Raw genomic sequence first — 72,089 nt, forward strand, 5'->3', positions numbered from 1 at the left:
CTATGGGAATACATTTAATCTTATTTAGAAGTAGATCTTGAAACTAAGTTTATGATAAAAGAGGACAATGTAAACTATAGAAGATTGTAAAGTGCTTCTTTTCTTTGCTGTTCCTCAAGACTAACTCATACAGAGGAAGGAAAGAATTTTGAATAATTGTATTCATGATGCAGTAATAGAGAATGCCTGTCACTATATGTTGGGTACTGACAGTACGTGACTCTTGTCATATGACTAATTCTCAGCAATTTCACCACTCTTAGGCTCAGGTACTATGTTTTAGATTTTCCAACAACAGCTTAGTGCCTGGTATTTTCTCGTCAGCTAACAAAAGATCTGCCTAAGTGATCTGTGATCTCAAAAGTCCCATCTTTTACAGTTAGAATGTTTATTACTGAAAAATTTGGGAAGGGTGAGTGTAAAACTCCTATGAAATATGAATCTTCTTTATGTTTTCTGTGAATAAATCATTCAATTTTGACTTACAGTAAAGACACTGAAAGAATTGGCACACTTTCTAAGTGTGAACCTATACTGGGATGCTGTTACCAGTGTATCATGCCCTAGCTTCTTGATTATATCCTCCTTGGGAAAGGTGATTTATTTTGTGACATGGGTTTTCCCTGTATTCAGTCTGATCTATTTAATCCATTAGTCAGTGAAGCACATGATTAAGAAAGGAGAATTAACAAACTGTCTTTTCTTATAAGACAAAGATGAAAGGAAGAAAGAGAAATATTAAAATTGCATTCCAGTTCTGTCCATTCTCCAAGTAATCCTATAAATTCCAGTTCCCTCATTACAACTGCCTCACTTACTAGCATGGCTCTATCCAGAACTCTTAAATACAATGAATTAATCATCTATCTCTACATTTGCAAGAGAATATATATCCTCTAATTAACAGAGGATGCACTTACATAGTGACAGACAAAATATCAGAAATAGATAGTAAAGTTTTTCCGTTTTTGAAGGAAAAGCTTGTTCTTTGGTCCAACTAAATACCAAGCCATGTGCAGCTGTGATTCTGTGAACTAGCAGAGCAGATTTATATAGCCATTCACACAGAAAACACACTTTTTTATTTTTTTCTTTTTGTTTTGGAGTTTGTATTTATTGCATATTGTCATTGCTTTGTCAGAATTGTGGGCATCTGTGTTTGTGCTTTCAGTTTTTGTTAAATGAATGTTGAAGCAGTTTGCTCAGTTTTAATGGGTAGTGATACTGAAGTACCTAGGGGTGTAGTTAACATGACTACAAGGTTATTCACACTGCAATATGATTGTCCTTGTGGCATAATGCTTTAAAGATCTAGACAAGGAAAAGTCTTGGTTTGCACAATGGAAAGTCTTTCTTTTGTTTTCTCTCAACTGGTAATCTTGAGGTATAATCTTGAGGTAATCTGCAGGGATTTTTATTAAAAAAAAATCTATCAAACCTGTTCAGGACAGAGTTCAGCTGAAGAATATGGGTAGAATTGAATGTCTCAGGAAAAAATTCAATCTCTAGTGAAAGTTAGAATTTAAAATGAGAAGATTGCTTCTAATGAATGTCTTCTGTTTACCCTGTTTTATCTCGTCTTTCAGAACCTAATCTCTTATTGACATTAGGAAGTTGAAGCAATGGAGAATAGTTATTCTTATTTTACTTAGAAAAGAACATATTATATGTTCAGTTTACGTTCCTCTTATAGTGTTAGCTAACTAATTATCAATTCTAGAAGTGATAATGGTTGACATTAAAAGCATGACAATGGGAATTTTCTAAGTCTACTGAAGAACAGTAATCGTATACCACTAGAAGTTAGATTTTTGTGCATACAATTTCTTAATGTTGATCTCTTTTCTGCTATTTTAAATCTTTTTCAACAAGAGCACAATTGATCTCTTGAGGGATATTACCATCTGCTTTTTCAGCTAATGTAATGAAGTGATGGTAATCATGTACAATGAAAACAAACAATTTCCTCCCATACAGTGTTTCTAGTATTAAAATTTAGGTACTGAACTTTTAAAGTGTTGATACAGAGTTTTTATTTTCAGATGCAATAACTTCTGTAGCTCTTGCTGATCTGTAGCAACTATCCCCATCAGGGTGTTTTTGATGCATTTGTGTTCTCCTATTAATTGAGAAGTAAACATAACAGTCTTCTCCCACTCTACTTCACTCCCCTTTCCTCTCCTTTTTCTCCTTCTTTCTCTTCCCTTTCCTCCTACTTTCTTTCTCCCCTTTCCCTCATCTTCCCCCACCCCTTTTTTTCCCTATTCTCCCACCCTTTTTCAGATGTGAAAATGAACATATGGAAAATCCTATGGTAATCCTGAATTCCATATGAACGTACTGCAGGCAGTCCTGTGAGGATCCCTGAAATCTTTCTGTTTGCTACCTGAGCGCATAATGTAGTCTTAGTACTTAATTATCAAATTATATCCACGGTGTGAGATTCCTATGGCTTTCCTGTTTTAGTTGAAAAAAGACAAGTTAAAAATGCTGGCTCACACAGATTTTATTTGCCTTTTTATTTACCTAAGTAACGAATCATAGAATAGTAGAATGGTTTGAGCAGTAAAGCACCTTAAAAGACTGTTTAGTTCCAGCCGCTCCCACTGTGGGCAAGGACACCACCCACTAGATTGGGCTGCCCAGAATCCCATCCAACCTGGCCTTGAAACACCTTCGGGGATGGGGCATCCACAGCTTCTCTGGGCACCCTGTCCTGATGCCTCACTACCTTCTGAATAAATAATTTCTTTCTAATATCTAATCTAAATCTACCCTCTTAATTTAAAGCCATTGCCCCTTGCCCTATCACCGCACTCCCTGATGAAGAGTACTACTCCAACTTTCTTGCAGGTACTGGAAGGCTGCTGTAAGGTCTCCCCGGAGCCTTCTCTTCTCTAGATTGAACAACCGCAATTCTCTCAGACAATCTTTGTAGAAGAGATTCTACAGCCCTTTGATCATCCTAGTGGCCTTTCTTTAAACTTGCTGCAACAGGTCCATGTCTTCTCATGTTGAGTGCCCCAGAGCTGAACACAGTACTTCAGGTCATGCATCATCAGCAGAGTAGAGGGGGAGAATCACCTCTCTTGCCCTGCTAGTCATCCTTCTTTTTATGTAGCCGAGGATACAATTAGTTTTCTGGGCTGCAAGAGCACATTTCTGAGTTTCCTATCAATTGAAACACCAAGTCCTTCTCTACAGTGCTGCTCTTAATCTACTTGGTTCCTAGCCTGTATTCCTGTATTCACATTTGAAATTGTCCCTACACAGGTGCAAGATGATAATAATGGTAAACATTGTTCTCCAATTTTGTCCCAGATCAAAGTTACAATTAACTGGAGTATAAATTATGAAAGGATTCTGGCCTTCCTGCATTTGCAAACTATTTCTCCTGTTCATTGAGAAGTAATAGTAGCCATATGTCTTTATATGCAAGAAGTTGGGGATATAATCTGATGTAAGTAGCAGTAGCTGGAATGCTGATGTGTGTAAGGAGGAATGGATGGAGCTCTGAGAGCTGTAGGGGAGGAAAGTTAAGCTGGTACCTAGGAAGCAAAAGAAAGGCTTTATGTTGCCACGTTTCAACATATGAGCATTTTTAAAATTCTCAAGTGTCAAGACCATTCTATAAATCTCACGTTATGCTTTACGGTTATTTATTTCTGAATTTCACCCCTTAAGCTGTATTCATATAGTAATTTTAGGTGTTTTTTCAGCTATGAAGGCAGAGACTGTAGAAATTAATGGGGTTTGATGTTCTTGTATAGTCACTTGACTCATAGTAGATTGGTTATCAGAAGAAGAAATATAAAAGCATATGGTGGAATAATTATATTACAAAGCAGAGACATCATCGGGTTGTTTGCATTTCCAATGCCTGTCTTGATGATTTTATGCAAGTGTTCTGTGTGCATAGAAACTTTAACTATTTTATAACACAGCAATGGATTAATTCCTTTCTTTTCTGGTTCTGGAGGAGTGAGCTCATTTTGTTTCACAGTGGATAGCATTTAGATGTTGTAAGAAGAATGCAAAGAAGCCTTGGTGACGATCAAGAGAATTCAGGAAACAGATGACAAAAGAGTGTCCCGGTCAGGTTCTGTTACACTTAAATTATTCACATTCTTTCCACTCTTTACATATTGCAGAAGGAGTAGCTCATTGATTATTTTGTCACAGCAGACAAGTAACAAAATTACAAGATGGCTACTGTAGTGTCTAAAACCATACAGTACTTGGCCAGCTGAAAACAGGGATTTTGTCATATGTCCAAATAATGGTAAGCATACTGACTCTAAATTTTATACATAGGAAATGGTAGTGTTGCTAAGAAACTTGATACTTAATTACTTTTACAACCTCAGTACAAAATTCATGTCAGGTTTCCAAGATGTGTACAATTTTCCAAATGTGTACAAATTGTTAGTGGGGAAATATTGGTGGTAAGTGGACTGTTGGGCTGGGTTATCTTGGAGGTATTTTCCAACCTTGGTTATTCTGTGATTCTATGAATTTTTTCACTGGGAAGAGTATGTCTAACTGGAAAGCCAGCAATTTTGAGGCTGCATCCAATAACTGGAAACCAAATTTATTCCTAATAGTGGTGTTTCCTACTAAAGGTGGACTCTTGTGGGGAAAAAAAGGAGAAAATATATTTAGATGCATTTTTTTATTTGGTTTTCCTAGATCAGGTGCACCAAGAAGTACATTTTATCCATTGAATCAAAGAAGTAATAAACAATGCATTGAATTATTACAATAGATGCATAATTCTGCTGGGTTCTTGTTTACAGTTTGTTACCTCCCAATAATTTATAATTTTGAGAACCAACAATTAATTCTTACCAGTTTCTTTTACATTGGTTTTTTTTTTTAGATGGATATGAGGATTAACTTCCTCTGCTGAACAGCTGCTGCTAACCTGAAGCTTGTCTCCATATTCTGCAGTGTGCTGCTTTGAGATCGGTACAAGAAAGTGAGAGAGGTTTGGCAGACACAGTTTGCGGACATCTTTGGCAGAAATGATCGTGAATAAAAGACAGTGTTCAGCTTTCACTATTTTAATAGGTGAGAAGGGAGCTGCATTGTTTTATCTTTGCAATAATGAGTGAAGTTCTACTCCACTATCCCACAGCAAAACTCTTTTTGAATGTAGATCAATATGAGTCTTATTCCATGACTTTTAGTCATTTTTCAAAATAAATTATGTTACTGAAGATAAAGCGTTTATCTCTCTGGAGAAGAGGAGGCTCAGAGGTGACCTTATTGCTCTCTGTAACTACCTGAAGGGAGGTTGTAGTGAGCTGGGGATTGGCCTCTTCTCACTTGTAAGTAGCAAAAGGACGAGGGGGAATGGCCTCAAGTTTCACTGATTCAGGCTGGACGTTAGGAAATACTACTTTTCTGAAAGAGTGGTCAGGTGCTGGAATGGGCTGCCCAGGGAGGTGGTGGAGTCATCGTCCCTGGAGGTGTTCAAGGAATGTTTAGACATTGTGTTGAGAGACATGTTTTGGTGGGGTTATATTGGTGGTAGGTGGATGGTTGGACTGGATGATCTCGTAGGTCTTTTCCAACCTTGCTAATTCTATGATTCTGTGATTAGATCTTAAGGCAAAAGAAAAAAAAAATAGCAACCCAACCATATGTATCCTTTTGATAGTATCATTTTAGACCTTTTTTAAAATTCTTGTTCTGTAATTTTAATATTCTGTATAGGAAAAAATAATCTGAGATCTGTGAACATGTTCCAGTTTGTGTGCCTCTAGCCTCAAAATACTAAATGTATTGTGGGCTATTTTAATTTGATTTTGTGGAATTACCTACTTGCTCCTTCCAATTCCAACATACTGGAATGATTATTTGGGGTGAAATACAAACACATAAAACACTGTTTCTCTTCTGCTATTGTTAAATTTAATGTGAAACATGCAAAAGTTTAGGTACTTCTGTATCCCTGAAGCAAATACAACCTCCCAGCATTTTTAGAGACAGATTAAAACACGGATAATGACCTTCAAGGCCATGAAACATTCAAATGCAATAGGAAGAACTCCCAGCATCTTTGTTCAGAGGTCAAGAAAGTTGAGCAACACAAGGCAAAATGAAAGGGAATGGGAATAAATGTTAGACTTCAGGGAAAAGTAGGGCTAATTGGTTTAACAACTAATGAAGTAATTTTAGTAATCTTTTTTTGTGTGATTACTAGGGATACTAGCAACCAAAGACAAGACCTACTTAAATGGAGACTTATACCTATTCTCAGTTTATTAAATCCACTCAGGATATCTTTGCTATGACATTTTCACTACAGGTACTTTAAAAGTAATTGTGTTTTGGGAAGCTAAGAAGCTACTGTACATTGTAGATTAAACTAACATTATATATAAAATAATTCTGTCAAGAAATAATACACAGGAGGATTTGTAAAAGTTCCATAAATACTGGAGTGTCCAATTTATAAGAATGTGATCTGAGTTCATCCTTGGTGAAACTGAAATGTCTTACAGCAGGGAACAATTTGTTACAGAATGCATTTTTACCTTAATCTTGCCATAGGATGACACAGTGTCATGGCTGTAGGGTACAGCCTATGCACGGAGAGTTCATAGGAATGAAACTGGTTATTACATTGAACTTAACCTTGTGAGGGTTTAGTTATCATGGATGCAGGTATTTCAGTAATTAGTATTCTTATCATGTAACTTGGAAATCATACAGGTTGACATTTTGAAAAAAACAACAATTATCACAAAAAAAATGTACAGCACATTCAGAAATATTGCTGTGTATTTGAACATAAACTTATATATGTATTTGAAAAGCGTTTATGCTGTTAGCTTCGCTTACTTTAAAGACTCATCTGTGAGTGAATTTAAAGTCTGTATGTGGCAATTGTAGTGTCTGCTCTCTTTATCTTATATTATTAAATCCATACTGAGACTGAAGTAAATCTTAGGTATCATTCAATGACCAGTGGAAAATGAATAGTCTTTGTAGACAAAGATTATGTTATCTAAGGATAATAATTCATATTTAGTACAATTTGATAGTCTGTCAGACCTAGTGATGGCTCAGGGCTGAGATGCCAGGACAAGCAAAATGGTGATAGGTGAAAGACTAGCAGGATTTGCTCCCATTCTTAGGCTTCTTTCTCCGTTCAAGTGAAATTGTTCAGTACTTTGTTTTAGTGGTTATGTTCTGCTTCTGCTCTGTGTTAGTTGATGGGATTGTACAGAGATGATGTGGGATTAATAATGGTCATTTACATGTAGAAAGGTGAGTCAATCCAATGATCTCTTTCACAAACTGATGGAAAAAATTGATCATTTCCTTTTTTTATACTGCAGAAATATGAACCCTCAGAAATGAGTTATGATGAGCAAATTTCATGGTTAATGAATCTTTATGTGCAAGCTTCTAAAAGTTTGTTTTCCGCTGTTGTTTTTCTTGAAGTTGTGGGAAAATATGGACTTGCCTTCCTCCATGCAGCATACTTGATTTTACTGCCTTGTGTTGTAACTTTCCTTGCTACAGGAAGGTTAGTGCCACTTTACTACTGCTCCCCTTGCTTTTCTCTTCAGACACTCTTGCCACTGCCAGTGATCATCACTGCCTACTCTGTCTGGCATAGGCAGGTAGTTTGCTCCTGCCAAGGGGGGTGCAACGTAGGAGCCTGTAGCAGTGGCCACTCCTGCCAAATCCCTGCTGTGCCACTGTCTGGGATCTGAGTGGTGGTAGCAGCTCCATCCTTCCTGCCTGGCTCTGTGGGAAGTGCCCTTGCCCAGCTGGCCAGCACTGTGCTAGCCTAGAAAGTCATTCAGTGCCAGCAACAGGAGACTTTGTGCCCTGGGGCTATGGCTGCGTTAAGATGTCAGACTGTAATAGTCTGTATTTGTTGTTGTAGTTTCCTGTTGTAACAAAGGTAAAGCCATCATTTTGGTTAGCTTTGGGAGCCATTCTGAGTCAGATAGGACGGCTTTATTAAAAAGCTTTTCTTGACTGATGTACAAATCTCCAGCTAAGAGCAAAACTTGCTAGCTCTTTAGTATTCATGTGCTGACGATAATCAGCATCCTGGGACAGCTTAAAGCAATAGTTTTCTGATTAGCTAGGTGTAAATGCACTTTATCAAAAAGTATCTATAACAAACTTTCTAAATCATTTATTCGCAAGTTAATAATTGCTCATTTCTGAAGCATTCAGAATTGCTTTTTCTTTTTATAGCAACTAAAATAAGATGTTACAGTTTTTTTCATTTCTCTTCAGTGACATTTTGTGACATAGTTCTGGTGCTCAGTGTTACATATTGTTGCTCATTAATGAAAAAATTATAGCAAAATTTAGACCAGTAGAAAAATGTTAACTGTTCTTAATGGAGAAAGTTACAACCTCTAGTCTTGTCAAGGTAAGTTGCATAATTAATACATACTCTTCAGAAACTTGCTAATTTCAAAATAGACTTTCAGGCATGTGATTTTAGTTTTATGGTGTCTAATGACAGCTGTAAGCAGTTTGAGTGGGGGCAGTGTTTTCATTCTGAACAATAGCATCTATGCATGGAAATTGAAGTGAAGAAAACAAGACTCAGTTATTCACATCATGTATTAAGTGATACAAAACAAATCTGTCCTTCGCTTTTTATTCCTTTGAATGTGTAGTTACATTTTATTTTTGCTGAACTTTATACTAGGTTGACAGGAAAAGAGCCTGTTCCAGAAAAAAATAAGTAGCAATATAGCTTTCACCCTACTGCTATAGCAGGGAAGGGGGAAAGTATATTTCCTAATTTGTCACAGTGCTCTTGATGCAAATATTTTCAGTGTGATGGCTAGAGAATGTGGCAGAAATGGCCATTTTGTAGTATAATATATACTAGTGGCAGAAACAGTCTAAATTTATTATATATTAGTATTTTTGTCAGGTTCTGGGCTTGAAGATGGAAATATTTCTATGTTCATTAATGCTAACAATATGATGGGGCATTTTGCATTACCATAAGAAGAATAAAAATATTCAGTAATTGGAACAAAAAGGGTTATCTCAAATGCATGCTAAAAATAGTGGAAAACCTTGTTTTCCAGTTCCAGCATGCATTTAAAGTAACCCTCTGGATCAAGCTTAAGACCTCATATGGCTATAGCATGTTTTAGTATCCTGATTCCTTGCAGCTGCCAATAAACCTTTAACAGAATTTCATTGACTGAAAAAAAAACCCTGCTTTTAATGGAATGCTATAATTTCATCTGCTATGAAAGGAAAATACGTTTTCCTTACACATTCTTCTTTTTTGGAATTTTTGTGTAAGCTTCAATTCCAATACATTTTAGCTACCCAATAAGTCAGCACGCTCAGATTTCAAGCAAGCTGCCTCGAGTTTTCGTTTAGAATTCTGGTGCTTCTACACTCTCAGTCTCTGAAGTCTCAGCTGTCATCCCTAGGTAAAAGACATAAAGCAGCAACAGAATTTATAATGTACAGTCTTAATCTGAAATTTCTTATTTGATTATCAGCGTAAAAAAGAACGCTTTGCGTCTGCTATCATTTCTAGAGATGAGGATTTAGAGGTGTTAAAATTTGAAATCTGATATTAGAGCTTATTTTTATGTAGAAACTCAAGCACGTATTTAAATATTCATGCTTTTTTTGGAAAGTTACAACCGGGTGTTTGGGCACAAAGGGTCATGCCAGTTGGTGCTCCCAGGTACCTGGATGTTCTGACTCAGAAACTAAGATGATGCATTAAAGACAGGCATGATCAAGTGCGGTTTTTCATTTCTTATATAGTTTTAAATGGGTCCCACTTCACCTTGAGGAGAGAGTGAGTCAGCGCACTCACCCTAAAGCTTAGTCCTGTGATTTAAAATGGTTTGTAGTTTTTCCTTGTGAGAGAAACTTGACCAGGATGTAATCTAGGGCTCAGAGGGAAGGAATCAGAGGGAACAAAAATAACTATATTAAAACAAAAGAAACAAAAGCTTTTTTTCAGTTACTTATGCTTTAAGTGCTTTGGATTAACAACGACATAAGATTTTATAAAACTTGAAGGAAAATCTTATAGATCTATATCTTTGATTCAGCCCTCATCTACTACGTTTCTATTCTTGTTCCATGAGAAGCTGTGCATGTAGGACTGAGACAAAAATGGCTGGTACTAAAAAAAAAAATGTTATGTTTCATTCTGAAATGGATCTAATTTTCTTATCTCTTGTAATGTTTTGAGTTGAGTTTTGGAGGAGGGGCAAGAATGTGTATGTGCCAGGAACAAATTTAGTGAAAATTGCTACAGATATCTGAAAACAAATTTACAGTTAATAATAATGCATAGATTTCTGCTTTACTTGGAAACATACTTTTTTGAAATCAAAATTACTAGCAGTTATACCAACATCTGTGTGGAATCATTTCTCAGTGGTAAATAATAAATAAAAAAAAAAGGTCTTGCAAGGAGAGAGACTACAAAACGGGTCTTTGCAATCAAAGATGAAAGCTTTCATTTTTGTAGTTCCTGCAATTTTAAGCAAGTAAAAAGACAGATAAATATACTATGTGTGAGTGTAGATGTAGTCCTGATGTCCCACTTGGTAAAGCATTGCATTTTTTCTTCAACATTAGAGAGACAATGAGTAGAAAAAATGTGGTGGGGTTACAGTAACTGTTTTGATTTTCAGAATCTGAATATCAAAACTGAATATCAAAAGAGACCTATTTTCTAGATTTGTCTTTTTGCTCAAGAATACATAGTGTATTTTAATGATTAATCTTGAATTGAGAAGGCAGAGAATAGCTGTCTTTTAATGACATATTTAAACATATAAAGTAGATGCATGTACAATACAGTGTGTAACTCAACAGTAACTGGGATGAAATGAAGGATTATTTTTTTTTTGAAAGTTTGTGATTACCATTTTTAAGCTGAGACTGAAAGAGAGAAAAAGATGTATTCTGTATTTTGATCACTTCAGAGCAATATGCTGTAAATTGAGGCATGCAGAAGCACTCTCATTATTTAAAGGAGGAAAAGATCTTGGAAGAGGTCTTAAAAGGAAGAGCCTCAGCATAGCATAGTCATAAACCACCAGATCTGGCTTCAGTAAAGAAGATGCCTTCTGGCTGGTAATTTTCTAGGCAATATTATCAGGCAGTTTTAAGGCAGCCATGTTTTATTGTTAGGTTGCATTTATGGACAATGTATATGTTGCTGATCTGAATTAGTATTAGCTTTTGAAATACACCCCAAATATTAATCTAAATATCTAATATTGTTTCTGGCTTTGTTAAAATTTTAATTTCACAATGATTTGAAGTAATGTGAAGAAGCTAGGTACTAATTTTTGTGGAGACTTTAGTTTAACTTTTTTTAGATACAGAAATGTTTTTTCTTCTTTTCTAAATTGACTGGCATCAAGGATATTATCTAATAGAATTCATATTAACTGTCACCTAGGAGATATATAAAAGGAGCTCCCATATACTGTTACTGTTTAGATATTTTGGGAGATAAGAAAGAACCTTTTTTGAGCTGTCAGCCATTAAAGGGAGTAAAAGCAGCTGTTTTCTATTAAAACCAAACACAGTACTTTAAGCAGTTACAAGGTTTGGGATTATCTCTAGGGCAAGACTATTGGTATGCAAAATTCCATTCTAACCCTCAGTTAATTCATTTACACAAATACATATTTGCAAGATTCATTTGCTCTCTGAAGGAAATTTGCAATGGTAATGTCATAAAGTTTTTTTTCACCTTCTTAAATAAATCAGTTAATATGCAATGTATATTCCTCACCTGTCTTTTGAGGCCCTTCTCAATGTAAGGGACAGGTTATGTTTCAAAGCAACTTAGTCTTACCCTAATTTTACCTCAGTACCAATATATTTGCTGGGTACTCTTTGCTGGGCAAGGAGCTAGCTGGAGGGCCGGGCCCAGAGAGTGGTGGTGAATGGAGTTAAATCCTCCTGGCGACCGGTCACGAGTGGTGTTCCCCAGGGGTCGGTGCTGGGGCCTGTCCTCTGCAATGTCTTTATTGATGACCTGGATGAGGGCATTGAGAGCACCCTCAGTAAGTTTGCAGACAACACCAAGCTGGCAGGAAGTGTCGATCTGCCTGGGGGTAGAGAGGCCCTACAGAGAGATCTGGACAGGCTGGATCTCTGGGCTGAAGCCAACGGGATGAGGTTCAACAAGACCAAGTGCCAGGTCCTGCACTTTGGCTGCAACAACCCTAGGCAACGCTACAGGCTTGGGGCAGAGTGGCTGGAAGACTGTGTAGAGGAAACAGACCTGGGGGTGTTGGTCGACGCTCGGCTGAGCATGAGCCAGCCGTGTGCCCAGGTGGCCAAGAAGGCCAATGGCATCCTGGCTGGTATCAGGAACAGTGTTGCCAGTAGGAGTAGGGAAGTCATTCTCCCTCTGTACTCAGCCCTGGTGAGGCCCCACCTCGAGTACTGTGTCCAGTTTTGGGCCCCTCTCTGCAAGAAAGACATTGAGACCCTGGAGCATGTTCAGAGGAGGGCGACGAAGCTGGTGAGGGGTCTGGAGCACAGACCTTATGAGGAGCGGCTGAGGGAGCTGGGATTGTTCAGTCTGGAGAAGAGGAGGCTCGGGGGAGACCTTATCGCTCTCTATAACCACCCAAAGGGAGGTTGTAGTGAGCTGGGGGTCAGCCTCTTCTCTCTTGTAACTAGTGACAGGACGAGGGGGAATGGCTTCAAGTTGCGCCAGGGGAGATTTAGGCTGGACATTAGGAAATACTACTTTTCTGAAAGAGTGGTCAGGTGCTGGAACGGGCTGCCCAGGGAGGTGGTTGAGTCACTGACCCTGGAGGTGTTCAAGAAACATTTAGATATAGCGTTGAGAGACATGGTTTAGTGGGGTTATTGGTGGTAGGTGGATGGTTGGACTGGGTGATCTTGTAGGTCTTTTCCAACCTACCTGATTCTATGATTCTATTTGAATAGAAGTTAAATATATATGATGGTACGATCTGAGAAGTGCATTTGTGTGACATTTTTCAGTGACATTTTCTTCACATAACACAACCCAAAACACATTGTGAAGTTTTGCATATGCTTCATATTTTAACTGTGTCAGCTTGTCACATTTCTCTGGAACTTTAGTTCAAGTGCTAAACAAATCTTGTAGAATGAGTTAATGATCTGTCTTGTGTCATGCAGGCAGTGATACCACTTCCTTACTTTTTTGTTTATATTATAAGCTATTATTTATGATATATGCTACATGTATTACAATATATACTTTAGCACCATGACATGAACAAGCTAGAAATAAAATAGTAATATTAAAATCATTGTCCTTATATTTCTCCTGTGTTAGAAATATTTGGTTAAATATAAAGTAGAGTGGCAAAATGTACTTTGGATACATTAATATTCCTGTAATTTAAATTTAGGCGTCAGTAGCTGTAAATCTCGAAGTTTTCCTCACCTAATCATGGCCTAACTTCCTTTTTGTCTCATGATGTCTTTCTGCAACAATATTCATTACATTGCATTGGTGGTGCTGGTGAAAATTGATTTTACAATTATGATGCCTGAATGACAGACATTAAGAGCATGGATTTTGTCCATTAGAATTGCTTGGATTACTGAAAATGTATTGCTTTCTATTGATGAAGTCAAAGATATTGAAATTCAGTATTGGTATTTGCAGGGCATAAGCTTTACTGATGAAATTTAGACCTTTAAAAGTATGTTTCAAAGGAATCTAGACAGGCTGGATCACTGGGCTGAGGCCAGTGGGATGAAGTTCAAGACTAAGTGTTGGGTCCTGCCCTTTGGCCACAACAACCCTAGGCAGCGCTATAGGCTTGGGGCAGAACGGCTGGAAGACTGTGTGGAAGAAATGAACCTGGGGGGTGTTGGTTGACTCTTGGCTGAACATGAGGCAGCAGTATGCCCAGGTGGCCAAGAAGGCCAATGGCATCCTGGCTTGTATCAGCAGGGAGCTGGAAGGTGATGGTCCCTCTGTATTCAGCTCCGGTGTGGCCACACCTGGAGTACTGTGTTCAGTTACGGGCCCTTCATTACAAGAAAGACACTGAAGCCCTGGAACGTGTCCAGAGAAGGGCAATGAAGCTGTGAAGGTTCTGGAGCACAAGTCTTTCTGAGGAGCAGCTGAGGAACTGGGATTATTCATTCTGGAGAAGAGGCTCAGGGGAGACCTTATTGCTCTCTATAACTACCTGAAAGGTGGTTGTGATGAGCTGGGGGTTGGCTTTTTCTCCCATGTAACTAGAGATAGTATGAGAGGTCATGGCCTCAGGTTGCTCCTGGAGAGGTTCAGGTTGGATATTAGCAAAAATTCATTCTCTGAAAGAGTGGTCAGATGCTGGAATAGGCTTTCCAGGGGAGTGCTGGAGTCACCGTCCCTGGAAATGTTCAAGAAATGTTTAGATGTTGTACTAAGGGACATGGTTTGGTGAGGAAATATTGGTGGTAAGTGGATGGTTGGACTGGATGATCTTGGAGGTCTTTTCCAACCTTGGTGATTCTATGATTCTATGTTCATTTCAGAATTGAATTATTGTTACAGTTGTGAATGAGAAATAACTGTGGAATGGCAATGATTTTCTTGCAGTTAGATTTACCATAGCTGTACTTAGAGATGTATGCCTACAAGGTACAAATGGAAGTCACAGCACAAATTTGAGATTAAGAAGTTTGTATCTAAAATGGCTGTTGTGAGTTGATGTTGGCTTGCTGCCAAGCCCCAACACAGCCGCTCTCTCACTTTGCCTTCTCAACAGGACAGTGGGAGAAAATATAATGGAAAAGCTTACAGGTTAAGATAAAGACAGGGAGATCACTTTCCAGTTACTGTCAGGGGCAAATTAGACTTGTCTTGGGGACAACTGATTTATTGACAATTAAAATAGTTTTGCCAAATGCAAATCAGAACAACTCCAACTGCCCATATTTATGAACTCTCATTAAAATATATGTATCACATACTTTTCCTTCATTTGCTTCAAAATCAAAGTAATATAGTCACGACACCAAGAACTATGAGCAATATACGTACACAGTAAACCTCATCCATTTACCACTTTACAACAAAAAAAGATTTCCTGCAGTTATTCTACTCCCTGGCAAGGTCCAGTTTGTCTTCCCCCTTTTCTCTCACTATTACTGTAGTTATCTTGAATTTCTCAAACTCCATGTTGGATGCCACAGTTGTGATTTGACTCCATCCAGTGACTAAATACCCACCCTGCCTCTCACTCACTCTCTTCTCCCATGGCTCGGGGAGAAAAGAGAAGCCAGGTGAGATCTGTGGCTTGAGATAGAGTTTAATAAGGAAAAAATTTGTAAGTGCTAACAAAACAAAATAAGGATTTATATGCCTGCCCATTACAGGTAGTGAATATAAAATACTTTCAGGGAAGCAGGGCCTTGGTATGTGTAACAGTTGTTTGGGAAAGCCATAACCATGAGTATTCTCCTTTCATTCTCCTTTTCCTGGGCTTTCAGAGTTAATGGAGCATGAAGCTGTATGATCTTTAAGGTCCCTTCCAACCCAACCAATTCTATGATGTAGAATATCCCTGTGGTCACTCTGGGACAGCCTTCCTGGCTGTATCTCCTTCCAAATTCTTGCCTATGCCCAACCTACTGGTTTTTGGTGGAGGGGAGTGTCTGAAGAGAAAGTCTCAAGGCTGTGCCAGCTGTTTAGCAATTGCCAAAACATAGGTGCATTTCTGACTCTGCTATAGCCGCAAGTGCGAAGTACAGAGCCATGTGGTCTGCCTTGAAGAAAGTCAATTCCACCCCAGGCAGAGCTGATTCAGTATCTTTCTTATATCATTAGATATGTAAAGTTGTAAATCCAGGGTGTACATTGTTTTCTAATTTAAGCTAATGACTTAATAAGAAATGTAACGTGAAAGAATTTGAAAAGAGTAACAAATGATGCCACATAAGCATGCTGACAAGAACAGCCATTCTTTCTGCACTCCTTTGTGTACTTTATGAAGCCAATAACTAAGTCAAATTTTATTTTCCCTTTGGTATTCTTGCTGTCTTGTTAGTGTGTTAATGATTTCTTATGTCTGAACATAATAACATGCTCTTTGGGAGTTGTGAATTTAAGGCATAGGTGTGCTGTAATATTTTAATAGTTTCATTTCAACAAATACCAACCAATTGTGCATCAAGAGCAAAATGTTGATAGTTATAAATTAGTCTCCAGCTGGTGCTCAGAAAGTCTTATTTGCTTCTTAGCCCAAGTGAAAGAGACAGCTGATGCAAGTGATGTTTAGGTTTCATGCAGCGTTGGTACCTTACTCCCATTATTCCACTTCAGGGTTGTGATGACAGAGTGAGACAAAATTCCTGCAGGGAACCAAAGTGTTTTCTGATGCTTCAAAGAGTATTAGTGCTTGTTCTTGTTAGGAACTGCTCAACATGTATGAAAAAAAATATTTTTGGGGTATGCATTAGAGAAAACAAAATGTGACTGATTATCTGTGAAAGATTTGTAATGTGGTATTTATAGTACATACAAGCCTGGAATAAAATTTAACTGGACTGTTTTTTTGTTTGTTTGTTTATCTCCTTGCAGCCTTTGCCATCCCTTCATTGGAGAGCAGCAAACCACATCTCTTTTCAGTGAACCTGGGATTTTTCCTTCACAAATAAATTTGTGAGTTTTGTATTCTTTTGAAGTCTTTGGATTTTCAAGGTTAAAGAAAAAAAAGAGAGAGAGATAAAGGCAGAGTAACCTACCTGATAGAAGTCTGCTTTTTGACCTGAGTAATTTAAGGAATCAAGTAGGAGGCCAAACCGAAAGGTTTGTAATCACAAGCAGATAAGAAAGGTTAAGTCAAGATTAAAACTGATGGAAGTTACTAGACATTTCCAATCCTTTTTTTACTAGAATTTAACTTGCTTTATAGCTTACAGTAAGCAGTCATGTAAAAAAAAAAAAAAAATCCATTATTTGAATAGAAAATCAGATTGTGATACTGTTTGGAAAGATAGTTAAATATGGATGCATGTATGCATTTTTATATGCAGTTAGAAGCCATAGAGTTATCAAATAATCACAGGTATTTATTATATAAACCACTTGGCAGAGTAAAGGAATAGTCATTAGACTTTATAGCAATAAAGGTTTCAAAGGCTGTGGGTCACTTCCATCAACAGTTGGTATGTGGCTTTCCTTCCTGAGAACTTTCCACTTCAGAAGGCATAAATTCTCCACAGCTACCTGAGAGGAAGCTACAGCAAGGAGAGTGTTGATCTCTTTTCTCGGGTGATGAGTGATGAAGTGATTTCAACTTGCACCATGGGAGGTTTAGGTTAAATATTAGGAAGAATTTCTTCATGGATAGTGTGTAAGACATAGGAACGGACCACTCAGGGAAGTGGTAGAGTCCCCATCCCTGGAGGTATCTGAGATGTGGTTGTGGCACTAGGGGACATGGTTGTGTTATGATTTATGGATCAATTAGAAATATTATTCTTTATTTAGAAGAAAGGGAAACTTGTTTTCTCATCTTCTGAGTCAGATGACTAACCAAATGCTACATCACAATTACAGAAGCCAATGATAAGGAGAAATACATAAAACCTATTTTCTTTGCTGCCCACAGTGATAACCATGAGAGGTATATTCCTTGCAGGGGCTGGAACAGATCACAGGAATAGGATTCAAAGTGTTCTCTTCAATTTTTTTATTTTTCATGCAAGAGTATTTGTAATCCTTTGTACTGGCTGAATGATAAAAGCTAAAAGTCAGCTAAGCCTGCTGTTTTTGCCATATTATATTTTAGATAGGAGAAATGAAGATGGGAAATGTAAATCCTGATATGAGGGATTCAAATCTTGTGTGCTGGGGTGGGGGGAATGATGCCAGGAATGCAGTCACTTTGGTGTTATATTTATTGGCAAAACATAGTGTATTCTATTTAGAAAAATAAGATCTATGGGATGAGGCTGCTAGGGCGTTGAGATTAAGTATAGTTTTTGGTTTGTGTAATTGAGGACCATGCAGGACAACGGGTAATATACTAAATTAAATTTGGGTAGTGGTATCAAAATGATTTTTAAAACATTAGCTTTTGAAGCCTGAGTCCCCCAGGAAAAGGATGCTCTGATAAGTACCTTTCTAATAATAATTTAAAAAAAAAATCAAATTTCAGTAAAAACAAACAAAAATTATGCTATTTATTTAGTGGTATAATATAGAATAAAATACATACATTTGAAACTTGGCTATCAATCTTGTCTTCATTTTAGTTCTGTTCCTCTGGGAAGTTTTAAAAAACTTGACCTAACACTGATGGTAGTTGAAAGCTATACAAGAGACATGAAAGGGTCCTCACTTGTTTTAGAATTGCTGAGGTTGTAGAGCTCAAATGAAGATAGATATTTTTAACTCAGCAACTTTTATGTCTCTAGATGCACCCAGCCAAGAATTTCTACTTCCCAGACATTAGCTTCTTGGGGAAAAGACAGCATTTTGTATTTTAAGTACAGTGACTTGTAGTACAAGTCAGCTATAACGTTGATCAGAGGTTATTGCAACTGAGGTTGCATTGGTCAGGAGATGTGGTTTGCCTCAACATCATAATTTGATGCCTGTCACATTGGTTTCTAACCAACTATAGTAACTAACTATAACAATTATTTGTCTGAAAGTGTAGCACCTCTTCAGATTTTGTATTGAAGGCAGAGCTGTTCTCAGAAGTCATCTTAAATTTGTGTTTAAAAAAAAAAAGCTTGGATGTGATCTGACAAATCAGAAAATAAGATAAATGCTTAATTTGAAATCTATTAATAAGAAAAAATTAGTAGAAAAATATATGTTGGCCTGAATTGTGTAAAGATGAAGTGGGAATTTTTTATTAGATCAGATTAAAAAGACATGTTTATGTGACAAGACCAAACTAGAATGATTTTAAAATTCCATTTCTGCATACTAATCTGTTGGTTTACCTCTCTCTTGAAAGTAAGTTTGCCAAATTAAATGTGCTTTTTTTCAGTATGAGCTTAAATTTCAACTTTTCTCGCAGTAATCATTGCTCTTAGCCCAGGCCTGCCCTATTCTTTTTAATTTCATGGATCTCAGGAATATGTCTACTTTTCCTGTGATGAGTTCCCCATGCGTGCACTTCTCATAAATATTGTTTGTCAGGGCAGCAGCAATACCAAAACATGCCAGAATGTTTGTTTTTCTGCCAAGTTCATAGCAGATCGTCAGAAGAGTACATAGCCAAGGTACACAGCTCATCAGCAGGTGATCCTACATCCTTGCGGGTTACTTGAGGTCTTCAAAACATCTGTGGACAGTGCAAGAGGGAAATCATCAGTCCTTCAACAGGTGAGTTTGTTAGGAGCACAGATGAGATGGCTGCAGCAAGAAAATCCACAGAGTTAACATGGTTTATCCCAGTTCTGTTAGAAGTGCAGTGGTGGTGACTATTTCTGGCAGAGAGGAGCAGGCGTTTCTACATGGGGTGGTAAAGGCCTCAGTTCCTTCATATGCTATGTTTCTTCTTGAGGTTTATTTTTAAAGAAGAATCTGATGCCCATCTGATGCAGCAGAGGAAAAATACAGTCAAAGATCTAATTTGATTGATATAGAAGTGGCTTACAAATTTTGCTGGAATAAAATCTGGACTTCAAGCATTAGTCCTAAATTTAGTTTAGAAACGCTTTCAAGATCTACTTAGAACTATTACCAGTAACATCAACAATGGCACTGCCTTGGTCATAAGGGAAGTAACTGATAATATTGGAGTAGGAAGGTAATTCATTTGATTAAAGTAAACTGCTCAACTCTTCCTCTGCTCCCTAAAGAAAGTCAGCACAGAATTAAAGTAAAATGGCCCCTTATTTTTCAGCCCACTGCTGATCTTGGAAGGAGCTAGTTCTGTGAAAAGCTGCAACCAGAAGAAAGTAAGAGATTAACAATGGAAAAAAAAACCTAAAAAGAGAAAAGACATTTCTTATACCATTGTCAGCTGACACAATTTCCGTCAATAATCTTCTGGAGTTACAGGAAAAAGAGTAAGACATTGGAGAACTGTAGAATCCTGGGGCTTTTTCTCAGACTTTCTTAGTTATTGCTGTTCCCTGAATAGAAGTCTAGAGATCAGTTTTATGACAGTGGCTGGAACTCTCCAGAAGGGCTGGGTGTTTCCATAGGCTGATTTAAAAGAAACTATCAACATCCTTTTAGGTCTCAAAACTCAGTGTCGTCTTTCTCAAGTTTTATATTTCTCCTTTTGCAGTGGGAATGGTGGGAGAAGATCCCTTTCTTTTTATCACTCTATAATATACAAAAAGGGAAGTAACTTAAAAAATGATGTGACAATAGCTGCTATTCACTTATGCTGACTGCTTTTACCCTGAATTGTAAAGAACAGGGCAGTAAGATATGCAATTAATTAATAGGAAGATATTTTCAGTAGGCGTTTTTTAACAGTGGGATCAATGGATTCAGTAGCATTTTAAGTAGGATCCTTAGATACTAGTGCTTTAGCCAGATGCCAACCAGAGCTTTGACAAATATGTAGAATAGACAGGAGAAGAATAAGAGTAATTGGTAAGACAATGTTTTGTGAGGTGATGGTGGAGACAGAATGGAAATCCTTTTAGTTTCAGTTGGTTCTCTGCATCATGTTCGACTTTTTTCTCATTTATCACAGAATCACAGGGGTTGGAAAGGATCTCTGGAGATTATCTAGTCCGACATACTGGTACTGGGAGGGAATTTACCTGCTTTCACTTTGTACCTGGGTGTGTGGGAACTTACCATTATCTCTGTCTTCTAGTGAGGAGTATTTCAGCTGGTCAGCCCTCTACGATCAGTGAGCCATGTAAACATGTAACTGGAGTGGACCATCCTTTGGCAGTTTTCAGAAACATGCATCTTTCCATTGACTCTTCTAGGAAGCACTTTATTTGACTAATTTGTTTACTAATATTTTAGGCTTTTTAAATTTACATGTGTGCAAACCTAAATGAGTTATAATTAGCTTCACCGTAAATTCTTTCTTGAACATAGAACTCACTAATACCATCAAATATCATACCTTCTTAATCTTAACCATACCACTTTATAATGCAAGATAAGGGATATATCAAATGTTGAATAGTGTAATGGCAGGTAATATGTGTTCTGTTCTCTTGAGTACTGCAATGTGCGTGTGTAGTATTAAATACTGTACCAATGTGTATAATAATTCATGCAAAACACTTTCAATGTTTCATAAAAATAAAAACATCTATGTAGAGAAATTCTAAATTTGTAAACAATCTTTTTGATAAAATATCTGTTGAATGTTAATTTGGCAGGTTCCATTTAGTTGCAACATAAATTCTCTAATACAATAACTTTAACTAGGGGATTAGTGTTGTGATTAGTGCTTGGGAAGAAACAAGATATCATGTATAGTAAAGCAATGTGACTCGAAATAATTGAAACTATAAATGTCACTGCTTGTTCATGTAGTGAAGTCCTTCAGTAAACAAATCGCATAAGTGATTTTTGATGGGAAGAATAAATATGCAACACCCTTGGTAAGATACATAAAGCACTGAGCATTGTCATTTTACACATAAGGTGTGAACATCCATACAGAATGAACAGGTGAAGCATTTCAAGCAGAATTTTCAGTTATTTGTATGGTACTTTGCTCTCTACTCCCAAAGTTTTCTTTTGTATCATAAAAATAGCAAAATCAAACATTTCTTTTGCTTTTACTGCAATTCTGTATGCCAAAAGACCTACCATGTTTAGCCCTACATAAATCTTCTTTTTAAACAGTTTTTTGCTCTTTTCTTTCAAGTATGTATTTTCTGTGGTGCTGCCACAGGTATTTGTCTTGCTAATGAAACTAATTTCTAAAAAGCAATGCTGCATGAGAAAAAGAAAGGAGCTGTTTTTTTTACAATGATATTTGAATAAATTAAAGCTAAAGGAAGAGTTTCTAATCGTTTCCGTATAGTTTGAATTTTACTGTAATTATTATTCTAACACAATATGTTATAATTGCATTTTGAAACATTTATATTATTAATAGGTAATTTCTAAAAGGGAAAACAAGTAATTAATTTGCATATTCTATTTCTTTTTTTCTGTCCAGAATTCACATTAAAGAAAATAAAGATAATCAGAATTCTTTAATAAGGGAAAGTATCTGGATTTATACTGCTATATTTATTCATTCAAGTAATTCAATTACGGAGTGTTTGCGGCAAGCTCATTCTGATGGAACAATTAAGAGTGGAGCAGCTTTTCTGTTATAATGCTATTTTGATTCTCTCAGAATCAAAAGAAAGGGATATCTTCATTTGCTAAATATGTTTTTCTCTAATTAATTGCAACATAAAAGACACAGATCAGTTCTACAAGGATAAATCTTCCTGCACCTCCCGTATCTTTGGGAGCCTCTTTCTCATGCCAGCTTGCTTCCCATCTCACTGATGGGGTGAGGTCAGAGCCCCAGTAGCTGTCCTCCTGGAGCTGTCTCCTGGCAGATTTAAATGAGAGAGGCCTGTGCCAAAAGGAATGAAATTAAGACCTACTATTTCTTAAGCATATGTCATCCTTAGAGCTTTTTATAAGGTTTAACACTATAGGATATATTGTTTTCTGAACCTCCTCTGGACCATTTCTGGAGGTCTACAGGAGGTAGCATGGAAAGCAACTTTGGGAAGAACTGCCACACCACTGTTCTCCTTGTCCCTCTGTGGGCAGCCTCTGTATCCAGCAGAGACAGTGCTGTTTCTTGCTACTCTTCTATTTGTCAGAGATACAGGGTGTGCATCTGTACTGCTTTGCTTTAAGGCAGGCAGTGTCATTCTCAAAATGTGCCCTCTTGTAAACATCATAGAGATTTGACAGTCCATGTTAGATACAAAATGTAGGTGTCTGCCTGTCTTGAAAAGACCGATATGCACAGTTTCACTGGGGTGGGAATAGAGGGACAAGAGGAAGCTGACAGCTATACTTGATGACATTTAAAAAAAAAAAAGTTGAAAAAAAAAAAAGGAAGTTCTTGCAGTAAAAAATAATAAAATTCTCTGGAGTTTCCAGAGAATAATATAAATGTTAGGCAAGCCTTATCTTGCAGTTCAAGCTGCAAGAATTAAAGCAACAAAAATAACTCTGTGAAAGGGGATACAGATATTTCCCTGAAACTTGATGCCAGTAGTTTCATACAAAACATCCTGCTGATTCAGAAGTTCCTTATCTGAAATAGAAATTCGGGGAGCACTGCAGCAGCAACCAGAGACTTTATGTCTTAAGTTCAGAGATGTTTGTTGTAAGAAAAAGTGCTACTGGCAAGAATGCCACAGAGCGGGATCAATTTAGTATGAAGCAGAACTAAAGGCAGTGAGGCAAGAATTTTAACATATCCCTCTGGATCTGTGATAAGTCACTCAGGAGAACTGAATGACACTCATGGAAATACTATCATCAACTAAACAATAGCTCTGTGCTTATGCTGACCTTACAAAACCTGTGCTGGAAACACCTGAACCAAAAATAGCCACTTGTTAATAACTTGTGGCTAACCTTTCTAGGTACTGGTGCCCTGGCTCCCAGCCTCCCCAAAATGCACTGAAAAATATAGTTCAGAAATACTATATAGTAAGTTGAAAACAACCTTGTCTGTACACACTTAAAGTTTTTAATTTATGCACTTTGGTGGGAAAAGTGGGGAGATTTTGTCTTAAATTCGTTCTCCAGTGCTACAAGTTGTAAAGTCTGGTTGTTTTCAAATGATAGATCAAAAATGGTGAGGTTTCATAGTGAAAATTTGTGCTATATAATCTTTCAGGTGTTTAAAATGGTCAAAAAATATCCCACTAAGGCACTTCTATGGAAGCTGGGGCACTCAGGCACTGTTCCTGCTGCCACTCAACTTGTAGCTTATACAAAACAGACTCTCTTCCACAGCAAGAGATGGAGCTCATTCCCCTTAGCCAATGGTCAAGACATCTTTTGGACAGTGTAAAGGTATGAGCTTTGATTCCTTTCTCCCTCAGGCTGAGCAGTAAATAGGATCTTGATCTTCCATATCCCAATGTAGAGCTGTAATTGCTGAACTATGAAGTTCTATTTGCAAAGCAATATTAAAAGGTGTTTTTTTCTTTTTTCCTAGCCTGAACATTTTGATGTATCTGTGATAAAGTAATAAGCCATAACAAGCTGAATTCTGATGCTCGCTCTCTTGCCCCACTCTATAAATTTCTCTCCCCCCATTTTTTCCTCCCTCTTTCTCTTTCTAATCCCTCTTTTTCTCTTCACTTCTCCTTTCTCCCCCATTTTTATATTTTCCTCTTTCATTTTCTCTTGCCCTCTCTTGTCTTTACTCTCTACCCTCTCCTTCCTTTTTCCCAGTCTCTAATATCAGCATCTTTCTGTACTAATACTATGCAGTAAACTGTATTCTACCTTTATTAGGTGACTGGTAGAGGTCCAGATCCATGAGTGGTATGGTTATCAAGTCGACGCCTGAAAATTTCCTGTGGTTATTTACCAACACATGCATCTCCACTGGATCCATATGTGAAGAAAAGGCCGTGATATTACTCCATTAAAATATGATGAGGTATTAAATACTTGCCTTACAGTTGGATATTTGTCTTCATATACAGCATCTGATGTAATAAGGAACTGTAGAAACTTTATTTATGGAAAGGTTACTACATTTCATTGTCATGGTAATTTACCTTAATGTAAATTATCTGTAAGCTATGAAGAGTTCAGCCTCTGACCACCTGCGTCACTCTCTGATGCCCATCAAGGGCTGTTTCTCAGAATCCTTGTTATTCTCTGCATACGATGTATACATTTTGAGAGACTTAAGTGTTCTGAATAGATATTTTGAGACTTCCTAAAAATGGGAAAATTGCAGTATCTGGTTGAGTGTTATTCTATTTTAAAAACAAGTTTGAAAGGAAAAGTTTTCTAGTTTTCAAATTCATGGAAATGAAATGCAGAACTCCTGTCATACTGCTGGAAATTCTGCTTCAATATTTTTCCTAGCTCATATCTGAAAATACACTTCTGTGTCTCTCTTTATTACTGATCCATCCTCCTCCCACAAATAGATCCAATTAGAAGAGCTATCACATAGATATAATATGGGCAGACATAGATTTGCAATGTCAACAAAAGTGTAAAAGAGCTGCTGCTATTTTCAGTATTCTTAAGAGGGAAAAATTGAAGCTAGTGGATGCTATTTGTAAGACTAAAAATGTAGTCCTCTGACAATAATTGGTATCATTGGGATTCTACAAGAAGATATGGGGATTATCTGGTACTTTAGTTACTGCAGGTACGCTGCTGAGTACATCACTGAAAAACAGAAAAAAAGCATTATCATTAGTTCACAGCTCTCAGCAATCACCTCTTATCTGGCTTTTGCTTAATGCTCTCCTTATTTATGAGGCTGTGTGTTGTGTATGCAGCAAACAAATTACTGCAACAGATACTAAAAAGAAAATGCGGGGCTATGGTAAAAGTTTGACCTTGAAGTCTCTGCCCCGTGCTGGAAAGTTCTAGGCAAATATACAGAAGATTCTTCTCATTAGTGAATATAGGATAAACTTTATCAGACTCGATCAAAATTATCTACAATACATATTTGTATCCTTGCTAGAATGCAGTATTGGCTTTAGGGTTTACATTCTAGCTGGACAGGGTACGAGGTAGTGGATGGTGTGCGGTAGTTTTGGTTGAAGTAGTTGTCTTGTGATTGTGTTTTAACATCAAGTCATGACATCCCAGGATTTTGGACAAACGTGAAAGGTATATTCACCTGTTGAAGAACTTTAATTAGTGAAAAGCAATACTGCCTTTAGAAAATGATATTTATTTTTGCATGTATTATTATTTTATGGAATGTATTTAGTTTACAGAGTTGCATCTCAGCAGAGGAAAAGAAAATACAAAATTGGCTGAAGAAGGGAGAAAGAATAGTAGAAAACTGAAATATTTATTGTCATTATTTTTGGAATGAACACCAAAACAAAACGTATGGAAGGAGATTTGTCGCTCATTAAGTAGTAGCTGCTGTAGAGATTATGTAACTATTTGCATGCTGAACTGCTTAGTGAAATAGTCATATGTCTTTAATGCAAGAAGATAATTTTCCTTTGAGAGCCAATTGAACATAGTTATCCAAGTATAAAATCCTCTTGAAGAAAAATCAGGCGAGTTTTCATCTTAGTACTGTTTCTGAAGATGAGCAAATGTTTCCTAACAATGTTACCTTTCATAGTTACATTGGCAAGCAAATATGCTTTTGGTCCAGTGAATGGGATTAAATAGAATGATTTGTATTATCTACATTTAAGTACATATTTTGGAGTACGTATTTTGAAATATGTATTGAAAATGGTGAATTTGAAATGCTACTGGACTTATTTGAAGCAGATACAGAAATGCATGACATTTAAATGAAAAAAGAAAAGAAACTTCATTATATCCTTCATGCTAAAAAAAAAAGGGGGGGGTAATTCAGTTGAATTTTGATGGAAGTAACTTACTCTTTTCAGTTGTAATCTATTACAATTGAAAGCTAGTCAACATTCAACTGCTGGCAAAATGTAAGGTATATTCCAGCAACCAGTAGTCTAATGTCATCTACAAAGTGTTCTATCAAGTTTTCTCTTTAGGACCTAGGTCTAGGATCAAATAGCTCATATTTCAGGACTTTCTTTGTAGAGGAAAATTACTTTCAAACATCTACAAATAAAAAAAAAATTAAAGCTAATAAAGGTGTGATTCTCATGTATTGTACTTCACATCCTGTCAAGACTATCTATGAACATTTTTTGCACAAAATCTTGATTTGACCAACCCAGCTCCATAGGAAAATGGGATGAAAAGAATGCTGAATAAAACTATTTTATTTGATCATTTTCCCATGTGGAACAAATTGTGGTATAGCTCTTTGGTTTGGAATGTCTCAATTACAGGAAAAAGACAGAGAATATGGTGTTGTCTGTGGGATTACAGTTTGAATGTAAAGAACAACCCTTGTCTTGTCAGAGTTCAGAATGTTCAGAGGTGTAGGAATTAAAGCTTTCTTCTGAAATGTTCTTGCTTTAAAATAACTTCATATTGCTGTTGCCTTTGAAACACCCCTTTCTGAATTCTCCAGTTTTATTTACTTTTACTGGTCTTTTATTTTATGAATTTAATGGAGAACTTCCTGCTTGCTAATTTCAGATGCTGTTTTCTGGGTAAAGGGATTGATTTTTGGAAGAGGGATGATGAGGTAGAGATTTAAGGCAATAGAATGTTTCTGGTTTTTAAGTATTAACATACATTTGATTTGTATTCATTTGTATTTTCTTTAGTTTAAATAGATAGTATATTGATATGTCCAATATTTAATCCAAATAAATTAATGCAATTTGTTAAGGAAGTAAAAATATCTTGTGACAATTTATTTTAGGTCAAGCTGTTATTTTATTTGCAATGCCCTTCCTTTGACCCAGTTCATATTTCTTAACCCCAATGAAGTTTATCTCAGCCATTTAATCTATTTTTTCTCCAACTCATTTTGTGGATTTTGAGTCTGAATTTTCTGGCTTTATTATTATTACTGACATTCAACCTAGTTCAGGGGTAAAGAGTTCTTTTATTATTGTTATTACATCCTTCTTATTATTACTAAGATATGAACATTTTGTTGTGAATAGTGCTAAAGAGGAGGGAGGGGAAGCGGATGGTGTTATTCCTCTTGCTAAAGAGTACATGCTTCTCTTTTGTGCAACTAAGACCTCCATTGCCCCACATCCTTTGTAGATATTCCAGACATACTAAAGCTGGTCTTGAAATTCTCCTGCATTACTCACAGTATCAAATGGTTGGTTGTTCAGATAGTAATTTGCTATAATCAATTTTCTGGGTCTTACAGATCAAAGAGATTTTTAATTATGAAATACAAGGTTATACATGGACTCATCTCTCAAAGGAATGTTAAACCTCCCTAACTTATTTAAATTCCCTTAGAAGCTATTAAACTTATGAACAGGATTAAGCAGTAGCTCTTCAATTACCAGCATATATTACAAATGTTTTTTTTATTGCTTTCTCCTGAGAGGTGATCCTCTTTTCTAGCTGTGTCTTTCCGGAAAGGTGTGAGGCTCTCTTTTCCTCACCTTTTTCTGTTGGGTTTATGGAATGCTAAAGTGGAAGTCTACCTGCACTCACCACTGTTGCCAGTCCAAGCTGTGTGATAATTTCCCTATTTCCTTTCCAGCTTGAACTGCACAGTGCTTTTCTTGTAAACATTTAAATGTAACTGACTGTCAGACTCTAACTCAAGTCAGACACCTGTTTTCTTCCCTTCTGAAAGGAGGTGGTTGGACTATGAATACTATACTTAGCCTGAGGGTGAGCTTGCTTTCTTCACCATAACGTTGCACTGGATTCCTGAGTTTAACCAGTTGCCAACATCTAAGATGGAACCATTCTTGCTTGCCATTCATGATTTATCGCAGTGAAGCTAGAGCATTCACAATAAAAAATGACAACAACAACAACAACACAAAAACAAAACCAAACAGCATCCTCTGAGAGGCTGTTGTTCTTCCTTACTGATTTATGCTTATTCATATTAATCATTTCTCACTTCTTTCTCAGTCACTTGCTTTTTCCTTTAGAAGCTACACCTAATATCCACTGCTCCCTCAGTTCCTTTCCAGCATGTCTCAGGCAGCTCCAGCTCCAGCCCTATGGCTGTACAGGACTGCTCAGCTCTGCTTAAGGGTAATGGGCACAGGAAACATATGAAGCTTTTGAGAAAGGGATGATCCTGTAAAACACTTCAGCTCTGATGGCAAAGAAGCATTCCCCATGTTAGATTTCAAAAGAGAATGTATCCTTGAATACAGCTGCTTGTAATGTATGTTACCATTAAAATCTTCTATGGAATCCATTGTTATTTTAAACTGAAGATATGCAGTTACCTACCAGATGTGGCTATCAGCAGTCATGCACTAGCAAGTCATGCCACCAAGAGCTACAATCAATTTTACTGCAGTCGGAGAAGCCTTGCATTGGTAGTTTAAGACAAACTCAGCTAAGAACTACCACCTTTCTGGCAGATGCAGCTGAGGTTATGTGTCCAGCTGCTGTAATTTAGATCCTGCAGTTGTTGCACTGACCACAAACGCAGGTGGCAAAGAGCTCTAGGTGCGGGAGGCAACTAAGACATTGATGTATTCTTGTATATTGTTCAAGAGACCGGTGATAATTTTGAGAGAAGGAGCCCATATGTCATCAACAACTGCAGCTAGAGCCTCCAGAAACTACCATGCTTGATTCATAATTAGGACCTAACAAAATGGGAGTTAGAGGTCAGTGCAACATCCATCTAAGTCACTGCTCTCATTTTTATTTTGAGCTATTGTGATTTTATGGGTTAATATATGTGAAATGCTGAATAAAACATTAATATAATCAATGAAAATTTGGCATTCCTGTTATACTTTATTGGATGTCTTGGCTTATTTTAATATTATTTGCTTATGCTTCTGTAGCTAGTACCATTGCCTATTTCCTGAGTTGTTTTTTCTGTTCACATGCAAATACAAATATATATGTATATCAAGGCAGATGCAGAGAGCAGTAGATGAAAGCAGTAGAGTCATAGGCAGAATACTCTTAATTCCTTTTGCCTCATGAAGATTATATAAAATCGCTTTTCATGGACTGACGGAGGAGTGATTAGCAGCAGAGTATGGTGCAGTGGGAGGTCACAGAGGTTGAGTCCCCTCCCAGGGATCACTCTGTCTTGGTTTAAGTCTAAATGAGTTGAGCGCTAATGCTGCAAAATCTCTCTGCTGGCCACCTGTTTGCAGAAGGGTAAAAACTATTCCTTGTCTGAGATTGGGTTGCACTTCAAAGGAGGGGTAAAATAAACACACCAGCAGAAGTAAGACAGAATGAAATTTATTTGCCTGAAATTCCACTTTCTTTAAAATATGTTTTGGTTATGAGAAAGGGAAGAGTGTAGTGGGAATTGGTTTAAAAAAAAAAAAAAGCAAAAAAAAAAACCAACAAACCAAGCCATTAAACACTTGCACATCTGTAGAAGTAAAATAATGATTAGGAAAGAAACTCTTACAGAAGACTGTGAAATCATGCAGTAAGAAATGTCAGAGCACTTGCTCTGGCTTGGCTCCCAGTGAAATCCTTTATGGTTTGACTACGTCAGAAACTCAACACCAGGCTAAATTCCTTGAAGCGATTCTGCTGAGGTCACTCAAAGTGTGAGGTTAAATGTAAAAATGTGTACTCAAGGAAAATATCCAAGAATCCTACAACAGGGTTTCCAAAAATACCTATGAGATTTAGGGAGATAAGTTACATGCATCTTTAATCTCTCATTTGCAGTCCACTTGGCAGTAAATGCAGCTGAGATGTTTCCCCTGCCAGACAAATGTTCCTGTGACAAAGCAGAATAAAAATACTCCTGAAAGCACACTTTCAAGAAAAAAATGCAATGGACTACCTCCTTGTACCTACTCAGTTAGTTTACTGAGGAAAAATCATATCTAAGATTAATGTAGTAATATTCTATAAGACAAAATTCCATGAGTTAAAGTAATGGCTGCCCTCAGAAAGAAATCTTGCTCCTGATTCTTCCCTCCCAGCTGTGGGGTCATGCCATTATGCTAGAGCTAGCCTTCACTGGTCCCTTTTGGGACTTGCTCTACCTTGTTAAGACAGTATCAAATGGACTAGGGTCTTTTTAGTAGTTTGGAGATGTTACAGTAAGTCAAATTTACTCATGGATTGAATTGGACCTGGGCTGAACCAGGTTACCCTTCCAAACTCAGTCATGTTCTGAGGGACAGGGGCATGTGATGCAAGAGGTGTGTTTGGGCTGAAGGATGGCAGGCAAGGGGGTAGAGATGGGAAAGTGTTGGAGAAGGACATTAGTTTCAGCAGCAGTGAACTCTTATGTAGGCTTCTTCTGTTTCTTGAAGTGGTGCTACATGCAAATGTATATCCTCTCACCTCCTTCTTATTCCACTTCCTTGCCCTTTTTTTTTTTTTTTTTGTATAAACGTCAGTTTAGAGTGGAGGCTCTTCACAGCAGTTTTGTTATTCAGTCTGTCCGTAAACTGCCTACTATAGTGCTGAGGCTACAGAACTATTTACGAACAGCAATAATATACTTGTCACACGCTCCAGTAAGTGCTCACTTTACCTCCTGCCATGATTTGCTATGTTTCTTATGTGTGGTTCAAACCTGCCTTCTTTGGCCAGCAACTGCACTTTGAAATAGTTGAATTTTGATATGCTCTTATTTTAAGCCTTATTTCTTCAATAATTATTAAATATCTCCTTGTACCTTCTGCATCTCAGCATACAAAGAGGATTTGATCTCTAAGCCTTTTGCACTTTGCAGTGGTTAGCAGAAAGCTGACCTCTATGGACTGATTGTATTCTCTTGGGTATATAAATTCACTGAATTTCAAAGGGTATTTGTTCGCTTCCTTTTCTTCTCTTACCTTCGAAACTGCACAGCCACTGTTTTACCATAAATGCCTTGAGATAGTCAAGGTGACCTGCCTCACTTTCAACACTGGTCACTTGGACCAAAAAACCCTTGGTTTATCCTCTGTTAGATCCAGCGTTTGTAAAGTACCTGAGGAAAATGCATATTACATAACACATAGTATACTTCTAAGATGTTATCCCTGACATGCCCTAGAAACTTTGCTGAATTTGTGGGGCTCTGAGGCTCTCTTTTCTGTCTTTATGTCTGTGAGTAGTGAAATTTTTAGTTTTCTGACTTCAGTCACTTAGTAAAGAGAGGTCAGATTGTATTTTCCTACCTCGTACTGAGAGAGTTCAGGTACAGAATTAATAAGTATCCTAAAAACCTGCCTGTCTGGTTGCCCAATACCCCTTTGACAACTGAAATCTACTGTAGTGGTGATACGGGCCTCCCCTTCCTCCTCTCTCCAAGAAACGATAGAGAGGAGAGAAGAAAGGGTGAAGTAATGGCTTTTACTTGTACTTAATGAATAAGGACTCTGGGGTATCAATAGAAACAACAGCTGAGGTTTGTATCCCACCTGTGAACATATCTCAGTATGCAATGTCTGTATAAATGTACATTTCCTACATTTCTTGTGGTAAGAGCAAAGCAACAGTAGTCCACCAAGTCTTCCCTGCAGATGAGATTAGTGGTGACATGTTGCTGTGTCTTTTTCTCTAGGCCTCATTTACTTCCCTTGTTGGTGCTTGTATCCTAAAATAAGAGCCAAGGTGATTTTAACAGATGATTATTGTAGAAAGAAGGAACAAGAGAAGGACCCCCCTGGAGTATGAGTAGGTACAAGGCAGATAACTTATGACTTGAGTAAAAATGTACTTTTAATGTAGCACAAAATGCTTTTTTATGTATACACACAACCATTCTTTCACCTTACATTTGTATAAGAGTAATGTTTACAAAGAATTAGCAAAGCATTAAAAGCTGAGTGGAAGAATTGTAGGAAGCTCTCAATTCTTTCTTCTCATCTGTTTACAGGACTGCATGAATGCCCATGTTGAAGACCTTATGACAATAACAAAATGGGTCCAATATGTACAACTGAATGCAGATAATACTGAAAATGCAGATTCTTTAACAAAAAACATCATCTGTTTTTGTGCTCTCTAATGTTGTACTTCTCATTAGCATGACTTTTGGTACAGCTGTTCCACACAAAGTCCTCAACATGTGACCGGGGAGCTGAACTCTGTGAGAGTTGGAAAGGAAAGGAGATATGGAGACAGTGGATGCAATCAACTATTGACTGCACCAGGATTCTTCCTTGAAAGTAGTAAATGTGTTCCTTGCAGGAATGCCTGCCTGAGTGCTTGTACAAAAGAGCTCATTAGAGATATGGGAGTAAGATACCAATAGCCAGGTTACGTGAGAGGAAAGTGTGGTAGCGAAGAGGCAGAGAAAGCACAACTCATGAGGATGCTCCCAAAACATCCTGTTTAAATAGTTACACGGCCTAAAGATGGATCTATACATACTGGGGAAGTGATAGTTCTAGCTACAGGTTGGCAACCCATAGATTTTTTCACGTTGAAGGGTACTTCAGCAGCAGCAGCAGTATGGGATTCCAAATAGGAAATATGGGAATGTTTGGATACATGAGATGGGGGATGCAGGCCAAAGCTCTTGTTGCTGAATCTTCACTCAAGTTATTGTCTGAACAAACTGGTTCAAAAATTAGCTTGCATATGCCTACCCCAGACTGCAGTCAGTGACTACTGAAACTGAGTGACTACTGAACCGTCCACAGGAGTACAGTCCTCCATTAAGGGGCACAAATCAGATTCAAATGTAAAAATCAGGTTTAAGCAAGAGAAGACTAGTAATAGAGGTTTACTAAAAGAAAAAAAAAATCTACAAAATGGAAAAAAAAATGTGTAAAATAGCTGTAATCCTCAAAAGAGGATAACATGTCCTCTTTTGTTGAAGAGAAAAGGGCTATGCATCAGAATATGCTAGTTGCCAGCAGGTAATCATCTCCTGACATAAGTCAATGCATGTACAATAAGGGAGACTTGAAGGTTTAGTAGTTTGTTTTTAAATGGCTTAGTTCTGTTCCAATGAATAATGTGCATTGTTTGAGTGAAGATAAAACTGAATGTGGTGGAATAACTGCAAACTAAAATTATTTTTATAGAAGTAGCAGATTCCAAGTCTAAATTCCAGCTTCATCCCCAATGCCTCCTACCAGCCCACAGGCTGCTGGCGGAACGTGGCTCTTACTAGGTATAGCAGATACTATAACTCTAGTCTGTTACACAGATTAATTTATGTTATGCTCTCTTAAAACGTAGTATTGTTTGTGAATATTTAGTTGAGAAATGCTTTTAACATGTATTTCTGTAGTGAAAAACAAAAACTGCAAGTACTTTTTAATCTGTCTTTACTAAGATGTAAATGTTAATTTGATCTAGAAAAAGTCAGTTAGTAACAGGATAAAGCAGCTCAGAGCATTTCCTAAAAATGCTTGTAAAAGCATCTTCAGGAGGTATGCAGCCTTGGCAGAAATGACATCAGAACTCTGATGACTTAACAGTGTCTTTTGCTCTGACAGAGACTCCTGTGAATGGCATTCTGAAGAATGGTAAGTATGCCAGAAGTAGGTCAGGCTGGCAAACAAATAGCCTGACTTACCCACAGGCCTTGATTTGCTGGCATTTTGAAATTCTAGGCCAGCTTTGTACCAGATCTGCTCATCCCATATCATATTTAATCCATACATTTTTTTGCAGCCTGTCAAAGATTTATTTGATATACTGTGCATATAAAAACTAATATTCCAGTGCTGAATTTTTTTAGTAGCTAGTTTAACTTGATTCACTGTGACATCCCCATGTGTAATGACATCTCAGCTACCAGTTTCACATCATTAATTATGATATTGCTCTGTACTGTGACAACAGGCCTAAATTAAAACTTATTTTAAAATGTATAAACTGACATTTCTCAGGGTCATTTATTTCATGAAGTAATGGATAGTGTAGGCATGAATGAAATATCACTTGAACTTCTATGTTTTGCTAACAGTCTTTTTGGAAGACTGTTGTTGGATAAACAGAAATAAGATTGATGTGAGGCCCTTTTTTTTTTATTATTTCCTGTCCACCCCAAGCCAACATTTCAGTAGCTTCAAAACCTGTGAGAAGAAGGTTTTCTTCTATCTTTCATTGAAGAATTCTACTGAATTTGACCTTGTATCATCCACTTAAGCAGATGGCTTAAATGTGTTCCAAAAGTCTTTCCACAGGAATTTAAGGATACACTGGCTTAGGAGTTTAATCTAAATTGTTCAGGATTAACTACAAAAAATAATCACGATCATTTTATTCAGTGAATAATGGATTTCCTTAATCTGATTTGAAAACTTGATGCAACAGCAACACTTTCTGTATTTTTACATGTGGCAAAAATGGGCTGAAAGAAAAAGTGTTCTGATTATGTGATTTCACCTTTGATATCTTGTTTTCACAGCTTTCTATATTATTTAAGGTGTACATTTATTTAAGAAACTACAATTGCTCCCTGCTTTCCCCTTATAGTGCAAGTATCTAACAGATTCTTGCTCCTTTTTTCAATGGGGCATGCATTTGATTTGTTAACAGATGGTCTTTTTTCCTCTACAGTGCTAATCAAACTTGGATACAGTTGGATTTGCATGAGGGAAAAGCTGACAAGGCTGACTGAGCACATCTGCTTAGCTGTTTCTTGCAGCCTCTGAGAAATGACTCGATATTCACTTAAGGCTGAAATGCTGGAATTGGAGAGTCAATATGGAGGCAAAAACTTCAGCTTCTGTAATCAACTTGAACAGAGCGGATGCTCGTGCTTCTCAAAATAACATTGAGGTTGACAGCACCAGCTTCTTATAACTGATGAATTGCAACATTACCACTTAGCAGCACCTGAGCAACATCCTGTCTGTGAAAAGCAAAGGCAACCAATGAATTTGACGATAGCTGTATGGAGGCTTTTCCAAAGTATGTTATGCTACCAACAAGGCATTCCTAAGCCTTATTTTGCAAACTTTGCATGTCTCTTCAAACTAACTTTTGATACGCATGCACATTCTGATTGTGCAGGGCTTTCAGGACTGAAAGTCAAATCCAACTCTTGATGCAGCAAGAGTGGCAGAAATGCTGCTGCTGTAATCTTCCCATGTGAATAAATGGGGTTTTGCTTGTTTGGGTTTTATTTGCTTGTTGTTTTGCTTTTAAACTTCTTCCTAAAAGGAAAAAAAAATACATTTCAGTTTTCTGCCCGACTCTCCTTTACTCTTTTTCACTCTGATTGCATCCTGGTATTGTACTTCTGGTTATTCAAACTGAGGAAAAACCTTTTACCCTTTAATGTCTTTCCTTTCTCCCCTGTGCATCAACATGTGAGAACTGTTTATAGAGCTCTCCATTTGTGCGAACAGAAATTTGGGCTCTGCTGTGGTAAAAGGGGATGAATAATGTCTACTGGCCATGTTCTTACCTAGAAATACCTGATACAAATGCACATCCTTTCATGGGGGAAGGTCAGTGTTGCAATAGTGAAGTTCAGTTCAGTTCAGTTTAGCGTTGAAAAATAAGTTAACAACACAATGCTGAAAACTGTTTCCTGAGTCCCCTGCAGGGCATCCATCATTTGGGGCCTCCTTTGTATATCTTTTCTGATTGATCCAGAAAAGAGGCTTGCAGAAAGACACATGTTAATAAATAATACTTATTCTTTTGTCAGCTGAAGACTCTCATATATCTTCAAGGGATATTTCTGGCTCATTTTCATCTCTAGAGTCTGTCCTAGAAGGGAGTAGCTCTACTTAAAAAGTTGCTTACAACCTGGCAATGTTTTAATACTCTAATGGTTACTGAAAACGTATGAAGAATCTGAATAAAGAAGCAAAATGGTAAAAGAGTTGAGAAGATAAGAAAAGACACCATCTGAGTATACAGTGAATGTAAAGGGTCTCTCCACTGAAAGGAGCTAAAAGTCATTCACATTCTTTGGAATATGCTCATCCTTTGTAAATATTTTAGTCTGTTCAAACTGACTTCACTAAATTAGCAGTTCAAAGATAAACTTATAGGGGCAACTCTGAGTAATCAATTTTTTGTTGATCTCAGAAGAAACCTGTTATTACTGGAGTATACTGTTCACAGGATTTAGGGAAGCAGGATTTAACAGGTTTACTTGACACTCTTTATTCCTGGTTTATTTATGTTTCCAATGAATAGATAGCTCTAATCATATACATGAAAAATATTTTTTTTTCTTTTTGCAGGACTGGAAAAAGTTCACACCAATGTAATGTGAAGCATTCTTGCAGTAACAGTATTAAATAACAGTTTTAAACAAGGATGGTAACAGGGTTTGGTGCTTCTTTGTACACCTCTGAAACCAAACTCTTTCAAGAATATCAGCAGTTTTACTTGAAGTCTGTAAAAGACAAGAAAAGGTAAGACAACTTTTGAGACAAATTTTATTTTTCTTTGCTTAACTAGTTTTTATAGAAAGATATGAGGAATGTTTACTTGGGTTGCAATAAAAAAATAAAAATAAATGTTTGTAGGACTCAGTAACTGCCATTGGTTTAGGCAACTTAGCTTTTTAGCTTGAGATAGTATTTCAGGGGAGCTGTGCCATTGGTGTTTTTTGAAAGTGATGTAGAAAAAAAGTAATGTGTATTTTTCTGATGATAAGGCAGACCCAACAACTCTGTCCTTCTTAAAGCACGTAAGATGGTAAAATGGTCTTCAGCTCTTATTTGTGATATGGGATGATGGATCTCCTAGTGCATGAGGTTTGCTTGTCCTTTGTCCGTGAAAGTAAGTAATATCCAAGATACTAATAGTGTGGTGGTAGTTTTTTAGTTTTTTTCATTTGTTTGTTTTTAATGCCCGTGCAGCATTCATTAATACAATCATTATGTGAGTTATTTTAATCTACTTTTATTCATCATATTTCCAATCCCAGTGCAGAAGTACTACAGGTAACTCTTGCCAGAATATTCTACGTATATCACTTCAGGAAGATGGCTATATTTATAATCAATCTTCACAAGTGAAAATATATCATCGTAATTTTTTAGTAAGTTATTTTCTTTCCCTTTCAATATCAGGTCCTCCTTATATTCTGAAATGCATTTACTATAGCGCATTTTTTGTTAGAGATGAATTCTGCAACAACTTGAGATAAACACGATGTTCTTCATTTCTTAGTAAATATACATTTCAATAATAAATTTTGATCGGACTGGTACAGTTTATCTAATATTCCAATGTTTACTTTTTAATTGAAGTGGTATGGAGAAAATCAGTTAAATTGAGAAACCATTACTATTTCCAGAAATACTTTTTCTTTACAGCATAGTGGGAGCATTACTTAAGCTGGCATTTTTTGAAGATAGTATACTTTAATCCCTCATCACTGTTCAGAGAGTCAGGATCTCTGTATCTGCAAAGGAGTATAATCCTTTCTGTACATCATATTTGTGATATTTCTCTTTTATCACTTATGGCATTTCACTTTGTGCTTCCCTCACATAACATCATGATAAAATCCAGTTTTCTTTATGGTAATTGTACGCATCGCTGGATCTAAAGCTACAATATCTGAGTTATGGAATGACTAAATAATTTTGGTTCCTTTGGTAATGTGAAATATAAAAGCTGAAGTAAAGGGACAGAAGTGAAGCAGCTGTATTATCTAGAACCTAACAAAAGCCAGCATTCCCTTGCTGCTTTAATTTAAGCATCTCATCATTTGTCTGTTATATATCAATGGTGACACATCATTTTTCAATGATAAACTGTTTTTTAATATGTCATAATATCTGTTGAGTTGTCAGATATGAGCTAATTCTATGATGCATTTGTATCTTTCCTTCCTTATAAATGTTCAAACTGATCCATATTTCTACAGTAGAGAAAACAGGAAAGTTTACAGATCAAAAAACAAACTTTGAGCAAAGTAGACTTTTCCAGTTGAAATAGAGCAGACAATGGCAAGATTTTCCACATCACTGTAGAACAGTGCTATGCAGGAAGAGTCCTTTAAATAATGCAGAACTGTTGTCATTACCTTCTCAGGGCATTATTTATGGGTATTTACAGTGACATTATGCATAAAAATTTATCTGATTTTTTTCCTTGGTTAACTTCAGTTTTGGACCATAGTTTTGCATGCTGTACTGAAAACATGTACACAAGAAGTGCTTATAATTTTTCCTTGCATATTCCTGTGGCAAACATTTGTTTGTAGTCTCTTACAGACTTTATGTTTGTTTTTGAGTGATGGAAAGTGTTCTGGAGGTGAAACAAGTGCTCTGTATTCTCTGTATCAGTTCCATTCATGAGATTTTGGAAGACTGTGCTCGATGGCCCAAGTTTATATTCTTTTGCTTTGGAGCAATGGGTGCCATAACAAATAGAATGGGTATATATGGATAGCTCAGATGGGAATCTGCTACAGAAACTCTAGCAGACGTTTGTAAAATCCCTCTGTAAGGGGATGAAAGATTTGTAAAGTATATTCTTGAATGCTTATATTTTAATGATGTTGCTGGAAACTTTGAAAATATAAGATTATATCTGTAATTTACTATTTGGTAATGTCTTAGTAGCTGAATATCTCCTTAGCTGAAAATTAATATGTAAACTGGTAAGGAATTAACTCCAAATCATTTGATTTAACTCACAATTCCAGCTGATTTAAAAATCTGAAATGAAGCTACTCCCTTTCTTCTCACCCACTGGGACAAGAAGATAACTCGTCTGTGTGTCTTACTTCCATGTACCTTTGACATACCTGTACACTCGTCTGTAACTGTATATGTAATCTCATATGTGTAGATATGGCAAAAGTACCAGTCCAAATGCAGTTCAGATTCATGCCTGTTGTAAGAACATGTCACATCCAATCATTGGAGTGCTAAAATTCTGCAAGATCTAATGGAATATTTGCATTTTAAGAACTTTAAAGGCATCCTGAGATAGGATGGTGTAGGGGAACTGTTAGGTCATGGCTTGAACTGGTGACTGAGCACCTGGTGAAAGGGTGTGGCTGATCCATGAAGCACAGACAAATTGTTTGCACCTGTGCTCCCCACATGGGATGGACCCAGGGTGGAGCCACCCTGGGCTCATATAAGGGCCAGCCACTAAAAAGAGAGTATCTCTTGGGCCTAGGCTGTTTTCTGAGGGGGGAGTGCTGTCTAACTGGAGAGTCCCTTTGCCAGTTGGGTGAGTTCAGCTCTTCTTTCTGCATATGACTATTGGCTTACTTGTGAATAATTTACCTGGTATAGCTAAGAACCTGTCTGAAGTAATTTTGCTTCTTTGTGAGTAGAACTGATAGAAGGAACCAAGTGAGCCTTAAAAGAGCACCAACTCTTAGCTTTTCAAAAGTCACTGGCCCAGTAGTCTGAAGATTCCCACAGGCTCCTTCTTGGACATGGAGACAGTTTATCTTGTTTTTTGAAGGTATTGCAAGACTATATTTTTAAGACCCAGTTAATCTACGTAACAGTAACTTACTCTTATATAAGTGGTGTGCAGCAACCATAAAAGGCATGGAAATAAACCATATACACTAAACTTTAATAAAGAAATGTGAAATGATTATATAAATGTGAAAAGGACACTAAAAATTCACTCTTCTAACACTGTGAAGAAATTACATTGCTTCCATTTTACAGATGAGAACTGATATGAAGCCTCATGCAGGAAAATGCTAAAGAATGTACCTATTTTTAAGCAGCTTTCTGAGTTTATCTTTCAAGACTTTAGACTGTAACTGACTGAAAATCTATAACATTGTTTCTTGTTGAAGCAGATTTCTTGATCATGCTGTAATCACAGGACTTTCTTATCTTAGTAAGAAGCCTGATGTCTCTGTATCTGGAAATACTTAATGTACCCTGACTAATCCTATCATAGAATAGAAGCAGAACAACTGGCAGCACAGAGACGAACCCGTGTGGGCTGCTGCATTGTGGAAAGATATTGCTGCCTGGGTAATGAACATAGCTGTAAAAGTATACTGTGCGGATACCCACATACTTTAGAGATGTGCCACTGACGAACATCAAAACAACCAGCAGGTGGATTGAGCTGCTAGGATTGAAGTGGCTCAGGCAGATGTAGACTGGCCATAAGTCACATAAGGGTGAATTATTTCTATCTTGGTGGGCCTGCAATACCTCAGGCTGTCAAGGAAAAGATGCAACATACAGGTGGGCTTAGGATCGAGGCGTGGACTCGACTATGGATGCTGTTGCATAGGTTATCCATGAATATGAACCTTGTGCTGTAATTAAGCAAGCCAAATGGACAAAACCTCTTTAGTATGGAGGACGATGGCTGTAATATAAATATGGGAAAACTTGTTAGGTTGACTATATTACGCTACCACAACAGCAAGAATCATGCTCTTATGAAGGTGTAAGCAACCACCAGATGACTGCAAATATATCCTATGCCCCATACCACTCCACAAAATACTATCCTGAACCTTGAAAAACAAGTCTTGTGGTAACATGTCACTCCAGAAAGAATTCAGTTGGACAATGGGACTCATTCCTAAAACAACCTCATAAACAGTTGGGCTAAAAAAACATGGCATTGAGTAGGTATCTCCTATCAGGCACCAACTGAATGTAAAATATGCACGGTGTATTTTACAACAGGCTACAAAAACTACACAGAGGTCGGTGCTGGGGAATTCAAACACTGGAATACACATTTAGCGAAAGTCTACTCATTAGTCAACGCTGGGGGATTTGCAAACAGAGTTGGCCCTGCCCAATCAAACTTCTCATATACTGTAGAAAAAGATGAACTCACTGTAGTACACATGAAAAACATGCTGTGGAGGACAGTCTGGGTTATTCCTGCTTCAGGCAAAGGCAAGCCCATCCGTGGAATTGATTTTGCTCAAGGACCTGGGTGCATGTGGTTGGTAATGCGGAAGGATGAGGAAGCCTGGGGTATACCTCAACTGGATTTGATATTGAGTGAGAATAGCCAATAATTTGATTTGTATGGTATTATCTGCCATATACTACTGTAAATCATCACTATTATGATTGCTATATGCCTTATTAATAGTATTGCAGTAAGAATCACCCAAGTTAAAGAAGAATGAATTTTGTTAGAACCAGAATTGGATCCAGCATGCAACAATCTAACACCATGCATCGCCCTTCCTGCCCTGAAAGACTATTATGACAGATGGAGCCCAAAGTCATGACTAACTCATGGGTGTCCAACCTTTTGGCTTGCCTTGGCCATACTTAGTGAAGAGGAATTTTCTTGGGCCACATATAAAATATATAAAACAGTTAATATGTCAGTAACATAACATTTTTTTTAATGTTTTGATTAAAAGATATATATGAGACACCAACAGAAACATAAAACTAGTGGGATATTTGACCTTGTTTTTGTGAAACCACTATGTCTGTTTTGATGGAAGTGGTTGCAATACAAAAACTTAGTAAGTTTTCAAGGCGCTCATCAGAGATTTTCAATGAAATTTTACTCTTCCTGTGCTTCATCCTTGAAAATAGTTGTTCACAAATGTACAGACTGCCAAAAAGTGATGATGTGGATAAGGTGTGATTGTAAAATGAGAGTTTTCTCTGGTAAGATAATTCTTATAGAAGTCTAGTAAAGCGACATGATCAAATTTTCGAGTTGAGTATATGATTGCAACTCTGTATATTCAATTTGAAAAGTAGCAGGTAATGCATTTGTCGAATGGAAATGGAGTCACAAATATACAAAGAATTTTTTCAGTAATCTTTAAAAAATTATTGAATTGAGTTCACACTGCACTGTGCCACGCCCTCCCCTTCATAGAGTCATAGAATGACTTGAGTTGGAAGAGACCTCAAGGATCACCAAGTTCTAAAACTCCTGATGCAGGCAGGGTTGCTAGATGCTAGATCAAGTACTAGATCAGGTTGCCCAGGCCCCCATCCTAATGGGCCTTGAACACCTGCGGGGATGGGGCATCCACAGCTTCTCAGGCAACCTGTTCCAGCACCTCACCACCCTCTCAGTGAAAATCTTCCCTCTGACATCTAATCTAAATCTTCCTGCCTTTAGTTTAAAACCATTCCCCCTTGTCCTATCACTATGCATGTAAAAAGTTGATTTCCCTCCTGTTTATAAAACTCCCTTTAAATATTGGAAGGCCAAATGAGGCCTCTCCACAGCCTTCTCCTCTCCAGACTAAGTTCTTCTCTAGACTGAACAGCTCTTTCAGCCTGTCTTCACGGGAGAAGTGCTCCAGCTCTTTGATCATCTTTGTGGCCCTCTTCTGGGCACTCTCCAAAAACTCAACATCTTTCCTCTGTTGGGGGTCTCAGACGTGGAGGCAATACTTCAGCTGGGGCCTCACCAGTGCAGAGCAGAGGTGGACAATCACTTCCCTCACCCTGCTGGCCACCCCTCTTCTGATGCAGCTGTTGGCCTGGCAGGCTGCAAGCTCACACTGCTGGCTCATGTTAAGTTTTTCATCTACCAGGACCCGTAAGTCCTTCTCAGCAGAGCTATTCTCAAGGAGTTCTTCTCCTAGTCTGTATACATATCTGCAATTACCTCAACCTGAATGCAAAACCTTGCGCTTTGCTTTGTTGAACCTCATTAGATCTTGTGTGCCCATAGTTTAAGCCTGTCAAGGTCCCTCTGGATGGTGTCCTTTCCTTCTGCTGTATCACCTGCACCACTCAGATTTGTGTCACTAGCAAACTTGCTGAGGGTGCACTTTATCCCAGAGATAAGGTTGTTAAGGAGTACTGGTCCCAAGACAGACCCCTGAAGGACACCATTCTTCACTGGCTTCCACCTGGATCCATTGACCACAACCCTCTGGCTGCTACCTTCCAACCAGTTCTTTGTCCACCCTTCAAATCCATCTCTCCAATTTAGAGATAAGGATGTGGTGAGGGACCGTATCAAAGGTCTTACACAAGTCCAGGTGGATAACATCAGTTGCCTTCCCTTTGTCCACTGATGCCATCACTCCATCATGGAAGGCCACTAGATTGGTCAGGCATGACCATCCCTTGGTGAAGCCATACTAGCTGTGCTCATCCCTCATGTGCCTTACCATGTCTTCCAGGAAGATCTGTTAAATGATCTTCCCAGGCATAGAGGTGAGGCTCACTGCCTTGTACTTCCCTAGGTCCTCCTTCCTCACTTTCTTATAAATGGGAGAGATGTTTCCCTTTTTCCAGTCCCCGGGGACTTTGCCTGACAGACATGACTTTTCAAATATGATGGAGAGTGGCTTGGCAACCATGTCAGCCAGCTCCCTTAGCACCCTGGTATGCATGTTACCTGACCTCATAGACTTGTACACATTGAGTCTCACACAGCTGTTGCTATCTCCTCCCGCAGCTGCCCATCCTCCTGACCCAAGGCTGTCTGTGCTCGCTCGGATGGAGTCTCTCAGTCACTGATGTGGTGGAAGCAGATCTCGTTTATTTCCTGGGATGCTCCCGGTATTATACCCGTACACCCGATTGCACTGACATGCGCTGGTTTCATAACTTAAGTCCAATCACAGCCTCGGTCATGCACTGTGCATGAGGCTCTGCGTCCAATCACAGCCTCGGTCACGCACCGTGCACAAAGCTCCATGTCATGGGCTGCTCTCTCTCCTCCTGGTCTGTTCTTCTGTCTTCTGCATCCTTCTTTGACCGCATCAGTACTTTCCCAACTTTCGGAGCTTCCGGGTTCATTCGGTTGTGTGCGCAGGCGCAATAGGTATTCTTGTGTAGCGGCATCGAGTACTAATGAGTGGCTATTGCTTAATAAGCAGCCATTGTGACCCACACACAGCTGTCTCAGACTTGCTCTGCCCTTACAGTGGGGACAGTTTGCTCCCCTCAGTTACCACCAAGAGATTCAGGGATGCGAGGAATATGAGAATCCTGGCTGTCAGTGAAGACTGAGGTAAAGAACTCATTGAGTACCTCAGCCTTCTCCATTATCTGTTGTAGTCAGAGGAGGTACGCTCTCTTTAGTCTGTCTCTTCTGATCAATGTAATTATAGAACCCCTTGTTGTTTTTAACATCCCACTCCGGGTTGAGTTCAATCTGTGACTTGGCTTTTCTAATCCCATTTCTGCATGTCTGGGCAGCATCACCGTGTTCTTCCCAGGTGATACATCCTTGTTTACACTGCCTGTACGTGCCCTTCTTTTACTTTAGTTTGACCAGCAGGTCCTTGCCAAGCCATACTGGTTTCCTGCCTCCTCTGCCTGTTTTCCTGTACTAGGGGACAGAGAGCTCTTGCATTGTCAGAAAGGCATCCTTAAAGAGCAGCCACCTTTGCTCCAATCCACTGTCATGAAGGACAGCTTCCCAGGAGATCTCATCCAACAGTTCCTAAATGCTCTGAAGTTTCTTTGAAGTTGGGTCCTTATTCTGCTCTTTGCCAGGCCCATGTTCCTCAAGATCACAAGCTCAACCAGGGCATGGTCACTGTAGCCCAGGCTGCCTGTGATCTTAGTGTCTTTAACGATCTCCTCCACATTGGTGGGCACCAGGTCCGGCAACGCTTCAGCTCTTGTCAGTCTGTCCAATACCTGAACCAGAAAGTTATCACTGATGGACTACAGGAGTCTCCTGGAACTCTTGTATTTTGCTATATTGTTTTCCCAGCAGATATTCAGATGATTAAAATCCCAGTCAGGAGAGAATCTGTGAGTATCACACTTCTTGTAGCTCAAGCAGGAAGGTCTTGTCAACAGTCTCCCTTGATCAGATGGCCCGTAGTAGACCTGACCACCAGCTGTCCTTTATTGGTCCCATCCCTAATCTTAACCCACAAGCTCAAAACCTATTCCTGACTGTTACTCAGAGAGAGCTCCTCACAGTCTATCCACTTTTTAACACAGACAGCATCTCCCCCACCCCTCCTACCTTGCCTATCCCTTCTAAAAAGCTTATAGCCCTCAGTGATTGTATTCCGGTTATGTGAATTATCCCACCATGTATCTGTGACAGCAATAAGACTCTAGTTTTCCAAGTGCACCACACTACATACATTGGTATAGAGGCACTTCAGCTGGGCTTTCAGATGCAGTTCCTAGAGGAGCCCTCCCACAAACCTCTGGGATAAATCTGCAGTTTTCCCCTACTGCTTCCTAAAGTGACAGTGTTAGCTCAGACAGTGTTAATAGCACACCGACGTTTTGGTTGTTGCTGAGTGATGGGTATATGCCCTGGGCTTGGCTAGGTTGCTTGGTGAGGAAAGGCTACCATTGTGATGACATGGTGGCAGGGGGCGGGCTGCAGTATGAGCTGTCCCAGGCTACTTGCAGCCTGTCCGCTGTACGTGCCTGGACTAAATGGACAATTTAGAGGGATGGTCCATGGGCTACAGGTATGATATCTGAGTGTTTATCAGTAAGCAGGAAATGTGATGGTAATTAATGTGGATGTATGGGAAAGTATGAAATCAGAGTATGATGTAAATTATATGGAATAAGGGGTGGATATTGTCAAGGTTTCAGCTGGGATAGAGTTATTTTTTTCTTCAGAGTGTCTGATATGATGCTGTATTTTGGTTTTAAAGGAGAAAAAATGTTCCTAACACATGGATGTTTTAGTTGTTGTTGAACAGTGCTTTATGGAGCAAAGGACATTATAGTTTCTCAGCTTCTCACACTGTCCTGCCAGTGAGGGGGGCTGAGGTGGCACAAGGATTTGGAAGGGGGAAGAACCAGGACAGCTGGCCTAAAATGGCTAAAGGGGTATTCCATACTATATGACATTATGAAAAAAAAAAAACAAAAAAAAAAACCCAACACTTGAAAAACAGTGGGGAGTTGGCTGGGAAGAGTGGAAGTGAGTGAATGACTGTGTGGTACTTAGCTACCTTCTGGGTTAAACTACAGCAAATGGGGACCCATCAGATCCCCTTGACATCACACTAAGGCACTGCCCCACATCATCACAATGCCTGTGTGAGTCCAGAACCCCACAGGGCACTTGCAGGAACATTATAAGAGAGTGAAGATCAACAATTTACACGCTTTGATTAAAACCATTCAGATCATCCAACATACTGTAAAGTAATGCAGGTGAGAAGCTACTCTGCAAGCAGAACTTCATGCTGGGTCCAACCATAGTGGGAGATTGCTGCTCCAAGGTGAAAGTCACCACCTCCCCCAGATACAGGATCCACCTTAGCCATCATGGTAGTGTACTAGTGATGGACCTCCCCAGTCTTTGTGCAGAAGCTTCTGCCCTGGGAGCTCTCCATCCTGCATGAGATCCATCACCTTCCACATCATGCACATCTTTGAGACCATTGAGTTGAGCATTGGAAACGTCTACATTGTGGTGGAGGTGTGGTAGCCACTGACCTGCTGTGGCACGTGCAGCAGCTGGGCAATATGCCCTGTGTCCCCGAGGCCTGGGACATCAATGTGCAGGTTGTGGAGGCCATACACTGCCTGCATGACTGCAGTTTGGTGTGCTGGGAGCTCTAGTGTGAGAACGTACTGCTCAGTGCCAATGGCAGCCAGACCAAGCCACCAAATTCAGTTACAGCAAGGTCAACAGCTACCCAGACCTGAGCACCACCACCTGTGGCTCAGTAGCCCACACTCTCCTAGAGGTGCTACAGTACAACCCCTGTAATGCCAAGAAGTACAATATATGGAATTCCTTTATCAAAACAAAAAGCACAGCTGCATATTTTCCTCTGTTCCCAGTACTGTGTTTGCTCAATCTATCAAAATGCATAAAATTATTTGCCATAGCTTGAGCTTGCCATAATTTAAGTTTCATTTTGAACACTATTATCGTTTGAAACATAGCACAGATAAGCTGATTTTCACCTTGAAGATACGTGCTTAACTCGTGTAAATTAGCAGTCAAATCCATAAAAAATGCCAAATCTGTGAGTCATTTTTCATCTTAGAGTTCGGCACAAATTTTACTTTTCCATAAATGATTTAATTTCACAAATCATAAAATCTTCACCTTCAGGTAAGTAAATAATGTCTCCATAATTAGCATCCATACTTCCAAGGAACTCCCAGAACTGGCGATGATTCAGTCCCTTTAACTTTATAAAATTCACAGATGTGATGATGATTTGTACAACATAATCTGTTTTTAAAGCCTTTGTGCATAAATTTTTTTGATGTATGATGCAGTGATATTTCATCAAATGTGAGTTGCTGGTGGCAATTGCATCATCTTCCATTAATTTTATAAGTCCTTGTTTACCAGTCATTGCTGGGGTGCCATCAATAGCTATAGCAGATATGTTGACAAAGGTCAAAGAAAATCACTTTAATGTAATTTTTACTGCTTCATGCAAATCAGTAGATTTAGTAGTGTCTTTTAATGGCATCAAAGAATCCATTACTTCAGCTTTTTGTTGAATGCTCTTCTTTCACCCACAATTTTTTCTTTTTGAGTTCTGTTTTCTTTTGAAATGGCATGAGGTAGGTTGAAATATTTGTATCAATGGTTGCTGTTTGGTTGCTGAGCAATGGGTGCATAGCTGGGGCCAACATAATAAAATAGGATGCATTACTTTTGGAGCAGCCCTCATAAAATATATATTATAGTTAATGTATATAAGTAACAAAACATTTCAATTTTTATTTTTTTTTATTAAAACATAAAAAAGGAGAGCAACAAAACTTCAAAGCTAGTGGGATATTTGACCTTGTTTTTGTGAAACTTAATGTATCAGTCTGGTTTGATGGCAGTGGGTTCAATACTTAGTGAGGTCTTAAGGTGTTCATCAGAGATTTTTGATGAAGTTTTGTTTTTCCTGTGCTTCATCCTTGAAAACAGTTATACATACTGCCAAAAAGTGATGACGTGAATAAAGTGTGACTGTGAAGTGAGGGATATTTCTCTCTGCTAAGATAGGGCTTATGAAAGTCCAGTAGAGAGACATGATAAGATTTTTTATTTGAATGTCTTATTGCAACCCTATGTTTCAAGGCTCTCCTTGTCTTGGTTTCAGTCACAGTTAGGGTTAATAGTGCACTGATGTTTGATTGTTGCTGAGCGATGGATGTTCTGGCCGCTGCCATGATGGTGTGGGGCAGGGAAGCCATACAAGGCAACATACAGCCTGCGGGCCATGGGTTGAACGTGTTAACCTATCAGACACACTATGACTTTGAAAATCAGGAAAACAGAAAACATTTGGATGATGGTAGCTGCAGATGTCTTTTATTTTTTTCTGATATTAAATTGCAAGCTTTGTGTAAGGATAAAAATTACCCTTTGTGACAGGGCCAAGGCATTGGTCTGCTCAATGAGTTTGTTTTCACAGTAATGCATCACCTATGCTTGCAAAAAGATAAGTGGTGTAAATTATCTACTGTATAGCATAAGCAGATTTATAACAAAACATGTTCTATCTTTGATGAACATGCTGCAACTGAAACCACAATGATACATCTTTATGATCATGAATATGGAATCAGCAGCTGAAATGAGACCTCAGTACTGTTATGAATGTTTAAAAGCATAGGTGCCACATAAAATGATATGTATCTTGGGATACTGATCTTTCATTCCAGTGTGCAGCTTTGAAGTGCTGGGAAACTGAGGTCTGGAGGGGAAAGGCACCTATTATATATAACTGGAAGCAGACTCTGCTATTGCCCAGATGCATAGTGTGGAGAAAGAGTGGACCTGAAAAGAAGTGACTAAGAGTTCACTGGCAATAATTATCAGCTTCCTAAACTACTTTTTCTTACTCCACTTTATGTAAGTGATGGGGCAGTGGAATGGCTTTCCTCTGACTGTTAAGTGGAAGTTGTCAAGACAGTGCGTCTTCGTAACTTCACAGCTCTTAAAGCAGTGGAGCTGGAATGCAAGCTAAGGCTCTCCTCTAGGCTTATGCACACAAACCTACCATGACAACATTTCTATTTAGCACAGAGGACCTGAAGCTTGAGTCAGATGTGTTAAACTTTTAGTTGCTTATGCCCCAATAATATTCAGTTCATACTTCGCAGTGTTAAGCAGTTTGGCACGTCTTAATGCATTAAGCTGGACACACATAAAATAATGTGCTGTTCCTAGCCATGTGGGGAAAAACCTGGAAAAAGTTACCTCCCTATATGCTCTTGTCAAATACAAGGATGAAATCCAGTCCTTCCCTGTTCTGTCTCACACTGTTTTTTTTGCCTTTACTTGCAAAATCTTTCCTTACTACTGCCATTATGCCACTACTAAGTCCTGTAGAAGAAAGACTCCAACTTTTTGTGATATAGATTCATTTTTAAAACTGAGCAGGAAAAGCACTCCTTTTATCATGTGTTTAAAGACTGGTAAGTAGAATGAGATGGAATTTTCATCCAGTCAAATATAGCAGAAAGCATATCTGAGGGATGTGTTAGCTTAGTGTAGGAGAGGAATCCAGGAGCACTTTTCTATTCCAGATTTGGAGTTTGGTTCAACCACAGTAAACTTCACAAGATCTGGAAGTACTCTAGCACTTCTCAATCTACTGGCAAAACTTTCATCTTGTCCTTCAAGTGGGTGTTCTTCATCCATGAGTTGATTGGACCCTGACAGCAGTAGAGCTGTGTGAGGAGGAATACTGCAGGATCTAAAGTCTTAGCCATCAGGACCATTTTGTTCATGGTAGTGTGTAACTTTGTTGATAACTTCCAAGGCCATTCTGCCTTTTATTTACCATTCTCACAAACCTTTCTCATTTCAAGAATTTCTCACTGTAACAACAGCAACTTATTTTAGATTGAATAATTGGATTACCTCCCTGCAGCTGTCATAGGCCATTTGGAGCATAATTTTTGAAAGGAGCAATGGCAGTGTAATTCTTATTGCAGTTTTCTTTGATGATTCCACTTCCTTGTGCCATCGAATGAGTTAGTGCATTCCCATTTGGCCACATGTGTGCATGCCTTTTAGTATCCACAGGTGTTACTTCAATGAGATTTGTCTATTTAAATATATAAAACATTTGCGTATGTATATTTTGTGCTGAAATCTTCTTTCATTTGCTGTAATGATTTTAGCAGAATGACAGGAAAGTTCTTCCAGTTTTCAATTCAAGAGAACATTTTAGCATTTGCTAAACTTGATGTACATGCTTAAGTGCTGGCATGAATAGGAATTGGAGGAAATCATTTCATGAAATAGAAACAAGCAAAAAAATGGCAATGGTACAACTGGTGCACAAGCTAATTTCTGTGTACTTTGCTAGAAATATTTACTACCCCACTGACATGTGAAAATGTTATCTTAGAAGGCCAGACTTTGACTTGTTCAAGTGAACCACTTGGAACGTTATACTTTGTCTTCAAACTCTGTTTCTTTATCCTTTTGTTCAGCAAGTGTTCAGACTGTGTTTCTGCATTCTCATCAACGATATTTGTGTATAGGTATCTCCCTGATCTATGAATTAGTGTGGTTTATAACATTTATATTCATGCTTCAGATTCTTAGCACAGTTCTTATGAAAATTTTTTTCTTGGTTGCTAGATTTTTATACAGGGATGACACTGCATATCTGAATTTCAAACATTTTAATGTGATCTTAACTAAGAGATTTTAGGATTTCTGTGTCTTGTGTTGTAAAAATAAAACAATTTAACAACAAAAAAAAGTGTTTTAGGAAGGGTCCCTAAATGGTGCTAAAAGAAATATGTCAACAAGCCTCTGTAGTTTAATGGCCTTTGCTAATAATACCATTAATGTTTTGAAGTTTTCCTTTTTCTTTCATTTATTTATTCAATCATACTTACATTATATATCATGCAAATCACCATACCTTTTACATTTGCTTCTTTTTAGTTCATTTTATTTTTTCTTTTAATTCTAAAAATGAATTTTATTTTAAAATCTCATTGTCTTTTTGGTTCTTGTTCCCAAACATTTGAGTAAAGAACTTGCAGTATTAGGCTATGGAATAGCCCCCTGGAATTAGTTTCATAAACAACAACTTATCTATGGCTTGATCTGCTAACTGTGTTTATCCTGACAATGAGCTTTGAGGAACAATTAGCAGTTTTGTTTTATAAAGTGTCACATCTCCTGTTTTAAACATAAGCTGAAGAATTCTACTTTAAAAGTACATAGAGTTTAATACACGGGAAAAATTTCTCTGTGGGTGCTGCAGAGCTTACTGTACAAAGAGGGGGAGATACGAGACTAATGACCAAGTTAATGGTAAAGACAGGGCTTAAAGGCATAGAGCAATTTTCAGTCCTTCCTTCAGTTGTTATGCTTCACCAAGCTTCTAGAGTGTTCTGAGATAAACACAAAGCAGTTGCCAGTGTGTTCTGTTTTACGCATCGCGGCCAAGGGCTTGAGCTGCATGCGCTTGTCTACCCTGATTGCCGTTGCCACTGTTTTTTGATTAGAACTTGCAGAAACTCTTTGAGCTTTGTATGACTTACACGTTCTCCTATATTTCTCTGTGTAGAGGAGCTTTAAGATAAATGGCAAGGCCCTTAGAGGGGGATATCTGTTAGGGGTATCGCTGGTGAGTTCACTGCTAGCTGAAGGTGCGTACAACTGAGCTAGGCTAATATCTTTTTTTGCTAAAAGGGGCAATTATGCTCTTCTGCTAGTGGAAACTCATTGCCTCTTCTCTAAACCAGTTGAGCTTGCTGTCCCAGGAGGACTTGGTTTCCTTTCCTTTTGAGCAGATGCAATTTCTGCCACTTTAGTTAACTAAATCAACTTGGCAATGGGAAGGTGGGGGGGTGGGGAGTCTGATGGGTGCCTGCACCGTAACAGGAAAAGCGGCAGCAGCATGTAATCCAGGGAAGGGCAGATGTCAGGTGATAGGGCATGGAAGGCTGTCTGGGAAACTATTGCTTTAGAGAAAGAGCATTCAAAGTCCTTAGCGGGCATGCAAAATGTAGCACAGAGCTGACTTACCTCTTTTCCACACCCCTCCTTCTTAAAAAAGAAAAAAAAACAAAAACAACCCAACCCTGTATTTTAATCTGTTCTGTGGTTTAGAGCTTTGGCCACACAGGTATGATAGGGGTTGTGGTTTGCGTATGCCTTGGATCACAGAAGCTGCAGTATTTTGGTTTGCTAGAGCTGGAATTCAAAATTGTTGTTTTGTTTCACTCTCATTCAACTCTCCTTTATTTTTTTTCTTTCCTGATTTCCAGTGGACAGTATTGTGGTGTACTGGCATGTCTTCTGTTCACATTAGTGGGGAAAAAACTCAACCTGAATCCGTAAAATGTTCTACAGAAATTACTTTTCTCATCACACTCTATATGGAATATAACAATATTGCCTTCTAAAGAAAAATTCTGTGATCTAGAGACTGGCTCATGGCAAAGAAATAATGTTCTTTTATAATCCTTTTCTGCTCCACTCTTCTTTCATGGATATTTGGTAGAAATCAGGTCTTCAGAAGGAAAAAAAAAAGATAAATTTGAACTCTCAGGGTCAGTCATTTTGTTTCATCTTGGCTTCAGTGCACTTGACTGAACAAGTAAAGGATGTAAAATCAAAACAAGAAATCCAGTATTACCTGTATATCCCATTACATTTTTCATCATACCAAAAGCTGTCACTACTAGCAGGAGATGATGGGAAGATACACTGCTGCCTGCATTTCTCCTCTTTGTTGTCAGTATCAGCTTTGTCAGTGGTGCATAAACATCCTGATAGAAATTGCACAAAACACAATTTTCCAAAAAAAAAAAAATGCTTTACAAGTGGTTTTTTCTATTTTCCTCAATATGAGAAAGTCATAGAACCATTCTTAGTATCATCCACACATTAAATAGAGAAGGATCTAATTAAAGAAGTTGAACATTGGCTATTTCATTGTGTGTAGTACTCATATCCTCTATAAAGATAACCAGAGATGTCTGCCTTCATATTGAAAAACATCAGAAGAAGAAAACTGCTAAAGCAGTGCTTGTATAATTGTGAACCTTACAATGTAGAAACAGAAATGCTGTTTGGACTACACTTGTATCTTGCCAAGACTGAATTTTCCAGTGCTTTGTTTCCTGAGGGAACATACCATAAACATTTCTGAAATTTATACTGTGCTGATCTAAAGCACATATTGTGTCCATTTTCTTTTATAACCAAGCTACTTCCAGTTACCTGTGATCTAGGAAATTTCTTGGGTTTTCTAACTTAAGTTCCTGCAATTGTAATCAGTGATTTTCTCCTTGATCATTACTCCTTAAAAACCAGTACTTCTATTAATGTTCTCCGTTCATTTGATTCTTTTTGTTGTTTCTTTTTTGTTTTATATGCAGTTCAGAGCCTTCACACTTTTCACAGTAATGCAAATCTAAGTGATATGCTAACTGTTGGAATAATAATTGCCCAATCTGGTTTTTCCTGGCTGATGAGACATGAAAACAGTGGCTTTTCTCAACCACGCTAGATTTCTGTTTTAAGAGGGTGTGTTGTACAGAAATTAACACGGTGCCAGCAGGTTTGCTGTATGAGGGAAGAAGCAAAAGTGACGTAGAATAACAGCAGGAGGAGACCTTCCTCTATGAGTAATAATGTGTTACTCTTCCTAACTGGCTTAATTATGTTATCTTCTTAAGCAGTATTTACTACTAGCTATTAAAAGGCTTTCCTTCCCTTTGATTCTGACAAGCAATGTCATTTAGATAACAGTCTACACCTGCATTTCCTTCCTTTCGCTTCCTCATTATGTTGAGTTCTAAATGTGTATAAATTACTGTCAATGCTGTTTCTTTCCAATATTTCTTCTCCTTTCATGTCACAAACAATTTTGCATTGACTTTCATTTCCAAGTGACATTTCACTTGCCTGTTTCCTCGCTACATTTCTGACATTCTAACATTCTAGCGTTTCCAGTTTCCTTCATATCAATATCTCTATTTTCTGTCTACATCAGTGTTCTGTTTAGCACCAACTAAATGCATTCAATTAAGGTGGTAGTTTTGCTCTTGTCAGATAATTGAATTAGCTCTGCTCAGAAATAAGAAATCCATTGAGAAATCCACTGGATTTCAGAAATTGATATATTTTGACTGTAGTCAATCAGTTTCTGAGGCTGATATGTCAACCGGGTTAAACTGATTTTTTTAAGCAAAAAGAACACTAATGCTTTTTTCTTTTTTTTTCCCTAGTGCACTTTCTTACTCGTTCATTTCTTTTCAGGAAGAGGAAGTGACTTGTAACCTTCTGTTGTCATTTCTTTTTATAGACTTATGAGTTTTTTGTACTTGAAAAAAAAATAGCAGTGATGGTTGAGGATAAACTCTAAGGTTTAAAGGATATTGTAAGAATGGGTCAGAACTATTTACTGTGTCAGTTTGCTTTTTATATGCCATGAGAGAGGGCTCAAAAATAACCATCCAACTGGTGTGTGAAAGCCATCGGGAGCGCCTCTGCAAATAGACAACTGGACTGTCTCAGCTCCACATGCATCCTGGTGCTAAGCACCTCAGAGAAGATACAGATCATGTTACCCTCACTCCCTGTGACAGAGGGCGGCAGCAGTAATGCCACAACATAGAATCTGTGGTTTTTGGCAGTCAGTGTTTGTGTATCTCAATGCTGGCAAAGCTTCTCTTTCTGGTAATACAATGGGACTGTGTGTGATGTGAGCTATGATAGTTTTACTTGCAAATCTGGTTAATTTTATAAACATTTAAAGGAAAGAATGGATAGAAATGAAGGTCTAATGAACTATACAAACAGTAGTTCAATTTCTGTGCTAAACTAAGTTTAATTATTTGTATCAAAGTTATGTTTGTCATAGAAATAAAAACACAATGTATTTAATGTCTCTAGTTATCTTACAAATAAAGCATTAAATAGAAGGGAGTAGGCGAAAGTGGAAAACAATGTTTAGAAATATATGAACAGCTGTTTTGCAAGCAGAGAATGCTGCAAATTCTCATCATTAGTTCTCTGTTCTCATGCTGAGTGTGTGCTTGACATTGCCTTATCCTGAGAAACAGTCATCAGTGTAATTCTACTGGTGGTCAGTTTATAGCCCAACTGATTGATACTGGAGACTGTTTTTGCATGACAGGAGAGAGATCTATATAATGCAGAATAGTTTTGATAATATTTGAAAAGTTAGATTTGGTCAGGTAACACCAGCTGTTTACAGACTGAAATTTAAAGAAAAAAAGACAGTTTTTCTTTACTGTTTAGCTGTATACTGTATGGTAAATACTGTATATATTCCAAATAGTTCATTCAGACATTTTAGTAAATTATCTTCAACTTTGCTTGCTCAAAAAAAGGCATCAGAATCCTTAAAGAGGCAAAAGTTATCATGAATATTATTTGCAGTGTTTTGGTTGTCCAGTTCTATTAGATTTTGCTTTTATTTTGCTACTGATGAACCTTGCAAATCTTTGCATAGTGAGGAAGGCTAACACTTTATTACATCATAAAATATGAGCAACTTTCATCTATGGAGGACAGTCTTAGACTATCCTCTGTCTTGCTAGAGCTGATGAGAATACAAAATGAGGAATGAGAGACTTGCAGACAACAGAAGATAATCTTTACAATGCTAAGAATGAGAATTTTAAAAATTATTAAAATGCAAGTGAGCTGAATATTGCCCACACTTGAATACCTCCTCCTAAAAGGCAGAGGAAGAAGACAATCTAATGTCAGGAGCTCAAATTCACAAACAACACTGTGGTATTTGAATGGCTCAGAAAAGCAAGTAGAGAACCATGAATGCTGGGCAAAAAGCCAGAGAAAGTGCAAAGCATAAGAGTATGTCTCAAATCTTGCTCCTGAAGTCAGAAACTTCAGGGTGCGGAGATTAAAAGCCTTCCTAAGACAGATGCGCATTGATACCTGTTTTGAAAGAAGAGAGCAGATCATCATCCTTTCCATCAAAACGGCATAGGCAGTAAACAGTTTTCCAAGTAACCTGTTTTCCCTAACAGTCTGCAATCAGTGAAGAACAGAGGCAATAGAGTAAGAAAGGCTCTGTAGTTCAGTTAAGACCTGTGTCTTGAGGGGTGGGAAGGGAGAGGCATCTTGTTTTTCAGTCCCGCTTTTACAGCTATTTGAGGATTTTAGATTCACTGGCCATTGAGAAAAACCTGGAGATTGTTCTCTAAGTGTAAATTGGAACCTGGAATCCCGCACACTGTGTTGGTGTCCTAACTGTGAGAACATGGACTCATGTTCCTTATTCTGTTTTCTCCCTCTTGGCCCCAATTTATTTTTTCTCTCCCTTTGTGAGGGGAGTTGAGTTCCAAGTGAAAAATTAACTGATAATCTGATGGCTGCTGACTTTCTAAGAGAAGGACGACAGGCAGGACATGCTGAACATGGCACCTCAGTATGTTGTGCTGCCAGGCAAGTGGCTCAGTATGATCATGTGCCATCAGAAACCTGGTTGGGGGCTTTCACTCTGTGCCCTGCCTTACCACACCGTCCTTACCTCATTAAGTGGCCATCCTGGTTCGGGCTCGGGCTGGCCTTTTTGCTACCTGCACCTCGGCCACTGTTGCCAGGCCTGCTGCTTCTCCTCAGCAGCCACATTCTGGCCCTGCAGTCGCTGCAGCCCCAGACCCCACACACTGCCGTGCACTCCCCTGCCACTGTTTCCCAGTGGGACCCCCCAAACACTGTAGGGACCCAACTGCTTGAGCGGCTGGTGGTGACAGTGTCTGTAGGCGTCTGAGCTGGAAACTGCCAGAAATGAAGACAGCAGACCAGCAAGGAGCCGTTGTGGGCAGTTCAAGGAGCTGTGTTGCCTGAATGGCATCTTTAAAACTATAAAGTAGGGTTATTTCTGAGGTCCTTTGATGCTCAAGGAAATAAGACTTTCTCTATGTTCTTTGCAAATCAGATGTTTTTGGTATGATTGCATTTGCACCATGAAGTTATTTTACCCATCTTCAAGAGGATCCTGAGTACCAGCAGATGAAAGAGGATGTGCAAGTACCATTCTACCAACGTACAAGATGGGATTTAATTTTACCATTGACAACTACTTCTTTCATATATAGGTATTTCCTGTTTATAATGTCATGCCCATACAGTTACAGAGAGATGACAATAGAATTTCCAAGTTGGGCCTGTGAAAGTATTGTTGTGGAGCCATTGCTTTACCTGCATTCTTTCTCTCAGCCTGATTTCTCCATAGCATCTAAGGAGTTTCTGGTGACAGAATGACGCTTAGGACTACCTTGTAATTTCTATTTAAATACTTCACTGCATCTGGAGCCTGACTCCTTTATTAATAGGTATGTTAGGTTAACCATCTCTCCTCATTCTTTTTGCGTATTAGTTCTGTTAACCATATTACTCTGATAATCTGCATACTTCAAGAGTTCCAATAATCTATTAATTTGGCTTATTTTTAAGAAGTGCTTTTTCCATGGAAGAAAAAAATTAACAATGAACAAGGGATTTGAAGCTGATGAAGTCATTATTATTAGAACTTCTATCAGGGCTTAACACTTCAAATAAAAGCATCTGAGAGTAAGCTGCAAAAAGGGGAAAACAATGTGTAGGTCAGCATGCAACCAGCAAACACACATTTCAGAATGTGATTTTGTCAGTTCAATCAGACTCAGATGAATTAAAGAATGAAAATGTCCAGCTTGAATGTTTCTTCTGCTTCTAAAATGCATGGGTCCTACATGGCAAAATTCACTTTTTTTCTCATTCATCTGACAGATTATAGCTGCAATGTCTCTGAATGAGAATTTCACTCCAGATCAACATTCTTAATTGTTGATTGTCTTCTTTACAAATAATAATAAAAAATTGTCTATGATTTCTACCATAGTATCAATAATGGACTTCAACGGATTGAATTTTGTTTTCTCTCAACTGAGCTAACTTAGCTCATTAAAGCATTTTTATACCTTGTCAACCTGTTCTTTACTTGAACAATGTAAAATATCTTTGCATTTGATATGAGGTTATTTTTTTGTAGTTGCTTAACATTTTTTTCTCCATTTTTCCATTCTTTTCAAGTGAATCATTTATCTAGCTTAGGTTCCTCTGAGTTCAAATTAATTTGTCTTAGTTGATATATTTTAAATTAAAGTATGTAATATGCTTCTAATTCTATGTGGCAGAGATTTCTATAAGCTGGGAAATGGTAATCATCTTAGTATCCCTGAAAGATAAGTGAAAGAAGTCATCTTTGTTTCCATGCAAGTCAGTGTACTTGCACAAATACAAGATTTCTAAACTTTGGTAAACAAGAGAAATAAGGAAATTGCACCGAAACTGCTCATGGAAAAAAAAATGAGAGAGAAAGCCAAAATAACATATAATGATAAATATGCATTCAGAAACACAGAAGACCTCACAAAAGGAAAACTTGAGAGCATGCAAGAACTCTCTCTCTTAGGTACCTCTTTGCCTGGACACTTCACTACCATCTGCCAATCATCTAATTTTTCTAGAGCCTGTCATATTCTAACATCTCTGTGGCAGTGATACACGACAGAGTGAAGACCAACAAAATATTTTAATTAGCACTTTCCAAATGTTCCAACAGTAACCAGGCTGAATTGGTTTTCTTTTCTGATTACAGTCGCAGCTGATAAGAGGGCACAGCTGCAGAAACTTGTAAAATCTCTTGCTGAAGTGGACCTATGAAATTCACTCTTCATTACAGAATTTCAGTGACAGAAGCACTGGGTTAGTAATACATTAATACCATGCAATATCACCTCCTCTATCTATGCATCAATCGCCTCATTTTCACCAAAAAGTCATATTTTGCGTTTAGCTAGATCCTCATGTTAGGGGGGCATGTTTCCTGTTGTTTTTCTAGCATTGAGCTCAGTCAGATTGCATTATCTACCACTCCCTTGCATTACATCTATAACATAGATCTATACAGCTGCACTGTAACCTGTTCTTTGGTTTCCTTTGTCTAGCTTTGTAATTTGGAATTTCTAAAATGTATGTTGTTCTGGTGAACATCTGGAGCCTGTCTTGCAAGGTAGCCAGGCTGGCCTGTGTGAGCATCGCCAACTGTAGCCTTCCTAGCATTTTTAGTTTTGTCATCATTTGCAGAATTTATCTACTGTTTCCTTTTCAAACTTTCTTTGGAATAACACTGAATACAATTCAGCTTTAATATAAGTTTTAATTAAATAGTGTTATCTGTTTGCTGTTTTTTTGTTGTTGTTTTGTAATGTTTAATAAGACCAGTGTGTTGTTTTGCATACAGGATGAATGGTGTTCACCATTCATGACCAGCTATTTAATTTCTCACTTTTATCTTCCTCATTCAGTATTTGGCCTTATATTTTATTTCAAATTATAAGAACCTGCAGTGAGTCTGGAATTACTAATTTCCTCATAGACTTTATTACAGTAGTCAACACAGTGCATCATGCTTTTTTTTTCAGTGCTTCTGAGCCATTTGTTTGAACACATTTTTGACAAACTCTTCTGAGATACAACATCGCGAATATTACTGTTTTACAGAGAAGGAACTTAGACTCATGGAAACTAAGACTGAAGTTTCACAAGAAGCTAAGCTGACATATTCTTTGTTGGTTTTTTTTTGTTCCTCCCAACTTGTTAGACTTTTTGCTGTTCTGTCTCCCATGATTAACTTGATGGAGTGGTTTGAGGAAGGGAAGTGAAGGAAGGAGCAAAGCCCCTCTGCCTGCCAGGAATGGAGGGCATTTAGGTTTGTTTACTTGTGCCTCTTCCAACTTCATAGCAAGGTTAAGCACACTGTGAGTGGAGCCATGTTTGTAATCATCACTGAGCAGTAGTTTCCATTAACTCGCTAACTTTTGACAATCAAGAAAGTGTTGTAGGCAGATGGTGCTGTATAAACATCATGGTAGTTTAAATATCTTCATGTAGTCTGCATGTTATCATGTACCTATCTGCTTTGTGTCTTGAGTTTTCAGATTTTGAGCAATATTTTTGAATTCAAGTTTTTCCCCCAGCAGGGAGTGGTAAATGGACTGAGAACATGGACTCTTCACTGGCAACTCAGAATATATATGAGAGTTAAGAAAGACGTTTTTTCATTTTGAATCTTGTCCAGTTACCAGCTAAGGGATCTGGGTTTACCTACCTCACCCTAAAGTCCCAAGAGCAGTTTTTAATACAGGATAGGCACTTATTAATGAAAAGAGAATTGGTCAATGTTTGTACTGATGTGATGCCAAGATACAGTATGCTTATCAGTGGATATTGAAGAGCTCCAAGTCCACAGGTGCCCCAGTGATGTGTTTTGGTTATAATTTGCTCTTGTTGCATCATCTGAAGATACTTGACTTACTACTTACTTGTAAATGAGTAAAGAAAACTGTCATTTTCTCTCAGTAACTTTTTCCTCTGATTGCTGATTACATACTTGCTAAAGCACAGGAAAATCTCTTAGCTTCTGATACCCATCGAAGTTGAAGGTTTGTGCCTAATCTGGTACTGGTGTCACCTTGGCTGACGAGGCTCATACATCCATGGAGGCAGCCACTGGTCCTATGTGCACTGTGGCAAACACAGAACAGTCTCAAGTGTTTCTATACTCCGCATTTAGTCACACGTTTCTTTCTGCCTGCTGTAGGTGATGAGGAAGTGAAGTTTAGACTTCAATGACAGCAAGATTTCTTTGGAGGCCGCTTCTGTTCCCGGCTGGGAGAACACGTTCAGTTGTCTTCTGTGTGTGACGCTAACATGGCTAATGATGTTTTCAAAGCTCCCTAAGGAGCCATGCTGTGCTGTTGAAAGTGGCATCTAAAACAGCTTGATCTTTTGTCTTACAAAATGTACTAGCTTTTCATTGTAAGTTCACAAAATCAGTCAATATAGTGAATGACTTAATTTGAGATTAAGTCGCCTGTGAATATCACATTTGTGTGAAGAGTGAACAATAAAGTACCACTACTGAATAGTAGAATTGCCACCAATAAAAGGTGAAATTAGCTTAATTTTCTTCATACCACCCTGAATCTCTTTAGCAGATACTAGGACGAGAACTACTTTTTCAGTACTTTCAGAAGGGACCAAGTTATGGGAACAGTGCATTAATTATTCCTTGTTCACTTCTATACTTTCTAACTCTAAAAAGGCATGGAAGCACTACAGATAGGAGCAGAGAGAAAAAGCTTCTTGCTTATTCTCACAATATTCTTATCGTATGCTCTGAGAGAGGGTCCTTTGGAGAAAAACAGCTTGCAGTTGCAGTGAAAGCTGTGTTTGTTATTGTCCCTGTTCTGCTGAGGTAGGTAGATGTTATCTTGAGTGCTCAGTTTTTGCATCTCATTTTAACACCGTGAAAGAGGATGGTTTCTAAGGGAGTTGCCAGCCAACCAGAAAATCTCTTTATAGAAGATCCTAGACAATCCAATGGATTTCTATATAGTGAAAGTCTGGTTATTTATTTCCTACATGAATAAAATCTAATGCAAGTGAAATTTTTTTAGATAATATCTGTCATTTTTGAGTGGTTGTAAAGTCTAGCTTTGTATAGAAAATGCACTGCTTCAAAAAAGCTGGTGATAGCTGCATCCAGATGAGAAAAATGAACTTTTTATCTTTGTACAAATAGTAAATATTTTTTTGGCAGCCTCTGTTTCTCAGGTATTCAGGAGCCCAAAGGAATCTAGTAGGACTTGCAAAGCATGTAATAGACAAATCTGTTTTAACCCATGGCACAACATTTGCACAAACTTGACTTTCTACTCACGTTCTTCCTGATGTATCTGTTTTTTAGTGTGAGCTTCCCAGTACAGTGATTGGGAGATGGCAGGGTTTCCCCTCCTGTGCCTGACATGACTAAGAATTCACTCTCCTCTATTAGATACAGTTTGAGTAGCTGATAAGGAAAAATGAAGAGGGTGTGTCTTTTAAGTCCGTACATCTTCCCTAGTCTTGAAGGATCCTTTTAACCAGTGGTTTTGGTCATGGTTTTTATTTACTAGGGCTCTCAACTGAAAATTTTGTGTTAGTCAGGTGCAGCAGTTTTAAGAGGACATAATCATATAGGATAAGAACAATGTAGATTATTCACTGTCAAAATAATGCAAACAAGATGAGAATATTTATTTGGTACACATTGGAAGCAGAAAAGTTGGCTGTTACCTTCTAAAGGACTGATTTTTTTTCCACTTTCTCCCAAGCTCCCCTAATTGTGTTTAGTCAGAGTTTTCACATACTCATGTCTGTGTGCTTCCACACAGTCAGGGAAGTGAGGGCCACTGTGCAGGCACAGTGTGCTGCTTGTCCTTGTGTTTTGGGCCTCCAGGCCTGCTAGCATATATGCCATCCTTGTTTAATGTGAGGGGGAATAATGCCTCAGATTTTATCAAGGCTTGGTGAGAATAGGTCCATGATCTCCCCAGGGTAAAAGCTGCCCTCTACTTTTAGGCTAGAGACTTAGCAGAAGAAAGAGAAATGAATTAAATGCTTAAGTAAGGAAAAACAAAAACAATTTTCTTTGTGAGCCTGTCAGTGTTGTGCTTTTGTTTCTTTTCATCTTGTCTTTCATTAAGAAGGAGTGTAAAAATCTGAACCTGATTACCACCACTTCAGGTGAAATAATTTTACATTCTCCTTAATATTCTCTGATATTCTTTGGGGTGCATGTTTAGTAATAGCCTTTTTTTATGTCTACCTTTTGTAGACATAAAAATGTCTACAAAAATGTCTCATGTCTCAATGTCTCATGTTAGTAATACACTTGCTTCCATAGAGGAGAACTTGATGCTGTAAATGGTTGTCTACATTAAAGGAGAACATGGGCAATGATGCTTTTTTCAGTAGCATTCTAGTTTGACGTAATATCTTCTTTAATTTAGGTTTCATTGATTTTTTTTTCCGCACCTTTATAATGTGCTTTCTAAAGAAAAATGAGCTTCTGTCTTTTTTTCCCTAAGTGTATATTAGCATTAGAAATGACTTATATTCTTTCCATAGTGTATGAACAAGATCGTTCCAGTGGCATTTTACAAAAATGCTTATTTGCTCTCTGCTGCCCTTCTAAAATAAAATAGTTGAACTGCATATATAAAACTGTACAGATATGCACATTTGGTACTGTAAAACTTTCTGTTGATATTTTAACCAGATAATAAGCATCACCACCACTGACTAAAAGAATAAACAATAACTAGAGATGACATTTATGTCTTATTTCTTGTGTGTATAAATTTGTACACAAAATTCACATGCAATGTAGTTACCTGCCACCCTGTGTCCCCAACCCAGTCTACCCTTATGTATTCCTCTAGAGTATGTAAAAGCCTTCAAGTAATGTGTTACTAATGCAAGCCATATCTGTCATATGTTGTTTATTCTTCCCATTTTCACAAAGGAGAGTTGTAGCTGGTTTCATTTTGATGTAAGTCCTTTAGAAAAACAAATACCCTGCTGTGTCTGTCAGGCAAGATGCATCAAAGAAGGTAGTTTGCACTTAGAAGATAGTGGGGTTTGCAATAGTTCTTAGTTCTTTTCAGATTTAGTACCAGAGGTTAAAATCTGCCTTGCTGAAAGGAAGCTCTCATGTGCAGAAATGATTTGGCTTCATGGTAGGAAATGCCATTTCACCTGGGGAATGTATATTTCGCATCAAACTGGATGAAATATGCATAGTTTAAAAACATAACGAAACAGATGAAAGAAATCAGGTTCTATTTTAAATCCTCAGCCTCCTCTTCTGGCTACAGAAATTAATAAATAGGTAGAAATAAAAAAAAATCTAAGCACAGAGTATACACTGTAGGAAGCTGAGAAGATGTGAATGGTAGAATGCAATTTTGAGGGGAAAAAAACAGAAGTCAGAAATACAGGACTCTTCATAGAACGCTTTATATGAGCTTTCAGGTTGCACAAATCAATCCTTAGAAGGGAGATTTCTGTAAAGATTCATGTTAAGTAACTAACTGAACTTAAATCAGTTCATTCGATTTTTGTAAAGTATTTGTAGAACTGGGAGCTGTGACAGAGTTGGAAAAGGAGGCATATAAATGTGAAGCGGCAACCACATGCTTTGGACTAAGAGTATTAATGTTTGTATTTCTGTGTAAATTTAGACCCACCTATAAATCTGTCCTGATGATTTGAATTGAGTTTGCTGCAGTAGCTGTGAGGGGTTCTCAAATGCCAAAATTAGGCACGCTGGAGTCATATGCATGCTCACAGAAAGAGGCTACGTTTTAACTTCTATAACACGACGGAGTAGCTCGCATGCATGCATTAACAGTATTGGGTAAAGAGGATAAAAGTAAAACTAAGAATGTTCTTTTGGTCTATTTGGTGATTAAAATAATGCATGTATTGTTTTTTTTCTACTTGGTTTACTGGGATTGTGATGAAGAGGGAGTATGTCTTTCCATACATTTATTACATCACTAGTATTTTTATAGCAAAGGACTCAATGTGCTATATCACTGAATGTTGTTCTAAGAAGTAATGACGTAACTTTCTTGCCATGATGAATAGAGAACTTGCTCTCTGCTAAAGAGTTGTAGTGGTTGCTGCTAATCTTTAGCCACTCTTTGGTCCTCAAAGCTGCAAATGCAGGAAACAGCATCTGCATAAATTTTGAAGTGGAAAATTAATCTCTTCCTTTTAACTTTTGGTGTTGGCAGTGATATTTGTAAATGAACTTTATGCTGTACTTACCATGTTTATTTATTTGTCTCTCTGTCCTCCCTTGCACCCATGCCCCATTCAAATTCAAGTACCAAGAGAAATACTGATTCTTTGATTGCTGTACAGTATAAGGAGTTACCTACGAATTGCAAGACAGATTGTTGTGTGACTCATTAAATGACCAGAGTTTGAGTGCTTCTGTACATTTGCCTAGCCCATAGACAATGCATCGTGCTATGCAGTGTCTGCCAAATTGGCTGGATTAAATCCCTAATTTCCATTTAATTTCAAACTATTACTAGGCATTGTCTCTAGTCATAGAGACAGATATGTTTTTGGTTCTCGGCTGCAATTAAAAGGGGTGTGTATTCTGTTCTTTCTGCTTTGTATGTAAGCCAACAAAATATTGATATGAATATTTTCTGAAAAGTAGCTGTTACAATTATTCCAAAAGAAAGTACCACTAGCCTTATGCATCAAACTTCAGATAACCTTCTCGGCAATACAAGGCAGATCTGAAAAGTACTAATCAAATTCTTATGTTCCTAAGTCAATGAACAGATAAGCATGTTGGAAGATAATGATCTAAAAAAACTACTTAACTCTATTTAACCTCCTTTATGACATAGGGCATGGACTTTATGTTCTGTTACCTTTAGTGAAGCGCATGCTGAGAATTAAACATTTGTTTGGGTTCCTTTTTCAGTGAAAATTGATTTCAGTAAGTGTAATGGGAGGTTTAATAAGAGGCAAAGTATGGTCTGTTCAGTTGTAAATGGGTGGTTTTTCAAAGTTCAGAAGGGTTTCTTTAACAGAGCTGTGAATTGCTGGCATTTGGTTTCCATTTATTTTCCACTTCCTTTTAAACTAATGATCTGTGTGGAAGCATTAATGTTATTTATGGTTAGTAAAGTAGTAGTATGACTACTTGAAGATTCCTGTTTCTAGGTTGCTTTACTAGTTGAAGTAATGGCATTGATTAATTTATGCTATTTTACAGTTAAGAAAATATCTGCAGAAGCTGCATAGGTTGTGTGTATGTGTTAGGGTAAGGGGGAGCTGTTGTCTTATTTAATTTATTCTAGCCGTTGGAATGTATAGTGATCACTTATCTCTTCCCTGGTGCAAACTTTCAGAGGAACTTTCACTAGGGTATTAACGAAGCTGTGTAACATAGATATTATTTAAGGCCTCAAATATTAGCAGAAGACTAATGTTCCCAGCAATAGTGCCTTGTGGAATTTCCTTTGGAATTTTTTCCACATTTCCTCAAAGTCTGCTTCCCTCAATAGTACATTTTATATTTTTATTTCATATTTTCCCCTCTATTTGTACCACCTTTCTAAGTCACCCTTAACAAGCTTATGTTTTTCTATTTTTCTTAGTTTCCAAAGTTGTTTTTTCCTTCAAATGAAAGACAAGGGTGCTGGATTATAATCAAAAGAACATTTTCTTTACCACCTCCTCTAAGTACGTGCGTGGCTTTGACGAGTGGGACAGAAAACTTACTGAATGGTCATGGCATGTAAAATGATGTAGCACAGAATGAATCACTTTCAGCAGCCTTCATGAAGTGGGAGATTTGAAGTGTTCTGATTTGAACTGGAACTGTCCTCCTGCTTCTCTTCATTACTTAAATGCTTCTCTGTTCCCTACTCTGAACTCCAAGAGCTACTTATCCACCTACAGGGTTTATCAACAGAAACCATCCTGAAAGTTTTGTTTCTCACTCTATATTATTGGATATATATTTAAACTATTTTTTGTCATAAGAAAATTTAGATTATTTTTGAGATGAAACCAGTTATGTTAAATCATGAGTATATTCAGTGATCTGGAATGAAACTAAAATTCTGAAAGTACAGATTTAAATCCCCAGTTTAACTGTACATTTTATATGTCATGTCAGAAATTGTAATTTGGTTTTCAATACTGCATCATATTTCATTTTTTTTTAAATAATGTCATCTTACTATATTTTAATTATGAATATAGTTTAATCCATTGTCAAAACAATGCTTGCTTCATGTTCTTTTCTCCTAACATTTTGTAAGAGCTACAAAATGAAGTCTTATCATCTATTTCAGAATATGAAATGTGCTTTTAGGAAACAAATCTGAAATTTCCTGTATGCCTGCTGTAGGGAGCCTGTTTGCAGAGGGGTTGGACTTGATCTCTAGAGGTCCGTTCCAACCCCTACAATTCTATGATTCTGTGATCTTTTTTGTATTGACTTTTTGGTGAGCATTCATAGGTTATTTGTATAATGTTTTCCCTGCTCTCTCTTCAGTTTTAAACAACTTTGCACTCAGCTCATAACATGCTCACTTGCTCTTGTTTGGATCAAATATAGTAGTCATGGATTTCACAGTGGACAGTTTCTGGGAATTACACAGGTTACCCACCTCTGCTGTACCTCTGAGTCTGCATCAGTACTACTGTCTTTGTAGTCCATCCTGACATCTCACAGTAAAATAAATGAACCTGTCCTAATGATAATAAAAAGATTGGACTCTATTCCACAATAACTATACTGCTCATGTTCTTTATTTATCAGATAGGATGTTTCTGCATAAAACACAGAAATACAGACAATCTTAGACAGAGGATGTGGAGGATGTGAAAAGCCTCTGACATAATTTATCTGTTGATGTTGCATGTATGTTTCTTTCAAAGGGCCTCTAGAAAATCAGTTTTCCTTGGTACCTAAATTTTTTTGCTCAGATGGACATAAATCTTTTAGGGCACTCCTATACTGTTTCGTCCCTTTCTTGCAACGTAAAAAGGTGAGATTTTAGTGGCTTTTCAGAGAGAAAACATACCTAGTTGAGTCCCCATGCCATTCTTCTAAATAAGCAGTTCGGCAACAAAAGTTCTGGACTGCTGAGCACATCTGCAGGATAAGTGCATAAATTCTAAAACCGATCCTACAATCGCCTTTAATCTGTCCTACATATGTGCCAAAGGCTTCCCTCTTCCCTTGCTAATGCTTTCATAATTCAGGACTGTAATTCACCTGGGGGTCGCTTGTGCTCTGTCAACATTTAATTGCTCTAATTACTTAATTATCTGCTCTGGTGAAGTGGTAAAGCTTTGACATTTCACATTTTCCCTAGGAATATGCATCTGTAGCCTGTTGTATATATCGGTCTCTGTATTTGTTAAATACAGGGGAAAATATTTCAGTTAATCCAGTCTTTTAGTGACAACAACTGCACTGTCCCTGGATCCTAATTCTAGGACACTCAATCACTTGCTTGTTTTAGCCTGTAGACCTTTGTGAGAGGTTCCATTTACTTGCCTTTGAATTTGCAGGTGAAACAGGATGTGTTGGTTGATCTTTCTTTTTTTGCTAGCTAATCCAATAAAACTGGAAAGCTACTTTACAGTGGATCCCTTTAAAAGACAAGTGAGAAGCATGGCCTCATCAAGCAAGAAAGCTGTCTTGTACATAGACTGATAATTCTATGTTCAGAGATCATAGCTGTTGGTAGCGAGTGACACTTTAGGGAAGAGCTGTAATAGATGGTGTGATTAAAGCTTTGTAATCCAAAAAAAAAAAAATGGCAGAAGGAAAAACAAAAAAGTGTTTTTCTGTAATAAGTTTTTGTTTTCATACTATCTGATTTTCATTGCAGAAGAAGGGAAAGTAGGTGCCAGTCAAGTTTATGTGTAGTAAAAGTTTTTGTAGTAAAGAAAAATGGAAGAGATGAGGATCCTAACTGCTGTTTACTCTTCAGAGTTTTCTTAAATGCATCTTTTGATTTTCTTTAACCTTTTCTTTCCCTGTCTTAGATAAATAAGTATTGACTTAAATATTTTTGATAGCCGGGTGATGCTAGTAAAATGAAATGCACTAAAGAAAAATGCTCTAAGAAGCACTTACTTATTCCTTCAGTTTTTGCAGTTAATAGGACTCTTGAAAAGCTGCAGAAGAGATGTCATCTTTGACTGTAGAAACAAAAAAGGCAGAAGATTCTACTTATAGTAGTAAAGTAATGCCTGTACACTTACTGTAATGGAACTAAGTACCATTTATTTTCTGTTTTCGTTCATCGGAGACGAAGAGGTTCATCTTATTTCATCAACAGGGTTTACTTTGATGATAGCATTTGAGTGATGGTGGTGAAAAAAACGGTTTTTGCAAGAAGGAAAATAATGCACAAGTTCTGTTGAGTAACCTGGAGAATTTCAGTGGCCGTAGTTGTAATTATCAGCATTCACAAAACCAACTCAGTAAGTTCCTAAAGATTCCTCCTCAGTCCACTCCCCATGAGAAGGGACTGTATTCTTGTTGTAATTATATACTTTTGTGTTATCTTAGCAGCTTGTGCCATAAGAGGTTTTTTTCTTTTCCTGATGCCCATGGACACTAATAGATCTGTAGGAGCAGTAATAAAGCTTCTTCTGAGGCTTAATGCAGAAAATTGCCTGTTTATCTGGACAAAAGGAATCAAATATAAAGAGAATTTGTAGTGCTGGAGAAAGAAGAAACTGGAAGATGTGAAATCCTCTAACCTCCTCCAATACTGTTGTGATATAAGTCTAAAGAATGTGTTTCTTGATGTCAGCCTTAATTTTCTATCTCTGAGTAAGCAAGTGTGTTTTCTTGATAGAGCTCTGGACTGAGACTTTGTAAATGTTTAACTGAAGCTTATTTAAGCCACTGAGAGATTTGCTGAGGGATACTGAGAAAATCGCTTGCTCAGTCTATGTCTCATATATATATATATATATATTCCATTTAGTAAGGCGTTATATGTTGAATAGCCTTCTAAAGATAGTGTCTACAGATGAAAATTCTACATTATAATGTAGATGTTGCTATTTCTATTGTTTATTCTAGTTCACAAGGCTGGGAACTGTTGTGAGAGATGGAGAAGTAGTTTTGCAGTTATCCCTTCTAGGGAGGTTAAGTTAAAAAAGCTTTTGAGGTCTCGGGTGTGGAAACAACTTGGTCAGGGCAAGTCTTACCAGCCCCCATCTTTTGTGCCCTTTTATTAATGTGCCAAAATAGCTCATGTGCTTCCATCCCATCTTCCCTACCCTCCATAGATAATGTCTGGTGGATGTGGTTTTGTGATACAGCCAAGTCAGATATGCCCCTTGTGACTTCTGAATGAGGTGCTCCACCCGTGTCTGCCCTCCTTCTTATGCCAGTTCAAATTCTTGTTTGATCCCACAGTAAGTCAGTTTGGGGAGTTAAACTGGCATAAAAGTATTCATGGTTAACTTGCATGGTTATTTTTTCTTTTAGTTAATCTTCTCATAGAATCATAGAATCATAGAATGGCTTGGGTTGAAAAGGACCTCAAAGATCATCAAGTCTCAACCCCCCTGCCAAGTGCAGGGTCGCCAACCACTAGACCAGGCTGCCCAGAGCCACGTCCAGTCTGGCCTTGAATGCCTCCAGGGATGGGGCATCCTCAGTCTCCCTGGGCAACCTGTTCCAGTGCGTCACCACCCTCTGACTGAAAAACTTCCTCCTAATATCTAACCTAAATCTCCCCTGTCTCAGCTTAAAACCATTCCCCCTTGTCCTATCGCTATCCACCCTCACAAACAATTGATCCCCCTCCTGTTTATACGCTCCCTTCAAGTATTGGAGGGCCACAATGAGGTCTCCCCGGAGCCTTCTCTTCTCCAAACTAAACAAGCCCAGTTCCCTCAACCTTTCTTCATAGGAGAGGTGCTCCAGCCCTCTGATCATCTTGGTCGCCCTCCTTTGCACTCGTTCCAAGAGCTCCACGTCCTTCTTGTGCTGGGGGCCCCAGGCCTGGACACAGTACTCCAGATGGGGCCTCACAAGAGCCGAGTAGAGGGGGACCACCACCTCCCTCTCCCTGCTGACCACTCCTCTTTTAATGCAGCCCAGAACATAGTTGGCCCTCTGGGATGCCAGCGCACACTGCTGGCTCATGTCCAGCTTCTCGTCCACCAGGACCCCCAAGTCCCTCTCCGCAGGGCTGCTTTCAAGTACTTCTTCCCCCAGGTTGTATAAATACCTGGGATTGCCCTGGCCCAAGTGCAGCACCCTGCACTTGGCCTTGTTGAACCTCATTAGGTTCTCGTGGGCTCACTTGTCCAGACTGTCCAGGTCCCTCTGGATGGCTTCCCTTCCTTCCAATGTATCGACTGCACCGCTCAGCTTGGTGTCATCTGCAAACTTGCTGAGGGTGCACTCGATTCCATCGTCTATGTCATTGATAAAGACATTGAAGAGCACCGGTCCCAGGACTGAGCCTTGGGGGACACCACTCGCGACCGGCCTCCACCCTGACATAGAACCATTTATCACAACCCTTTGGCTGCGACCAGCCAACCAGTTCTTAACCCACCGAACAGTCCATCCTTCAAATCCATACCTCTCCAATATGGAGAGAAGGATGTGATGAGGGACCCCGTCAAAGGCTTTGGAGAAGTCCAAGTAGATGACATCCATCGCCCTCCTCCCATCCACCGATGCCGTCACTTCATCGTAGAAGGCCACCAGATTGGTCAGGCAAGATCTACCCTTCGTGAAGCCATGCTGGCTGTCTCGGATCACCTCCTTGTCACGTGTATGTGCCTTAACATGTCTTCTAGGAGGATCTGCTCCATGATCTTTCCAGGCACAGAGGTGAGGCTCACCGGCCTGTAGTTCTCCGGGTCATCCTTTCTCCCTTTCTTAAAAATGGGAGTCATGTTTCCCTTTCTCCAGTCACTGGGAACTTCACCAGACAGCCATGATTTTTCAAATATGATGGAGAGCGGCTCAGCAAGCACATCAGCCATCTCTCTCAGAACCCTAGGATGGATGTCATCTGGCCCCATGGACTTCCACACATTCAGTTTCAACAGGAGGTCTCGAACTTGTTCCACTGTTACAGTGGGACAAAATCCGCTCCTCCTTCTCAAATTGGCTTTTCCTTGGAATTCATTACAACTTGCACCCTGCCAAGAAAAAAAGTGCAGAGAAAAGCACTATGCTCAGTTTCAGCAT

The 72,089-nt window shown here is 38.2% G+C and overlaps 1 long non-coding RNA gene across 1 annotated transcript; it reads left to right on the top strand.

The window, feature by feature from the left end:
• On the top strand, positions 4,885 to 32,336 carry LOC110395203. Its single transcript, XR_002436256.1, has 6 exons — positions 4,885 to 5,070; positions 16,580 to 16,660; positions 19,205 to 19,342; positions 23,814 to 23,992; positions 24,440 to 24,587; positions 32,229 to 32,336. It is a non-coding gene; the product is annotated as an uncharacterized LOC110395203 (long non-coding RNA).

The sequence above is a fragment of the Numida meleagris genome, chromosome 2, assembly GCF_002078875.1.
Source record: "Numida meleagris isolate 19003 breed g44 Domestic line chromosome 2, NumMel1.0, whole genome shotgun sequence".
In the NCBI taxonomy this organism is placed as follows: Eukaryota; Metazoa; Chordata; class Aves; order Galliformes; family Numididae; genus Numida; species Numida meleagris.